Genomic DNA, 60,948 nt, shown 5'->3' on the forward strand with positions numbered 1-60,948 from the left:
ACAAGAACCGCACTTCTCGGGGTAACATGCACCGCAATCGGGGTACAAGGACCGCACTTCTCGGGGTAACATGCACCGCAATCGGGGTACAAGAACCGCACTTCTCGGGGTAACATGCACCGCCATCGGGGTACAAGAACCGCACTTCTCGGAGTAACATGCACCGCCATCGGGGTACAAGAACCGCACTTCTCGGGGTAACATGCACCGCAATCGGGGTACAAGAACCGCACTTCTCGGGGTAACATGCACCGCAATCGGGGTAAAAGAACCGCACTTCTCGGAGTAACATGCACCGCAATCGGGGTAAAAGAATCGCACTTCTCGGGGTAACATGCACCGCAATCGGGGTAAAAGAACCGCACTTCTCGGGGTGACATCGGGGGTGTCTAAGGTGCAGCAGCAGCATGTAGCAAAGATGTGCTGCCAGAATGACCTGAGACATCGTCATTTCACAGTAAATATATTGAAGGTGATCCCATTGTTGTTGACGTATTTAGTCATAAGTATTTGCGTTTATATTTTTGTTTTGCTTTAATGGAGAGAAAAAAGTAAACCGCCATTTGCACACTTTGCGGAAATCCGCTACTCTATCTTTACGTTTATACCTCCAAAACCTCAAACAATATTAAAGTCAGCTCGTTGGTAGAAACTCACGTTAAGCGAAGTACAACAGCAGGATGTATGTTCACATAGACAGTTTTATTTCTTACTCTCCAAAACTGAAGAATATATAGTATGTACAAACAAAAACAATCATAAATCTCTCTTCGATATTTACATAAAAACAACGTATTTTGACATAGTGAGTATAAGGGATGAGACAATCGTCGTCTTGAGTAAGTTCAGATGTGTGCGCAGGGTACCCGTGTCCACCTAATGCGCGTGAGTGTGACGCACTTCGTGCGTCTGTGACGGCGTTCGACGTCGTCATTACCGGTCACTGAGACGAGTCAATATCAATAATAACAGCACACATTGTCCAACCGTGTCTCCTCAGTCGTGGTTGAGCACCATCGCGACGCCACCTGGCGTTCAGCAGGTCGGCTACTGCGCAGGGAGACAACTCAACCTCAGCACAGTACTTGAGTCCTCCAAGTCTCAGTTCTCACATGTATTAAATGTCTTTGTAACATCACATGGGTGTCGTGACGACGCATGGCTACGTCCGCTCCACTTCAGACTGGAACGGTCGGAAGAGTCCGTTGGGTGCTGTAGAGCTATTGCTCTTCGTCGACACAGTGGAGGGTTTGTGTTGGGTGGGCGTGAAAGGGAAGGGGCTAGAGCACAAGGAGTCCGAAGGGGGTGTCGAGGGGGTGGAGGAAGTGCTGTGCCCCATAAGAGATGTTGGGTCTAACGGCGACCGAACTGGAGGAGGCGAATGAACAGTATGAGGCACCACCATCGTCGGGGGTCGGAGGAACGAGTTGGTCAGATTGTTGAAATACTCGGTTCCTGGTCGAAGTCCGGCCGCCATTGGGAGCTGTGCGAGTCCCGCCTGAGGGCGCTGCAAGCCCATTCCGGAGTAGCAGCCAAAGGGAGCTCCGGCCGCCGCGATGCCGTATGGGTAGGATGCGGCAGCCGCAGCGATGTAGGCGTAGATGTTAGGGTCAGCAATGCCGTAGGGCCAGGCCATAGCCATGCGTTGACGCTTGTCCTTCATGCGTCTGTTTTGGAACCACACCTGATCAAAGTACAGAAGAGGTATGAGTGGGAGACTAGACCAACAAATTATTTCAACAGCGGTAGAATACAAGCCTGCGTATTTATTACGAGCAATGCGGTATAAGACCAAACATGACGTGACTGTTGAATGAGCATAAGAATAGATAGGACATGTAAGGCAGTAATAGAGATATTGATGAAGATTAGACAGGACACGCGAGGCGGAGACTGTAGATATTGTTGACGAATAGATAGGAAATGGTAAGGCAGGAACTGAAGACATTGTAGAAGCATAGGTAAGACATGGAAATGCGGGTCTCACCTTGATGGTGCTCTCGGGCAGATTGAGGGACGCTGCCAGTTCACAACGCTTTGGACGTGACACGTAGTTCTCTTTGAGAAACTCTTTCTCCAGACGGCCGATTTGCTCCCTCGTGAACGCCGTGCGGTAACGGCGGACTCCGTTGTCGTCTAGGGGACTGTCTGAAAGCAAACTCACATAATAAGTAACCAAGAACAATTCTCAATCCTAACGGAAGAAACTGTACTGAAACTGTATAATAACTGTACCTCTCGTCATGATCTCCCAACTTCTACAGACAGGTGAAATGGCAACGTTGTTCACAGATCTGAGTACACTTAACATCTGCTGAGTTAGAAACAGTTCTGCAGTTATATGATATAAATATGTGATATCCGGTGATAGGCGTGAACAGAAGCAAAGTTAGCGACACCTCAACTGATGCTCTCACACCTGACCCAAACAGACATGTTTATGACAAGACAACGTTGTGACTGACATCAGTTCCACGCATCTGCTAATTACCTAATTGGACCATCGCAAGAACTCGTTTTGACAGGTGGCGTTGAAGTGACCTTTTCGGGGTGACTGGCTGGGGATATACAGCCCTTACAGTGCCTTGTCACTTCCTTTCTCGATAACCTGACCGCTACACTACGCCATCTGGTGGCAATTTCAGTTGTTAATAGTTAGGTGATCAATTAGCACGTTCGTCGTGTCGCCAATCGTATCACGTGACCCATTTTCTGACCACCCATTGGTTACCGTTCCCCAAAGATTATTAAATACGCATATTCGGGAATAAGGGATAGCCTCCTTCAAGCTCAAAGGGACGATAGTTGGTGTCTATTTACATCTAAGGGGAGTAGGGTCTTCGGCAATCAACAGGTCGTATTGCCGTCAGCTTGTTCTATTGTATATATCGCCATCTTGCTGACTATCGGTCACAATAATCGCCAGTTTTATTAAGGATGCGGTGGCTGTTTATGGGGTAAGGGGATACCCGGGGCGAGGGACAAATCGCCGGCTTACATCGTGGGACATACGAAACCACACAGGGAGAAATCAGTCCAACTACGTGAAATTCTTCCCGTGAATCTCTCCCAATCTCAGACCCATGTAGATCCTTCACGATCCCTCCCTTGCTGGAATGGGTGCCGCCCATTTTATATCGCTGTGTACCAATAACACAAATACTTCTATTTATATAAATCAATCAAATGCACTGAAACGTTGTTTTTGTGTTCTGTTTTGTTTTTAAACTAGTGCAGACCCCTCTGTGAACACCCTTTTACACTAATAACAATGATAATATATTCACTTGTATAGTGCATGTGCAGAGTCACAGTTGAGGGGGAAGAATTTCTTGAAAAGAAAGGTGTTTGTCCCTTCCAGAAAACGGTCAGGCTGATGATTTGATTTTTAGATGACGCATTGTGCCATGTAATGGCTGCTGAATATCGAAAGGATCTCTTTTCAGGTGTGGAGGGATATATGTGAGGAATATATAGAAGGTGTTATACATATTCCAATTTTCACAAAGGTGGCGTCGATATATATGAACACTTACTTAAATTCGACCCAAATAATCGTTGGAACATTGGAAACAATTCACAGTTCTCCCACTGAGATAACTATTTCTGTTGGAGGTGACATGATCTTTTATAGGTGCCAGACACACATACCTATATACCATTTTAACTCACGGATATTTGACATATAAATTATCTCTTAACTCAGAATAAAAGGATATTTTGATAACAAATGAAAGGAAAATGGAATGAGTGGTCTAGCTGGGAAGCTCGAGGAACGTGAAGTTCGGACAGATTGAATTCACCGGATTTTCACGCGCTTTTAAAAGTTTAATCCAATAATTATGTTTGTCTAGAGGGTGATCCCGGATTCTTTAGACGACACGGCACTAGACAGGATAATCCTAATTCGTGGATCTTTAATCTTTACCGCACATGTTAACTTTTGGCGACACGTTGTAAAGGTGATGAGGGATACCTAAAGATCACACTCATTGTTGCCTACGGGTGCGGCAGGCGACCACAGATTGTCCAATTAATCTCAGACACTGTGTAATTACAATTTAGACCGTGTTTGGCTTGTGATAGGTGTGTTAATTTGGGTTTAACTGATTAGTGTAATAGACACAGCTACTGACGCGCCTCTAAACAAACATACTCGTTTTAAAGACGGGATCAAATATTAATAAAGGTTAACAATATAATTTTGTTATTTCTCGAGGGAAAATATTTTTTCAGCACTCAGATAAGGAGCGGACAAAAGCCAAGTTTGATATCGGACCATTGGCTATCAATGAAATCGTAAAAGCATTTTTTAGGAAATATTTCATGAGGACTTTTCTCTATAATTTTGTATACAAAAATAATTTACTTTGTAAAGATTTAATAGAGTTTGGTCAACGTCAGTCTCGTATTGCATCAGCCTACTTTAACGATTACCTTTAAACTTAATATAAGATGAATTATATGTCAAATTATGTAAAACTTTTACATTACTAAGAACAGAAAGGTTACAACTAATAAACGAAAACTAAAGTATATAGTAAGACATTTACCAGATCTATGAAGTAATTTTGTTCTCTCAACTGCAGAAAACAAATTTCTGTTTTCTCAATTGCACATCGGACTTTGTACATAAAATGTTCGCTGGTGTAAAACTGTGAAGCCATTTATGTCCTACCATTTTTATCATTTTACGAATGTTATTTTCCATGGGAATAAATTATTTATTGTGGCTCGCGGCTGATATAAAATTGCTGAAATATTTTTAACTACGTGTCTGTTGATATACGTGGAGGTATTTCCTTTGTGTGATGCTGAAAATATACTTCTGCGTACCCGGTATGTCTACGAATATTCAAGATATTTGTTCTTTTGTTTAAATTTCTTGAAGTGGAAGACTTCGTGTTTTAATTTGTTCAATCTTTAATGAAGTATTTTTATCAAGTCTCATGTTATTAACAAATCTTGGGTTTTTTGCGTTTTCTTTACTTTTCCAAAGGCACCCCTCCCTAATCATCAGAGCTCATTAAACATATATTTAAACACTCTCCCACTCTTTTAAACAACGATTACAATCTTTAGGGAGAATAGAAATAAACAGTATGTGGATTTTAATTGTAAGGACATCATTGTGTATATTGTTAAATGCTATCGCCGAACAATTGTTTTCAGAACTCAAAAACGCTCCACTAAAGAAATGACACACTAAAATGAAGCAGTTGGGTGACCAGTACGGTATGTTGTGGTTCTAGCGGCGTAGGTATCGGCTTAGTTTGTATATAAAGTTGAATACGAGTCAGTGTATTAAAAAAACAGTATAGGTATGGTCAAAGTCCAGTTATTTGTATTATTATTTATATGTTTTGACATATGACACTGAATTAAATAGTCACATCTGATCTACACCAGTTCCCCATCAACACATCGGCTGCAGTGGATTATTAACGCCTTGTTATAAATTATAATATATGCTGTATTAGAAAAATGAGTCCAAAATATGTTACAATTCTATTTTGTCGGCAATGTTACTTCTCTTAAGAAGGAACATATACAGAATAAAAATCAATTGAAAAAATTATATTATAGTAATTTCACTCTGTTAAAATGTTTAGATTGGCGTTGTTTCCTGTGAATAATTATTTATTTTAAACTCGAAACAATAGCGAATCGTTTCACATAAGAGTGGTTTATGAGTGTGTATGACTGTCTAGAGGCAGGGCTGATGTCTTGCAGTTGTGTAAGCTGGACAAAGAACGAGTGTTGGGGGAACTTCACCTGGGGGTGGGATAAACACCACACAATGACCACTTCATGTTTCCCAAGATGACCAGTAGGCTAATCTGGTCAATAAATCACGTGATACCGGATACAGCACGTGCGCCCGGGATGTCTTACCTGTGTATGTGTATGATCTAAGGTAAGACAAAGTGCCCCGTATGTCGGGTGAGAGTCACCTCGGTGTATTGTCCACTAATTAGGATAGTTTTTGATAGGGACAATGCCTGATTGTCGAACAATGAATAAATACTAATGTTGACTCGAACAATGAACAATTACTAATGTTGATTGTCGAACAATGAACAAATACCAGTCATGAAAAGGATGAAACCAGCTTGCTCACTATAATATTGTAGCGTTTCTAACATATATTCTTTGTACGTTTTCGTTAATAATAATAATAATTAACTTTTAGTAATTTATAGAAACAAATTAATATTTAAAATTATTTAGCTTAATTGGTTTAAGATGGAAGAATATAGATAGAGATATTATTAAGGTCTCACATTCTATACTTTTGTGTCAAAGAAAGAATAAAACACAATTATATATACTTGTCACGAGACCGAAAATGCACGCCTAGATTCACTTGCAATATATACTATATCTCTTTCTGGGTCAGCTGTTCTATGACTCAGTGTGTATTATCTGAATCCATTTCTACTATACGTTTACTTAAGTATCGTAATTATTTCCTATCACCCATTTTACCTGTGCACTAAACTATCTCTATATTAACGTCAATTACCAGGTGATGAACGCGAAAGGTAAATAAGGCCACCATTTGATGCTCTGCTTGTATAATGTGCGATAATAATACCATCAGATGATTTTTACTATATGTTATTTCTTTGCGATGTGCATTATTTATTTCAATCGTTATCCAGCTGTGCCAACACGACACTAACATGTTAGCATGTTAGCATGACAGTTAAGAAAAGAAAAGTCGGGATGAAAATAACCAACAGAGCGTAAAAGAATTAAATAAGCACTAGGTTGCCTGTGATATCAGAAATCATTCGTCTATGAAAATATTTTCCTCCCTTTAGATAAAAACGTCACATATATAGGTTGCAGCTTGGAATACTGAACGTTAATTTATTGTTTACGATTTGATTCCATATGAACAAATATCAAAATATTTTATTGGCTTTTAGATAGATTTATTATTATTTAGTATATAAATGAAAATTAATTGAACAAAAAACAGGGAACCATACAAATAAGTATTTGCATGAAGAATGATGTTTAAAAAGACATGCCATAATTACATATTTTCACATTCTCAATTTATAAAATATTTACATTCATAAACATGATAAATACACTTAAAAATTGTTTTCTAGTGGATTATTACACGGACTCTTGTGATAATTACCTGGTCATGACAAAGAGAGATAACTTGAACACCAACACTTACAGTAAGCAGTCGAGTGCAGAGGATTAAGCTATAATACTAATAGGGTATATATTGATGATAACTGCCAAGTCAAACAGCAATTTTATTTAACTGCCTTTAAACCTAAAATTAAAATCCTGAACTTAGTGTTTTATTGTCGCCGTGGAAGCTACAGCGATGTCAACTCACGTGAATCATCTCTAAATACGTATGTCCGTACGTTCCTTGTCGCGTAGGCACAAACAAATAACTTGTGCTATAAGTTTAAATAAGTTTGTCACATAGGTTTAAATGATATTTTTTAGATATTTTTTATATGAATTCTAATATGTGTTTCGAAATACGTTTTGGTCAGTGATATGTATTGTCGTTAATTTACGAAATACACAAAACGCCCACAAAACATATATTTGTTTACCTTTACTGCTCGCTGGGCTTCTTACGATGTGCTCATCTTCGCTTGATGACGTCATCTTAATGTCGTCGTCGTTGTGGCGTCTTTCTTCATCTGATGTAACAGTAGAGGTTGTGTCGACGCTAGCACCGCTGTCATTGAGACTGCTGTCGGCGCTTTTGCAAGCCCCGCCATCCATTTCGGCCGAAAACTTGTCCGATTCACAAGGAGCGCGATACCTTTCGTCAGTACGCTCAACATCAACGTAGTTGGGGTCCGACATGGTGTGCATTGCCGTCGATGATGTTGTACAACGATCCCACAATATCGGAAAGTCGGTTACAAAGTCTTTCCAAGTTCCAGGAATATACGACAAACTGCGATAAATGTCCTCAACAACTGAAGATGGAAGTCACAAGAGTGGTCTGATTCGTATGAACTCAATGTGGGTCTAGCGTGCCATATATATCTATATACATATGTATTAATATAGTCCTGGGCAAGGTGTAAACTTCTCCTGACGAATTAGGCTTGTGTCCCCGCTATGTTTGTAGCACGTCACGCTAGCACAGGTACACTTTAAGTTAGTCCACAAAGCTGTCGAATTTTGCGCTCGAGTTGCATCAAATAGCTGCTTGTGTAGTGACGAGCTGAGAGGGTACAAATAGCTGCTTGCTCTCAATGGACAATGAATTCTTCCTCAAACTCTCGCCCTCTAAAAGGTCGCTGGGGACAGTGGATTTGATTGACAGGTAATAATTCAATATGGGCGGAGCTAAGATGATCAGCGAGTGGCGTCTGACGAGCGGGACACATTGATTGGGTGGGCGGGGGCAATTTCGACCAATTAGGTGGGAGACATGGACGATGCGGCAGACATCACCGTCCCTGTGTGAGTATGTTATGTAAGTAAACTACCCGTCTTCAAAATTGTTTGTCTCAAGATTTGTTTTCATTTTTGTGTGTTGTACAAACATTGCGAATATATGTTTGTTTGCGTTTTTCGAAAATTATGATTAATTCAATTTTTTATTAATGTGGTGGTAACATATCATGCATGCTTATTTTAGAATTCATAGAGAAATTTTATATACAATCGTTTTCGAACAGTATTCTGAAGTTACTCATTACAGAGAAGCGTTAGAAACTGATTATTATTCACAAACGGGGGAACACGATGTGACAAATATTTGTATGGCGTCTACTCTTGTAGCTGTATCTTGAGTATAGAGATGACGGGTTTGATTTGATATTCAACCCATCATATTTGTGCCATGCCAGATATTTGTCAGAATTGATTGAGTGGACACTCACTGGTATGTTTTAAAACGTTGTTACGAAGCCTATACGCTGGTACAATATAACTACGTGTTACTTACCACACAGCCATATGTATCCCCCCTTATTATTATGTATATCAGCCTCTTCCACCCTTATTATTACGTATATCAGCCTCTTCCACCCTTATTATTATGTATATATCAGCCTCTTCCACCCTTATTATTATGTATATAAGTCTTTTCCCCCCCTTATTAATATTATGTATATCCGCCTCTTCCACCCTTATTATAAAGTTTATAAGCCCATTCCCCCTTATTATTATTATTATTATCAGCCTCTTCCACCGTTATCATGTATATACGCCTTCTCCCCCCCCCCCCCCCCCCCCTTATTATTTTATTAATATTATGTATATCAGCCTCTTCCACACTTATTATCAAGTATCAGCCTCTTCCACACATTATTATGTATATCAGCCTCTTCATCGTTGTTATTAAGTACGAATTCAACGTCTTATGATTAAGTTCTTATATGTTTATGTGTGTACATGTGTGAGATAGTGTCTGAGTGTTGTTACAAACATGCTGTTTTCATGTCTTGTATGTCTGGACTATATGTCAATCGTGACTATATACACGACAAGCAGGACAAAATTTCAATAAAAATTTCTCTTATATTTGAAGGATATGTCCTTATAGCAAATGTACGTAGCAATATACCAATCAATCCCATTTAACGAAGAGAGGCAATTTTTATTTAAAAAAATATTATGAGATTAATTTGTAAACTAATAAAATTAATAGTAAATACAAATGTTAATACGTTAATTCTTATTCTTATTACGAGCTTTCAATTCAGAATTTGACTGGAAAACGAGTTTTCTTCTTATTTTGGTGAGTAATTTTGGTAGTGATGTGTAAGTGTATGTGTGAAGGTGTGTGTGTGTGTGTGGGGCGGGGGGGGGGGGGATATATTCGCGTGTAAATGTTATCCCTCCAGAGACAACTGTCTGGGCGGTGTTCTTGATACTAGGGTGTGCGTGAGGCAAACCCTGAAGAAATATTACCAGACGGACGATCAGACGGTCGTATAAAGTTGTTTTAAAGAACATAACTGTTTTGAGTCCCGAAGGAAGGGTGGTTGTTTTGAGGTAATGTTGTGAGAGAACGCCTTGATTTAACCGCATGAAATACCCCCAAGACAAATTCCCGAGCAGACGACGATCGTGTTTAAGAAGAAGCTCTATCGTCCCAGCAGCAATCAGAGATTGAGGGGGTTGTGATTGTTGTTGATTGGGGCCATCAATTGCCTAACAATGGAATTAGATGTACTACAATATGTCAGTGACGGGTTTGTGTGGCGATCAGCTGCGTCCCCCGTAATCCAATGAAATTAGGCCGGGTGACTTGACCACCGCCATTGTTTCCCAGCCCTGTCGACCGCCATTAAAATAACACACTACACGTCCGCAATGAAGCGAGAGAAAATCTGTTTAACTGGAACAACATCGTAAAACCTTGAATGCTTATCAAAGGGGAACATGTAGTTGTTAATTCGATAGATGTGGGCCGATTGTGTGTCCCCCTTGTTTATGATATACAGACAAACAGGCGGAGATAGTTGTGAGCGAATTAGGAGGAGGATGGTAATAGGTAGACAATGATACAACAGAGGAGAGACATGGACCCTGGGAATTAGGGGCATAATTACGCTAAAATTATTTTACCCCTTTGTTAATTTGTATAACATCCCTTGTAATTGAGAAAATGTACAAACGATTTTACAACTTTTCTAGTTATCGAAAGATCAAAGGCATTAGCAAATGTGTTTGGAACTGTGGTGCAGGTAATGTAATATAGACGCCGGGGGTGATGGTAAAAGTAGGATTTCGGTATCATTGAGACATTATGTATTATTAATCAATCAATTTGACTTGTGTTCATCCCTCCAATAAATGTTCCTTCGTTGTGATTTAGTACACGTAGTCTTTGTTTGGTGGGTAATAGAACGTTGCTATGATGTATTCTATCGTAAAGTTGTAAATTCAACTATACATGACGATAATGAATTATTAGTTGTATCACCGCAAATCACGTTTAGCTTCTGTGTCATGTCGGAATAGATCGACTGATAAATGAATAATATGTATTTTTTTTTATATCAACATCTGTTATAATAATCCCGTGTGTTTACGATCTGATTCACACCTGTCAATTAATGTAACAAAGCTGAAAGATAAGAAACATATTTTTTTACTGCGTGCCTTTTTTAATTCCTGAATGCATAAGACACTGAAAACGCTGAGTTCCTCTCATCGTTACCACTGTAATGGTAACAGTGATAAACATATGTTATTATAATAATCATAATTATGATTTGTATGTCCTTTTCCCATGCTGGTTATCAAAGCGCCCCGAAAAAATACAAGTTGGGTCAAAGGTTTGGTGGAAGATATGCGTCTTGAGGGAAGTTCCGATGGCGGAGTGTTCAAGGGGACGACTGTTCCACTGATATAAGAGAGACAAGTAAAACTGCATTTTCTCTTTCAAATTTAGATCTATGCATAAAGATTCAGAATGTCAACAAAACACATTACACAAGAATGTTTGACAAGGGGGATGACTTCATCTTTCAAGTTGTCAACTTTACTTTTATGTGGAGCAATATTCCAGCCTTTGGTGTCTATAGTTCACAACTTTTGAGGTAAAATCGAGCATGCTCTGTCGGCGAAGATTTCAAAAACTCTTGCTCAAAATTTGTTTGATCAGGGTTACAAATATTCACGGACTCAGCAAAGCTCTCAAAAAGATTTATGGTAGGCATGTATGGGGCATTTCCAGTTTTGACACATCAGTGACAAACATAGAGTGACAGACTGCAAGTATAAAAATAATATGTTGTACACTTCCTACAATGTGATATGTAATACTCTTACAGAGTGAAACGCACTGCAAGTATAAAAATAATATGTTGTACACTTCCTACAATGTGATATATAATACTCTTACAGAGTGAAACGCACTGCAAGTATAAAAATAATATGTTGTACACTTCCTACAATGTGATATATAATACTCTTACAGAGTGAAACGCACTGCAAGTATAAAAATAATATATTTTACACTTCTTACAATGTGATATATAATACTCTTACAGGGTGAAACGCACTGCAAGTATAAAAATAATATGTTGTACACTTCCTACAATGTGATATATAATACTCTTACAGAGTGAAACGCACTGCAAGTATAAAAATAATATATTTTACACTTCTTACAATGTGATATATAATACTCTTACAGGGAGAAACGCACTGCAAGTATAAAAATGATATGTTGTACACTTCCTACAATGTGATATATAATACTCCTATAGAGTGAAACGCACTGCAAGTATAAAAATAATATGTTTTACACTTCTTACAATGTGATATATAATACTCTTACAGGGTGAAACGCACTGCAAGTATAAAAAAACACCATATGTAATATGTCCTATACTCCTACAATGTGTTATATAATACTCATATAGAGTGAAACGCACTGTAAGTATAAAAATAATATGTTGTACACTTCCTACAATGTGATATATAATACTCTTACAGAGTGAAACGCACTGCAAGTATAAAAATAGTATGTTGTACACTTCCTACAATGTGATATATAATACTCTTACAGAGTGAAACGCACTGCAAGTATAAAAATAATATGTAGTACACTTCCTACAATGTGATATATAATACTCTTACAGAGTGAAACGCACTGCAAGTATAAAAATAATATGTTGTACACTTCCTACAATGTGATATATAATACTCCTATAGAGTGAAACGCACTGCAAGTATAAAAATAATATGTTTTACACTTCTTACAATGTGATATATAATACTCTTACATGGTAAAACGCACTGCAAGTATAAAAAAAACACTAATGTAATATGTCCTATACTCCTACAATGTGTTATATAATACTCATATAGAGTGAAACGCACTGCAAGTATAAATACACAGCTTTAGTTGTATTCAATATTCAGTCCTTATGTCGGCCCACAAGACAGCATATAGAGATTAAGAGCAGATAGTAGAATATTGTCGATAGAACTCCTTGTAACTGAAATACTTCATACCACAGGTAGCTAGATCGGTAGTTACTTGATATTTCAATAGCAACGGTCTGTGAAACATTTGATCTTGTTTAAACGGGCAAAAAACATTTTTCTAGCATTTCCGACAGTACTATTGAATCTTATGCTTGTTTTGAACACTGAAGTGTCTGTGTGGAATAACTGTTCATTCTTATGCTTGTCGTGAACACTGAAGTGTCTATGTGGAATAATTGTTGAATCTTATGCTTGTCGTGAACACTGAGGTGTCTGTTTGCAATAATTGTTGAATCTTATATGTGTTGTGAACATTGAAGTGTCTATATGGAAAAATTGTTGATTTTTATGCTTGTTGTGAACACTGAAGTGTCTGTTTGGAATATGTGTTGATTCTTATGCTTGTCGTGAACACTGAAGTGTCTATGTGGAATAATTGTTGATTCTTATGCATCTCGTGAACACTGAGGTGTCTGTATGGAATAACTGTGCTTGTCGTGAACACTGAAGTGTCTGTTTGGAATAATTGTTGAATCTTATGCGTGTTGTGTACATTGAAGTGTCTATGCGGAAAAAATGTTGAATCGTATGTGTGTTGTGAACACTGAAGTTTCAGTCTGTTTGGAATAATTGTTATCAACATTATGCTTAAGGCTTTTTTTAAGTGCTAAGATTGATAAATGAATAATGCAAGAGAGTTGGTCTTTTTGTTTCAATTTCGTGCATCCCTGTCCCTAAAATGGGTTGATTCACACGCCTTCTTCGTCTAACTAGCAAAGTCAATCATCCCTGACTATACCTGGCTTGTCTAATAGCTACTATTTACCTGTTTAAAATATCAGACGAAGCGGGCTCATGGCGGCCAAACGGCGATTCATTGCTTAATACACAAACATGGCTGTATTACAAATTAACAAGAAATGATATTCGTCATCCACATAGCCCCCGTTACATATCTTACAAAACCTCTCTGGGTGTATTATTGTGTCAACCGGTTTCCATATGTAACTACAGTAAAGTACGGTTATAACGAACTCAAAGGGACTACTAATTTTAGTTCGTTATAACCGTAGTTCGTTATAAGCATATATACAGCATAATACAGCTAATTATCGGGACCAAAAAAGTAGTTCGTTATATCCGTCAGTTCGTTATAAGCGTGTTCGTTATAACAGTAGTTTACTGTATAAAGTGTCAACGCCAGAAAATAATCCAGTCGACTATCTGCCGAAACAGATTCCACTGGGCATGAAAGGCCTAATAGTGGTAAACATTATATGAATGGATCACTGAAAATCAGAGATGACACCGGGTGTTCGTGAAAAGGTTAAGCATTCCCGTTCTACCGGTAGCGCCCACCACTCACATAAATTGCATAAAAAAGTAAGTGTTTTTGTGTTGCCTAACGCCGCACAGCAACTCTACTGCCATACGAGGGCGGCCAAGAAACAATCAAGTCTCAGCCAGGGCCCCCTTCCACACAGCGATCTCAGTGCTAAGGTGATCTCCCATATATTGACATAGGCTTACGGCAATCGTAGCGCTAAGGTCACTTTGTAGAAGGTGGCCCAGAATCAGTGGACCAGACAATCTAATGACAGTGGACCAGACAATCCAGTATGTGGACCAGACAATCCAGTGACAGTGGACCAGACAATCTAATGACAGTGGACCAGACAATCCAGTATGTGGACCAGACAATCCAGTGACAGTGGACCAGACAATCCAGTGACAGTGGACCAGACAGTCCAGTGACAGTGGACCAGACAATCCAGTGACAGTGGACCAGACAATCCAGTGACAGTGGACCAGACAGTCCAGTGACAGTGGACCAGACAATCCAGTATGTGGACCAGACAATCTAATGACAACGGACCAGACAATTCAGTGACAGTGGACCTGATAATCCAGTTACAGTGGACCATGCAATCCAGTGACACTGCAGCGCGTTTACTGATTTTGTTGAAACTAAAAATGATATATGAATGTTGAGTTACGTCTGCTGCCCGTAAGTGCAGATATTCTGCTGCTTACTAGTTTATATTGCTCCACATAAAGGGAAAGCTGACTATTTAAAAGTTGAAGTCATCACTCTTGTAATACAGTAATGTGGAAAGTGTTTTGTTGCCATTCTGAATCTTTATACATAGTTCTAAATTTTAAAGAGAAAATGCAGTTTTACTTGTCTCTCTTATATCAATGGAACAATCGTCCCCTTGAACGTCGTTATACAGTTTTTTGGAGAGTCTTTTGTTCCTATGAATCTATATGCATAGAAACAAATATGAAACAGATTAGGCGGTTTCACTTGTCTCTTATACTTCTAGTTGGGTAAATCACACTCACACACACGGACCAAAGCGCGCACGCAAATGCACACGCACGCAAGCACGCACGCAAGCACGCACGCACACACGTACGACAATGTAAAACCTGCTTCCATGTATCATAAACCGCAAAGGGAAAGTTGACTTTTCTTTTGAAAAGTTGAAGTTATCCCCCTTGTTATAACCGTCTTGTGGAGATTTTCGTTTGGTACTTGGGATCTTTATGTCTTATATGTCTGCTTCATGTGGGTACATCAGTGGAATTAATATGAGCTATCTGGCCATTATTGAACACTATCAGATATACCTATAACTTAAGTTAAACTTCTCAGCTGAATTCCCTTGTTTAGATTTTGCCAATCCGAGCCTAAATTCCGATTCATATGTATAAAGAAATAGTTAAGACAGAAGTAACGTACAAGTGGTGCCCATAGGATATATCTACATACTGCCAATTTTTTCTATCGCTAAATTTCACACGAAGAGGCCTATGATCACGATGTTATAATAATAAAAATGTTTGTTAACACCGCAGTCAGAAATAGTCCAGCTACTCCAGGGCGGCTAAACCAGTGATCGATAATCTGAGCATTGTCCCACTCCTCGATGCACATTGACTCGCGATCAACCCAAGTCACTGAGCCTCGCCACCCGATCAATTAAGCCCCGCACGACCAGCATATGTCTCTCGGGGTCGACGTCAAGCCAGTTTCCCGTGTACATAGCCTCGTGGTAGCCAATTCCTAGAATATACCTTTATACAGTATATTAGGAACTGAAACAAAAAAAAAAACAAACAAACAAACAAACACAAAATTGTCAACATGCATTTCCCAAGTACAAGCAATGTACTTTTGGTTCATGTAAATGGGAAAATAATCAATTTACAAATAAATTGAACTCGTTCTTCGGAGGTAGTTAGTGCACTTCATTAACATTACTAAACTAGAGGGGTACGTGCGGCCCAGTCGTCTAAGGCGCCACAATTCGCTGAGCAGAGTTGTGTCCCTTAGAAACCAATGCTTATCGGTTCGACGCCACGATTTTCCCTGATTATGTTTCTAGGTTTGTCAGCACCATACCCGTGCTTGTGGATTTCATCAACGTGGTAAACATTAAAAGCCTGCACCACTTCCGACTTTCAGACTACTCAAAGAGACTACCCAAAGCGGCGTTAATCCATATTCACTTACTCGACGTGACCCGTGGAGATCCGGGGTAGAATAGGTCTTCTTCAACCCATGTTCGCTGTAAAAGCCGACTCTGCTACTAACGGGATCGGGTGGTCAGGCTCGCTGACTTGGTTGATGCATGTCATCGTATACCAATTGCGTAGATCGATGATCATGATGTCAATCACTGGATTGTCTGGTCCAGACTCGATTATTTACAGACCGCCGTCATATAGCTGGAATATTGCTGAGTGTGACTCTAAACAATAAACCAACAAACAAACAAACTAAATTTGACGTTGAGTCAGCGCCCCAGTGTAAGCCCTATGAGATCCATTATGGCACATTCTGCATCGGGGTCATAGGAGACGCGCTACCACGGTACACACAACACTACTATATGAAGTATTTTCAAAATTGATTCGTGAATTGATGAATACATATTGTGTTTCGCGCAGATGATTTTTTTGCATATTTCCCAATTACTAATCCAACAAGATGTTATTTATTCCTCACTACCAGTCTGACTAGATCTTATATATTCCACTTCTACTAGTCTGAATAAATGTATATTTCCCAATTACTAATCCAAAAAGATGTTATTTATTCCTCACAACCAGTCTGACTAGATCTTATATATTCCACTTCTACTAGTCTGAATAAATGTATATTTCCCCATTACTTCTCTGACTAGAAGGTGAATCTTCTACTACTAGTCTGACAAAATGTTATATATTTCCCTACTGTTCTTATGGCTAGATTATATGTCCCAGTACCAGTCTGACCGCCTCCGTGGTCTAGTAGATAAATCTTCTTCCCGGAGAGCGGAACGTCGGTGGTTTGATTACCGATTCATAGAAAAAGACGTTAAAAGAGGGCATTGTTGTTACCCTGCCTGGCGCTCGGCATTCAGGGGATGAAACAAGAGCTGGTCGGCTCTGAGACAGTATACTGTGTCTGAGTGGGGAATCAATGTCAAACTGCAACATGGTATCTCTCTGTAGGCTTTCACACACATACACACACGCACGCACGCACGCACGCACGCATGCACTCACACACACACACACACACACATATATACACACACACATACACACAAACAAACAACACACACACATTTCCTGGTGTTGTTTCGCTATATAAGTGCAATAATCTCCATCGCGACGTAAAACCCCATTTCACTTCACCTTACCTACCTGACGCTGCATGGCGAGCAGGTGTTTGTTCTAATCCACAGTACCTAATACAGGAATGACTTCTGTGTCAGGTTCCCTTGACACTATTCTCTGAGTGTACAACAGCGACCTTAAATAATGCAAAACACACCCTTCTAAAAAGTAAAATACAATGAAAATTGTATATTTGTTGGTATATCCTACCAAACTTTTGCTAAGGACCATACCTTTGACAAACGATGAGTATTTTGGCCCTTAGCAAATGTTGAGTAGTATATGTATAATAATCGCCTTAAAGGGGGGTCATGCTATACGCGGTGTCACTGTCCAGTCTTCTAGGTTAAAGGGGGTCTGGAACACGCCCAACACCAGCATGTGGAATCTACAAGCTCTGCCCAGACACCAACAACGCTATATCCATAACCAGGTCCCATCAAGGGTGAATGTGCCCCGCGTGTGTCACCCCATTGATCTTATAATCCACCAATAACAAATAATAACATTTCCTTCTACGTCTAGACTGAGTACTCTAGCCAGGTATTTAGTGAGACGTTTGTATGTGAACACAGACATGGACGATCTTCCACACCTCGACACATTGTTGGTTGGTGACTGGCTCACACACAAATGACGTTAACGACATATTTAAGTCTGTGTTTCCTCATGAATATCAACACCCGCACGCCCGGACCGACATTGAATTTCACTGTCTTTGGAATCCATTACTTTAAAATACAAGTCATATGGCAAAGGCCGAAGCATATGTAAAGTTTGAAAACCTTTCACAAGAGTTTTCTTGCTGGAGTGAGTTGGTCATGCCATGGTGTTTGGGAAGAAACTAACCCTGCTTCATGTAAAGTAGTGTAAGAGTAATGGGGTTTTCTTGGAAATAACCAAATATAATGTAATTATTCGTTTGATCAATGTTTTATCATAACACATTCATTGACAAATTCAATACCTAGAAACAAGAGCCAGAGCGACAGGCCCTGAAAGAGGGGGTATAACAACTCAAGTAACAATGTCAATATCGGGTGTGACCACCATTTGCGTTGATGCAGGCGAGGCAACGGGACTCATTGAAGGCACCAGATGATTGAAAACAGCCTGGGGGATATTGTTCCAATTGACAACCAAAGATTGGCCCGACTTACCTAATGTCACAGGTTGGTTCTAGTCCTGTCGTAGGCTTCGTCCCATCTTATCCCAGACATGTTCTATGGGGCGAGGTCTGAAGAAACAGCCGGCCATGGCAATACAGCAATGTTACACAGCCTCAAAAAGTCTTTTACAACACATGCAAAATGTGGGTGAGCATGATCCTCAGTTGCAACGGGATGTTACGTCCCTGCATTTGCATTAAGGGAAGAACATCATCTCGAACGATGTCGTCCCGGTAGCGTACGCCATTCAAATTGCCTTTAACAATGATGATCTGTGTTCTCCCATGTGTTGTGATGCCACCCCATACCATTACACTTCCACCCCCAAAACTAACGACTTTTACTCATACAAGCTTTGCTAAAACGTTACCCCGAACGTTACCAGAGCCTGGACTTATCTGTGAGCAATATACTGTCACAATTTTGTCTTCTGAAACTCAAATTTGTCTACACCCAGCAAGGCGTGCGTAACGGTGACGTGGAAGCAAAACCGGGCGTATAGCTGGACGTCGGTCCCAGATGTTGTGCTACCTCAACCGTTGGCGTTCGGGTCTCCCACTAAATGGTCTCCATCCAGGAATTGTCCGAGCTATTAATGTGGCAGTTTGCTATCCCTAGATGCACCAACGGAATATGGTTGTCTTGTTGACGTGATGTCACACGTGGACGACCGGCCCATAAAATTCATGAGTGTTGCCCGTCTCCAAAGAGGTAATTTATCTGTTCATGAATATGGATTGAAAAATGCAATATTTTATTTAAGAATAATTTTATTTCTACTGAAGTTGGGATGACTGATTATATTTTCCATGCCTGAAAAAAATGCCGCCTCTTAACACACATACTCCCTCAGCATTCTACAACACACACTTGAGTAACGAGTGAGTACGGGACAGTTGTGTAACGCAACACTACGTCGAAGTAGGTCCCCCGAACCCCATGTTTGTCCCCCTGTGGGGATTTTGGGTTAGTATATGTTCCCAGTACGTCTGTCTTCCTGTGGGGATTCTCGGTCAGAATAGGTCCCCACTACAGCATGTCTGTCTCCCTGTGGCGATTTTCCGTGAGTATATGTTCCTAGTACCTCATGTCTGTCTCCCTGTGGGGATTCTCGGTCAGAATAGGTCCCCACTACCGCATGTCTCTCTCCCTGTGGCGATTTTCGGTGAGTATATGTTCCCAGTACCTCATGTCTGTCTCCCTGTGGGGATTCTGGGTGAGAATATGTCCACAGTACCTCATGTTTGCCTCCCTATGGAGATTTTGGGTGAGAATAGGTGCCAAGTACCTTATGTTTGTCTCCATTTAGGGCTTCCGGGTAAGCAAAGGTCCCCAGAACCGCATGTTTGTCGCCTAAGTATTGGGTTGTCATATTTCCGACACATTGGATTATGCTAACGCTGTCAATCTCTGAAGTTCCTGGCCCAAGCCTCCTCATTTCCAAGCCCTCGGGATGTAACTGCATATGATGCGACGTTAGATAAACCTCCCTTACTGATGTATTGGTTGTTGTAGTGCATGTATTGTGCAGTTGCAATGTGTGTATATGGTGGCAAGGGGTCTGGACTCACTGACTGAGGAGCCTTTCCAGTGCGCACGTACTAACGTAGGTTCGCGGGATGTAATAATCAGCTTTGCTGCAGAAAGTTGCAGTCGCCACAATGAGTCACAGGTCTTGCACCTGGATGCCAGATACATCAGAGAGTTTTGCAGTTAACCTACCATGGGACCCGTGAAAGTAATAATCCACAATGCGAGATACAAGTCTGACAAACTCTGTGTAGTGAAATGGCCCAGCCTTTATAGACCCGCTTGAGTTCTATGAAGCGAATAATACCGGTGAATGAGAATAAAATAGCTGTAATGATTACTGTAGGTCGAGGAATGTTTATGGCGCCCGACAAGGTGCACTGCTTTGTGCTGAGTTGTTCTGTTCATTTCATAATTTTTATCGATATATGATATATTCATCAGAGCTCAATGAGGCGTCCAAAGGTACAAAGGCCGTACATCCAGCTAGACTTGGGATATCATTATCATCTTGCTTGGCATATTGGAGCGAGGTAATCTGGTGTGGGGCAGCCATCTAACCATGACTGTCTCTCCTACCTAAGCCCGATGTGCGTAGTCACAGACGCCGCATGTAACTCACAATGCAGGCACACAAGGAGGCGTGTAAACTGCCTGATATGTCACAGAGATTCGCTGATATGTATTAATACTCCACATCTTCCACCAATGCGCAAGTCGCGGTCCACCTTTGCATGTCATTGGCAGGTAGACAACAACACATATTTAATATATCGCCTAGCCTGTAAGGACACTTCACAGCTCATTCGCTGTGTCAAAATCTGCAAAATCGAGGCAAGCTCTACTGCTCTTCTGCTATTCATGTTCCTGACAAGTGGCCCAGTTGTCCCAGGCGCCTTGTTTTGCTGTGTAGAGTTATCTCCCTTCGGCGTGTCAGAAGCCAATCCATTTGGATTCCAATCCCAGATTCGCCCTGCATGTTTCTTGCTTTCTTGGTCCTCCACCTTTAATGTTTCTTCTACTACTTCTGTTCATTCTACTACTCCTGTTTATTCTACTACTCCTGTTTCTTTAACTACTCCTGTTCATTCTACTACTCCGGTTCATTCTACTACTTCTGTTTCTTCTTCTACTCCTGTTCATTTTACTACTTCTGTTCATTCTACAACTCCTGTTGGTTCTACAACTCTTGCTCATTCTTCTTCTCCTGTTCATTTTACTGATCCTCTTCATTCTACTACTTCTGTTTCTTCTTCTACTCCTCTTTATTCTACTACTTCTATTTATTCGAATACTCCTGTTCATTCTACTACTCCTGTTCATTCTACTACTTCTGTTTCTTCTACTATTCATGTTACTTCCACTACTTTTATTTCTTCTACTATTCATGTTCCTTCCCCTCCCTTAATTTTTTTTACTATTCATGTTACTTCCACTAGTTCTATTTCTTCTACTATTCATGTTACTTCTACTACTTCTGTTTCTTCTACTATTCATGTTACTTCTACTACTTCTGTTTCTTCTACTATTCATGTTACTTCTACTACTTCTGTTTCTTCTACTATTCATGTTACTTCTACTACTTCTGTTTCTTCTACTATTCATGTTACTTCTACTACTTCTATTTCTTCTACTATTCATGTTACTTCTACTTCTTCTGTTTCTTCTACTATTCATGTTACTTCTACTACTTCTATTTCTTCTACTATTCATGTTACTTCCACTACTTCTATTTCTTCTACTATTCATGTTACTTCCACTACTTCTATTTCTTCTACTATTCATGGTACTTCCACTACTTCTATTTCTTCTACTATTCATGTTACTTCTACTACTTCTGTTTCTTCTACTATTCATGTTACTTCTACTACTTCTGTTTCTTCTACTATTTATGTTACTTCTACTACTTCTGTTTCTTCTTCTTTTCATGTTCCTTCTACTACTTCTGTTTCTTCTACTATTCATGTTACTTCCACTACTTCTATTTCTTCTACTATTCATGTTACTTCCACTACTTCTATTTCTTCTACTATTCATGTTACTTCCACTACTTCTATTTCTTCTACTATTCATGTTACTTCTACTACTTCTATTTCTTCTACTATTCATGTTACTTCTACTACTTCTGTTTCTTCTACTATTCAAGTTACTTCTAATACTTCTGTTTCTTCTACTTTTCATGTTACTTCTACTACTTCTGTTTCTTCTACTATTCATGTTACTTCTAATACTTCTGTTTCTTCTACTATTCATGTTACTTCTACTACTTCTGTTTCTTCTACTATTTATGTTACTTCCACTACTTCTGTTTCTTCTACTATTCATGTTACTTCCACTACTTCTATTTCTTCTACTATTCATGTTACTTCTACTATTCATGTTACTTCTACTATTTATGTTACTTCTACTACTTCTGTTTCTTCTACTATTTATGTTACTTCTACTTCTTCTGTTTCTTCTACTATTCATGTTACTTCTACTACTTCTATTTCTTCTACTATTCATGTTACTTCCACTACTTCTATTTCTTCTACTATTCATGTTACTTCCACTACTTCTATTTCTTCTACTATTCATGGTACTTCCACTACTTCTATTTCTTCTACTATTCATGTTACTTCTACTACTTATGTTTCTTCTACTATTCATGTTACTTCTACTACTTCTGTTTCTTCTACTATTCATGTTACTTCTACTACTTCTATTTCTTCTTCTATTCATGTTACTTCTACTACTTCTGTTTCTTCTACTATTCATGTTACTTCCACTACTTCTGTTTCTTCTACTATTCATGTTACTTCCACTACTTCTATTTCTTCTACTATTCATGTTACTTCCACTACTTCTATTTCTTCTACTATTCATGGTACTTCCACTACTTCTATTTCTTCTACTATTCATGTTACTTCTAATACTTCTGTTTCTTCTACTATTCATGTTACTTCTACTACTTCTGTTTCTTCTACTATTCATGTTACTTCTACTACTTCTATTTCTTCTTCTATTCATGTTACTTCTACTACTTCTGTTTCTTCTACTATTCATGTTACTTCTACTACTTCTGTTTCTTCTACTATTCATGTTACTTCTACTACTTCTGTTTCTTCTACTACTTCTGTTTCTTCTACTACTTCTGTTTCTTCTACTATTCGTGTTACTTCTACATCTTCTGTTTCTTCTGCTATTCATGTTACTTCTACTACTTCTGTTTCTTCTACTATTTATGTTACTTCTACTACTTCTGTTTCTTCTACTATTCATGTTGCTTCTACTACTTCTGTTTCTTCTGCTATTCATGTTACTTCTACTATTCATGTTACTTCTACTATTTATGTTACTTCTACTACTTCTGTTTCTTCTACTATTCATGTTGCTTCTACTACTTCTGTTTCTTCTTCTACTATTCATGTTACTTCTACTATTCATGTTACTTCTACTATTCATGTTACTTCTACTACTTCTGTTTCTTCTACTATATTGTAGGGGTGCATTGCAATAAACTGCACAATTGTATTCCACTGTAGAACACAGTTGTACTGTACCATTGTATGGATACATGGTTCTTCATATTCCCCAGCACCTCCATGGACGCCCAGGAAAATACTGTCCTTAATTGTAAAGACACAACTATAATACATTAGAAAATAATTGATAAATGAGATTTATCATTTGTTGACATCACGTCGTACATAAATCTGATTTCATTTAGCCGTGACAGTTTGCAGTAATCACCCGCTTAATCAATACAGCCAGTCCTCGGCCCAAGCCTCTGCAAGCTGTTCAGTACAATTATTTGAAACTATGTGTTTATCATGAGGCAAGCCTCGAGCAGGTTGGAGTTTATCCCATGTATCTTAAAGGCACCTTCTACCTACAGGGTTTATACATATCATTGTACATATAGGTAGATGTTTCTTAAGGCTTTCCTCAGACACATCCATTCTCTAAACCCAACACAGTATCTTAAGCGACATGATGGTGTAGCTCGATCATTTTATTACCGTCTTCGCCATGTTTGTGGTTTTGACACAGACGTCCATCCATGGTACGACCCTGAATATGTAGAGGGCGTCATGGAATATGATAAATACAAAATCCTTTGGAATAGGCCCGTTTACAGCATCAGACGTATCCAGGCCAACAAACCTATCTTGTACTTTTTTATAAATCCAATGAAATCATTTATATCATTGAATTTTCTGTCTCTTTTGACAGTAATGTTATTGACAAGATTGAGGAAAAACATGGCAAATATGCGGACCTCGCTTTCGAAATTTCACGCTTGCATCCCAAGTACCAACTTGTCCGACTCCCGATTGTTCTCGGTGCCTTAGGTTTGGTACCTCCCAATCTGTTGACTGACATTGGGAGAGTGCCCGGGTTTGCTACCAGGAATACAGCCCTTCTGACAATTCGGGTAATACAGAAGGCTGCAGTGTTGGGGAGTCTTCACATTCGCCGAAAAGTTCTGGATTGGTTTGACTAGGCAGCATTTCCTGGGAGAAGTCCCATTTGAGGAGTTGTTGAGCTGTTGGCAAGGGCACTTGTTGACGTGTTGAGCTGAAGACACCATTTTGGAGAAGTTGTTGAGCTGAAGACACCATTTTGGAGAAGTTGTTGAGCTGAAGACACCATTTTGGAGAAGTTGTTGAGTACGAGCACATGGTGCTGGCGACAAAGACTGCGGCGGTCTCGTATCTATGACGAGATCGGTTATCTTGCGACGTCGTGTGCTGTGTAGTAGTGTACGTCTTTGGAGACGTTGTTGAACTATTAGGAACATCACAGACGACGATTCTCGGCGTCCAGCGTGGCAGGATGACAACACCTCGTCACATATATTATAAGCTGGCATCTGGTTTGAGTATTCCGGGAGGCCTTGGGCTTGGGTGTGTTCCGCCATCATGAAACAAATAAAACTGAGCCAATCACAGTGTACCTAGCACGAGACATCCAAGCAGCCACGCACATAAATCAGCCATATTGTTTGAGTTATCGGCGAGTGATTGACACCTCTGCAAGTCCGCCGATCATAATGTCACTTATTCCTCTGTCATATCAAGAGGCAATTAATTGCCGTGTCTGTATGGGGATGATTGATCTCCGTGGGAACCTGTAGCAGACTTGTCATTTAACCACTTTAAGTTTTTAATTGTTTGGAAGGAAATGTGATTGATCACATAGATGTACATATCATAGTATGTCAGCCCTGCGCGACTCCTGCACTCATCATACCGAACAACACTCACAGTCACTTCAGTCAGACCAGGAGCTCAAACACCCACAGTCAGACCAGGAGCTCCCACACACACAGTCAGACCAGGAGCCCCCACACTCACAGTCAGATCAAGAGCTCCCACACTCACAGTCACGTCAGTCAGACAAGGAGCGCCCACACTCACAGTCAGACCAGGAGCTCCCACTATCACAGTCACATCAGTCAGACCAGGAGCTCCAACACTCACAGTCAGACCAGGAGCTCCCACACTCAGTCAGACCAGGAGCTCCCACACTCACAGTCACATCAGTCAGACCTGGAGCTCCCTCACTCACAGTCAGACCAGGAGCCCCCACTATCACAGTCACATCAGTCAGACCAGGAGCTCCCACACTCACAGTCAGACCAGGAGCTCCCACACTCACAGTCACATCAGTCAGACCAGGAGCTCCAACACTCACAGTCAGACCAGGAGCTCCCACTATCACAGTCACATCAGTCAGACCAGGAGCTCCCACACTCACAGTCATACCAGGAGCTCCCACACTCACAGTCAGACCAGGAGCTCCCACACTCACAGTCACATCAGTCAGATCAGGAGCTCCCACACTCACAGTCAGACCAGGAGCTCCCACACTCACAGTCAGATCAGGAGCTCCCACACTCACAGTCACATCAGTCAGACCAGGAGCTCCAACACTCACAGTCCCGTCACTCAGACCAGGAGCTCCCACACACACAGTCACATCAGTCAGACCAGGAGCTCCCACACTCACAGTCAGACCAAGACCTCCCACACTCACAGCCACGTCAGTCAGACCAGGAGCTCCCACACTCACAGTCAGACCAGGAGTTCCCACACTCACAGTCACATCAGTCAGACCAGGAGCTCCAACACTCACAGTCAGACCAGGAGCTCCCACACTCAGTCAGACCAGGAGCTCCCACACTCACAGTCACATCAGTCAGACAAGGAGCTCCCACACTCACAGTCAGACCAGCAGCTCCCACACTCACAGTCAGACCAAGAGCTACCACACTCACAGCCACGTCAGTCAGACCAAGAGTTCCCACACTCACAGTCACGTCAGTCAGACCAGGAGCTCCCACACTCACAGTCACATCAGTCAGATCAGGAGTTCCCACACTCACAGTCACACCAGTCAGACCAAGAGCTCCCACACTCACAGCCACGTCAGTCAGACCAGGAGTTCCCACACTCACAGTCACGTCAGTCAGACCAGGAGTTACCACACTCACAGTCACATCAGTCAGACCAGGAGCTCCCACACTCACAGTCAGACCAGGAGCTCCCACACACACAGTCACTTCAGTCAGACCAGGAGATCCCGTACTCACAGTCAGACAAGGAGCTCCCACACTCACAGTCACATCAGTCAGACCAGGAGCTCCAACACTCACAGTCCCGTCACTCAGACTAGGGCCCACTTGCACAAAGCGATGTTAGCACTAAGACTATCGTAAGCCTATGTTAAAGTATGGGAGTTACGATCATCTTAGCGCTAAGATCTCTTTGTGCAAGTGGGCCCAGGAGCTCCAACACTCACAGTCACGTCAGTCAGACCAGGAGCTCCCACACTCACAGCCACGTCAGTCAGACCAAGAGCTCCCACACTCACAGCCACGTCAGTCAGACCAAGAGCTCCCACACTCACAGCCACGTCAGTCAGACCAGGAGCTCCCACACTCACAGCCACGTCAGTCAGACCAACAGCTCCCACACTCACAGTCACGTCAGTAAGACCAAGAGCTCCCACACTCACAGCCACGTCAGTCAGACCAGGAGTTACCACACTCACAGTCACGTCAATCAGACCAGGAGTTACCACACTCACAGTCACATCAGTCAGACCAGGAGCTCCCACACTCACAGTCAGACCAGGAGCTCCCACACACACAGTCACTTCAGTCAGACCAGGAGATCCCACACTCACAGTCACGTCAGTCAGACCAAGAGTTCCCACACTCACAGTCACCTCAGTCAGACCAGGAGTTACCACACTCACAGTCACATCAGTCAGACCAGGAGCTCCCACACTCACAGTCAGACCAGGAGCTCCCACACACACAGTCACTTCAGTCAGACCAGGAGATCCCGTACCCACAGTCAGACAAGGAGCTCCCACACTCACAGTCACATCAGTCAGACCAGGAGCTCCAACACTCACAGTCCCGTCACTCAGACTAGGGCCCACTTGCACAAAGCGATCTTAGCGCTAAGACTATCGTAAGCCTATGTTAAAGTATGGGAGTTACGATCATCTTAGCGCTAAGATCTCTTTGTGCAAGTGGGCCCAGGAGCTCCAACACTCACAGTCACGTCAGTCAGACCAGGAGCTCCCACACTCACAGTCACGTCACTCAGACCAAGAGCTCCAACACTCACAGTCAGACCAGGAGCTCCCACACTCACAGTCAGACCAAGAGCTCAAACACTCACAGTCACGTCAGTCAGACCAGGAGCTCCCACATTCACAGTCAGACAAGGAGTTCCCACACTCACAGTCAGACCAGGAGTTCCCACACTCACAGTCAGACCAGGAGCTCCCACACTCACAGTCACATCAGTCAGACCAGGAGCTCCCACACTCACAGTCACATCAGTCAGACCAGGAGCTCCCACACTCACAGTCAGACCAGGAGTTCCCACACTCACAGTCACATCAGTCAGACCAGGAGCTCCCACACTCACAGTCACATCAGTCAGACCAGGAGCTCCCACACTCACAGTCAGACCAGGAGTTCCCACACTCACAGTCACATCAGTCAGACCAGGAGTTCCAACACTCACAGTCAGACAAGGAGTTCCCACACTCACAGTCAGACCAGGAGCTCCCACTATCACAGTCACATCAGTCAGACCAGGAGCTCCCACACTCACAGTCAGACCAGGAGCTCCCACACTCACAGTCAGACCAGGAGCTCCCACACTCACAGTCACATCAGTCAGACCAGGAGCTCCAACACTCACAGTCAGACCAGGAGCTCCCACTATCACAGTCACATCAGTCAGACCAGGAGCTCCCACACTTACAGTCAAATCTATGTCGATACACGGATGTTATCAAGCGAGTGTGTTTGGGGATTGTAAATATCCTGTATTAGCTAAATACTTAGTGTTTATTCCTAATACAGGCTATTTACCATCAACAAACACACAAGCGTGATAATCTCGTTATCATATGATGCCCTTCTTCAATTCTATGCTCAAAATCTCTTCGTTTAGTTTTCGTGTAGTGTGAGCATTAATCTATATTAAGTCAGAGGGTAAGTGACGTGTCAGTCGGACCGTGACAGTAGCCAATATAGTTCCACCTGAAACCTGTTTCTTATACAGTGGCGTAACTACACATGTGCAAAACAACAATTGCCTACACAAATTATTTTCACTTGCCTTTCGCGGCAATCCATCGGTCTGTCCGATAGAGTCACTGTCCTTTATCAAAGGGAAGCTACTCTTACCCTAGTCTATGAGACGTCATGGCCACAGTGAGACGTTGTTGACCTGACCTGTCATAACGTTACAAAATGCAGTCAGATGTTTACACTGCGATAAAACGAAACAAGGTAACAACATATTTCGGCCAAAAATACAACTGTTATAATTTGTGGAAAAGATTGCAAGCCGCAGAGGTCTACAAGCACAGATATGGAAACTGATCCCGCTTGGCTAGTGCCCTCGCAAAATACTTTAGCAATTTATATCTCCAAAGTTGCCAAAACTTGTAAAATGCCTTACCTCAAAGTTAGACACTGATTCTCAGTATATTAGACTATTCTTTGGATAATGATAGCAATTATCCGCTGTTCTAGTGTTTCTAGAAATTGTTGATGTTAGGCTTTTGATTGTTTAACGCATGCGCAGACATACTGTATTAAAACAGGAATGTGAAAACATTTGTTTATCTTATCTATTGGATTTGTTTGCTTCAGGGGGTTCCAGCGGTTGGAAAGGGGGGGTGGGGGTGGGGGGTGGGGGGGGGGGGGGGGGGGGTGGGGTGGGGTCTTGGGGGCAGCCCGAGCAGGGGCACCCGATGGCACCAAACCTGTTACAGTAGTAGTAGTAGTAGTAGTAGTAGTAGTAGTAGTAGTAGTAGTAGTAGTAGAAGAAGTAGCATTTCCTGGCAACAAACCAAAATTCGCCATGCCAAAATCAATCGCTGAAAAAAAAAGAAACTTCAAGAAACAAAAGGAAGAAACACAACCTTCCCAGCGTGTACTCCCTCTACTGTGCGACAGCCTAGCATTACCCTGATTGCCTTGTTGTTATGATGCCACCCTAGTCAGTTCTCTGTCCCCACACCCAGCCCCTAATATATTCACTCAATACGCTTGCTCAGTATACTCCTGGTGAAGGGACAAGGAGTAGCCATGAAATGTTGTTACGGACAACAACGACGTTGTTATCCATAAAGGTTTTATGTCTTCATGTTCTTCCAACTTGTAAATGCCTATCAAAAAGACTTTATCATTACGTGTTCACAAATACAGAGACTTATTTCGGGTGAAATATATACTACCGACAACAATACTGATGAAATGTTAGTGAGAGTGTAAGGACGTATAATGTCTGTTAATATTTTGTAAATCAATATCTGTCCACCATGTGTGGTTGCCCTTGGCATTGCCCGCCATTCCGCCTGAAGCGCTACCACAATCTGGGCCACGTTGGCGTTCTCGCGAATGGAACAACGTCATTACGCACAATTTCAACATATGGCTGGCCAGTCAAATGTCCATTCACAATTACCAAATCAGTTTGCCTGTCATGTGTGATAGCGCCCCACACCATGACACTACCGTCCCATACCGATAATGGTCAGGATTTGTTGCCCTGGCATACCGCTCGCCGCTACTTCGCTAACAACGTTTTCTGTCTTATTCGAATCGGCGTAAAACCTTGATTCGTCTGTAAATATGGTGTCACGCCACTGACACACAGCCTGTCCCTGGTGTTGCCTTGCCCACCCCAATCTTTGGTTAAGCTGTTAGGGTCACACCCATCTATTGCGGGGGCGGTCGGGAAGCCCAGTGATTAAAGCGTTCGTTCGTCACGCCGGAGACCCGGGTTCGATTCCCGACATGGGTACAATGTGTGAAGCCCATTTCTGGTGTCCCCCGCCGTGATATTGCTGGAATATTGCTAAAAGCGGCGTAAAACCATACTCACTCACCCATCTATTGCGTAGTGCAAATAATGTAATGAGACGACCTTGTCTAGGTGGCGTTTATTTGGGATTGATCTTCAGCCATCCCATGCTTGTCGTAAGAGGCGACTAACGGGATCGGGTGGTCAGGCTCGCTGACTCGCTTGATGCATGTCATCGCTTCCCAATTGCGTGTATGGATGCTAATGTCAATCACTGGAGTGTCTCGTCCAGACTCACAAACAACAAACAAAACACAAGGACGCGAATATCGGGGAACCTCTTACTGTGGAACACGATATTTGCATCAGGCTAATGGGTTACTTCACGACTTGTCTTTCAATGACGTGTCATCATGTCATTGTACAATCGCTAATACTAAGCCAGCGAGTATACTTCTACTCCGCTTTTTTTTGCAAAATTCCAGCAATTTCACGGCGGGGAAACACAAGCTTTGGGCTTCACAGATTGTACCTATGTGGGGAATCGAACCCGTGCTTTTGTCGTGACAAGCGAAGGATCTAACCACTTGGCTACCCCACTGCCTAAAATGGCTAATAATTGAAAATGACATTATCAATTATTGATAACGTCACAGATGATTGTATATAACGTTTGTCTAACAAGAGGCTGAACGAGAGTTCTGTCAACAACAAACCAATATCTATATAATACAAACATAAAACCTGAATATTCTCAATCAGGAACGTAGGCGAAGCTCCATCATATGCCAGGCACGTGTGCACATCTCTCGTTACGGCGTGTGTCTGGGGCACAGATTTAATTATGTCTCACTTCTGCCCAACATATACATTTCTTACATATGCACATGTATTAAAGTACATTATCAGGCCAAAAAGTAATTTCAAACAATCCAAAGAATTTTTTAAAACGCAGCATGCGTTATGTGTATAAAATACCTTTCTCCGGGTCAATATTATTTTCTCCAAATTGAAACAAAGATTTGATTTTTGAAGATGAGAATTTTTCATTTTCTGAAAGGTCGTACAAATCTCTAATGTCATCATATAGACGACAGCGAGTCAAACACACGTGCCTCGTCTTAGACATGAGATAAATAATAAAAACACTTCCTGTTAGTTCCGGTACATTTTCATAGCGCCTATCGCCAAGTTGGAAACTTATCGGGTCTCTTCTTGAAAAAGGGCGGTCGGGTAGCCTCGTGGTTAAAGCGTTCGCTCGTCACGCCGAACACCCGGGTTCGATTCCCGACATGGGTACAATGTGTGAAGCCCATTTCTAATGTCCCCAGTCGTGATATTGCTGGAATATTGCTAAAAGCGGCGAAAAACGTACTCACTCACTTACTGTTCGAAAAAGATATTTCTAATTCAGTACATACTCATTCATACATTTCTTTCCATTGTCATACACACAACCTTTCTTACGCCAAGTATTGGCGTGCATCAAATTCACACAACTTCTTTCTAATTCCAAAATTCCAGTTCTAAGTTTTAAGCATTCTTATCCGCCAATCTAAAAAGAAAGATATTTAATCTGTCAGACATATTTCGAAGAGACGCCAATGCCTGGGAAAACTTGCCCGCTGTATTACACAGGTGGTACCCAACCATATCTCAATTTGCAGCAACATAAGGGCACATTTTCCAAGGCAAAGAATAAATGTTCGCGTACATTTACGTGCATGGAGCGTCTAATCGCTGGCGCTGGGAGTCACTCGCGCGGGCTACTGTTCATGAGAATCCGACTCAACGCCACGTCTTAAGACTGAAAGAAACCGCACGGGTCCCGCAGGACGTTCTGTGTCCCTGGGGTGCCGTCACGAGCTGGCCTTTAACCCGGAGGTCGATATGACAGAAGAAGGGGGATCCCATTCCCGTCTCTATCTGTCGCACAGTAATAGAAGTCAAGGAGAATTATCGCGCAGTCAATTTGTAATAAGGCTATCAATTTATCAAGCCCCGGGGTTAATCCGAGGGAGATTGCTTTCCATACGACCAATATCGTTTAAACGAGAAGTGCTGTTTTCCTGATGGCTTCTTGTGCGAGTAGAATTTATTGCAAACATCGGAAGCCGTGATTTATGTTGGGAGTGTGAGATTCAGAAAGGCCCTTGTTCATTTGAAATCAAGATGGAATTATGGCCGTAAATGTAGAGTTTTAACAAGTAGCTGTTGGGAATGCCGCCACTAAGCACGTGGAGATGGGAGGGATTTCGCACTGGCGATGTTCTTTGTCAACACTTACAGAATCAGTTGGCCTTGGCTAGACATTAGAGAAGTTCACGAGTTTTTACTTGTCAGAATACCACCTCAATGACATGAACACACATGGTATATCTACTGGGAAGTAGTATATCCAGATCACGTGTTCAGTGGCCCTAGGGTAGATGGAAAATTCAATATTCTTTGTTGTAAATACGCGGGTTTAAGTAACACTGTAAAAAGCGGAATTATAAAACATATGCTGTACAGTGAGGAATCCTTCACATTGCTATCCTTGTATTTATAGAAACGTATTTGACATAAACTCGAGTACATCTAAACCTTCCAATCAAGCTTAAATAAACTTCAACGAGTAGTATTATATACCGATGTAAGCTCTAACAGCCAGTTTCACCCTTTAAGTTAACTTCACACCCTAAGTAAAATTAAAAAGATACCTACCAAAACCCAACTATTAAATTTATCCCCATACACAAACCTCCAGCATATACTTCATGCCCCATGTAAACCTATAATATTAGCTCCGTCGCCTTTATCAGTACGAGGCCCAGAGAGACACAGGATACATCTACCCCCCCCCCCCCCCCCCCCACCCCCCCACCCCCCCACCCCCACCTCACACACACACACACACACGCACACACCTTTTTAGCTCATATATTTTGACGATGCAATATAAACTGTCCAAATTTTTAACCAAGGTATAGAAGACCCTTTCAGCACCGTTACATCAACTCTACAGAACAAACTGTATGAAATCATCATCCCTCGCGAAAGTAGAGAAATCACAAACACATATGATTCAGCTGACGTCCCGAGGTGGCGGGAGGGGGCGCTTATCCTTGAGGGAGATCTGGGAGGGTGTCAGAAGGCAGCACAACAAATGACCCTCCTCCAGATTGACCATATTAGATTCCATATCAACGGGTCCCATCGGTCCCACTTGCAGTAGAACCGACAGGATTAAACCAGATCTCTGTTCAGCGACTCTCAGCTCCATGGGGAATAACACTTTATTAGCATTATTAACATTCATCTCTGCCGGAGCGGACGCGTTCAGACTTTCTCATTATAGTTTCCAACGTCCCTGAATTGATGGTATTTTGTCTTGAAAGGAAATACAAAAGATCGGTGTGTTCTTTTTTCAAAATTGTTATACATTCATAAAAAAAATAGTACAACAAAAAGGTAAAATAGTAGGGACAGACGGAGGTGGACAACAGTAGGGACAGACGGAGGTGTACACCAGTAGGGACAGACGGAGGTGTGCACCAGTAGGGACAGACGGAGGTGGATAACAGTAGGGACAGACGGAGGTGGATAACAGTAGGGACAGGCGGAGGTGTACACCAGTAGGGACAGACGGAGGTGTGCACCAGTAGGGACAGACGGAGGTGGATAACAGTAGGGACAGACGAAGGTGGACAACAGTAGGGACAGACGGACGGGGACAACAGTAGGGACAGACGGACGGGGACAACAGTAGGGACAGACGGAGGTGGATAACAGTAGCGACAGACGGAGGTGGACAACAGTAGGGACAGACGGACGGGGACAACAGTAGGGACAGACGGAGGTGGATAACAGTAGGGACAGACGGACGGGGACAACAGAAGGGACAGACGGAGGTGGATAACAGTAGGGACAGACGGACGGGGACAACAGTAGGGACAGACGGAGGTGGATAACAGTAGGGACAGACGGACGGGGACAACAGTAGGGACAGACGGAGGTGGATAACAGTAGGGACAGATGGACGGGGACAACAGAAGGGACAGACGGAGGTGGATAACAGTAGCGACAGACGAAGGTGGACAACAGTAGGGACAGACGGACGGGGACAACAGTAGGGACAGACGGAGGTGGATAACAGTAGGGACAGACGGACGGGGACAACAGTAGGGACAGACGGAGGTGGACAACAGTAGCGACAGACGGAGGTGGATAACAGTAGCGACAGACGGAGGTGGATAACAGTAGGGACAGACGGAGGTGGATAACAGTAGCGACAGACGGAGGTGGATAACAGTAGGGACAGACGGAGGTGGATAACAGTAGCGACAGACGGAGGTGGATAACAGTAGCGACAGACGGAGGTGGATAACAGTAGGGACAGACGGAGGTGGATAACAGTAGGGACAGACGGAGGTGGATAACAGTAGCGACAGACGGAGGTGGATAACAGTAGCGACAGACGGAGGTGGATAACAGTAGGGACAGACGGAGGTGGATAACAGTAGCGACAGACGGAGGTGGATAACAGTAGGGACAGACGGAGGTGGATAACAGTAGGGACAGACGGAGGTGGATAACAGTAGCGACAGACGGAGGTGGATAACAGTAGCGACAGACGGACGGGGACAACAATAGGGACAGACGGAGGTGGACAACAGTAGGGACAGACGGAGGTGGATAACAGAAGGGACAGACGGAGGTGGACCGCGGTAGGGACAGACGGAGGTGGACCACGGTAGGGACAGACGGAGGTGGATAACAGTAGGGACAGACGGAGGTGGACAACAGTAGGGACAGACGGACGGGGACAACAGTAGGGACAGACGGAGGTGGACAACAGTAGCGACAGACGGACGGGGACAACAGTAGGGACAGACGGAGGTGGACCACGGTAGCGACAGACGGAGGTGGACCACGGTAGGGACAGACGGAGGTGGATAACAGTAGGGACAGACGGAGGTGGACCACGGTAGCGACAGACGGAGGTGGACCACGGTAGGAACAGACGGACGGGGACAACCGTGAAACGGACGTGGACGGTAGTTAGGCAGACAAGAGTAGGCACAGTTGGAAGTGGGTGCTAGAAGACCAGAAGGACGAATAGAGCGAAGATGGTTGATTGACAATGAAAAGTCATTGCTATCATCTTCTGTTTGATATTATTCATGTTCATCGGGTATACGACGAGGACGTGTGTTGACTGACACAGCCATCATATTCACACGCTCATCTTTGTGTTGCCCTTTTGAGTTGGACAATGTCGCTCAACTGCCCATATTCCGCCTTCACCAAAACCAAATACTCATTACTGTTACACTAAATATTTTAGGACTCAGAATCCGATAAACGGAAAGGATTAAATTAATTTCTCAAGCTAATCTCAATGCCTTCATTTTATCGGGATTCCGATTTCAGCAGATTAAAGGATCAGATTCTTGAGATTAACAATATTTACTCAGTTTTATAAGTAAGGATTAGCTGGCTGTGTGACAGGGGGAGTTGTTGCGTCACCGCAGCAAGGAGGATGCAGCGTTCAGCTGTCACGCCGGGGCTGATTTGATCCATCTGTTCTGTCAGCTGATGCAGGCGATACGGGAGTCTTATCATCCCGGGTTTGTAAGAATCAATGACCTTAAAATATAATCATGGAGGACGTTTTCTCTACATCTATTATTTTCATCATCCATTGGAAATTCGAGCATCCAGATAACATGGCGGTGATGTGACAGACCACGTCGTTCATGCTGCCGTTGGAGTCGTCGGAGGCTGGATTGTTCATTATAAACATATTGACAGTTTAATAATGTGAAAAAGTAGAGAAAGACAACTGACAGGGCGAGTGGAAAGACATTCGCTTATTCACTATTGAACCCTTAAAAGAGCAAAGAAAGCTTTCTTAACATGGTCAATGTAAAGAGATTTAACAAATTATGACTAGAATTTGACAAGAAATAAAAAGCTAGAAAATTGTTATTAATTTATTGTATATTGTCTTGGAGGAAAATAGCGACCTATAAGGTCAATGTAAAGAGATTTAACAAATTGTGACTAGAATTTGACAAGAAATAAAAAGCTAGAAAATTGATATCAATTTATTGTATATTGTCTTGGAGGAAAATAGTGACCTGTAAGGTCAATGTAAAGAGATTTAACAAATTGTGACTAGAATTTGACAAGAAATAAAAAGCTAGAAAATTGTTATTAATTTATTGTATATTGTCTTGGAGGAAAATAGCGACCTATAAGGTCAATGTAAAGAGATTTAACAAATTGTGACTAGAATTTGACAAGAAATAAAAAGCTAGAAAATTGTTATCAATTTATAGTATATTGTCTTGGAGGAAAATAGTGACCTGTAAGGTCAATGTAAAGAGATTTAACAAATTGTGACTAGAATTTGACAAGAAATAAAAAGCTAGAAAATTGTTATTAATTTATTGTATATTGTCTTGGAGGAAAATAGTGACCTGTAAGGTCAATGTAAAGAGATTTAACAAATTGTGACTAGAATTTGACAAGAAATAAAAAGCTAGAAAATTGTTATTAATTTATTGTATATTGTCTTGGAGGAAATAGCGACCTGTAAGGTCAATGTAAAGAGATTTAACAAATTGTGACTAGAATTTGACAAGAAATAAAAGCTAGAAAACTGTTATTAATTTATTGTATATTGTCTTGGAGGAAAATAGCGACCTGTAAGGTCAATGTAAAGAGATTTAACAAATTGTGACTAGAATTTGACAAGAAATAAAAAGCTAGAAAATTGTTATTAATTTATTGTATATTGTCTTGGAGGAAATAGCGACCTGTAAGGTCAATGTAAAGAGATTTAACAAATTGTGACTAGAATTTGACAAGAAATAAAAAGCTAGAAAAATGTTATTAATTTATTGTATATTGTCTTGGAGGGGAATAGCGACCTGTAATGTCAATGTAAAGAGATTTAACAAATTGTGACTAGAATTTGACAAGAAATAAAAAGCTAGAAAATTGTTATTAATTTATTGTATATTGTCTTGGAGGAAATAGCGACCTGTAAGGTCAATGTAAAGAGATTTAACAAATTGTGACTAGAATTTGACAAGAAATAAAAAGCTAGAAAATTGTTATTAATTTATTGTATATTGTCTTGGAGGAAAATAGCGACCTGTAAGGCCACAGCCGGTCAAAGAAGTGTGGAGCCACGGGGTGTTTCTGTATGATGGACACACACTGGCCTGAGATATGCAGATGCACGAAACACAGAAAGCACTCTTTGTATCGGGAGAATCATGTACCGGAGATCAAATAAATTGTCATCCATCAATATTCACAATAATTTGTGATACATCTCATAAACTGTCATCAAACGACAAATTAAATAGAGTTTCTAAAGAAAAGGTTCTACGAATTGTACTTTGATAAAGCTGTTACGCTCCCGCCTGCAAAGCAATTGATGGAAGATAAAGGTAGAGTCATACAAGTACAGATGGAATTGGGGAAGGATTCATCACGGGTTTACAGCCGCGCTTCGCACTGACAACCGCAGAGCGCAAATTACATAGATGTGATTGACTATAATACATAAACATACATACGACCACGGGGCGGGGTTGGAGGGGGTCGCAATGTTTGACGATAGGAAGTCGCAGTTTCTAGGTGAATTCTGAGTGAAAGGCAAGGAATGCGTTATTCGAACGATAGTGAGAAGTATTAATGAAAAGGTACAAAAATAAACAGTTATCAAAAATAGTTTTACGATGCTTCTGCAATGTAGCAATAACATCACGGAGTCACCAGATATGGAATAAACACATCGTATCCAGCTGGGGAATTGAACCCGGACCTTCGGCATGACGAACAAGCGCAACGACCACCATGCTACCCAACATCCCCTCTTCAAATATATTTACATGTTTTTTTGTTGTTTTTTTTGACATTTTTTATTCCTTTCGAAGGGTTGTACATCAGGTTCAGAGGTAACACAGTAGGTTTAGTCAATTGTAGTGAAAATACATATATTTACATGTTGGAATATATAAACATGACAGATAAAGCTTTGTTCAATCACATAATTGAAATAACACAATTTGTTGCATCGGTTGATGTAACTGGGACTTGGACAACTTGGTGTATCTATCTACACGTGTATATACGATGTAAACTTACACTGAATCACGGATCTGTTTAAACGCTTCATAAAATCTCGATAAGATAAAGTATAAATTCGTGTATTACCCTGAAGTACATTCTCCTCATCGATCCTAGCTATTTGCACTGAGATTGAACAACGATACATGCCGTACCAAATGGTGACCCTACCGAGCTCAATACATTTCCGGGCCATCCACACCTTGAGACAGTTTCAGTGTTTTCACTCAACAGATGGTGAGGCGATATATTGTCTCTTATTATAGATAATGTTTCCATATTAAAGACCACATTACTGGTATTGCGGCAGTGTAACGAATACTTCACGTTGCCTGGTGACATGCCGTCACAGCTCTTACCGGCCATGAGTTGCTTATGTAATTGTGTTTTAAATGATTCAGTTCTGACTATTGTTTGCTGTAAAGTTAGGTACCTGTTCGGAACGAACACGGACGTAGCTTTTGAAACAAATGTATTTTAGACACACACGAATAGCGAGGTATTGTCGGTATGTAATAATATGCCTACGTATATCAAAATGGTCAAACTTGAAGTTGACATAATACTTATACTTATATATACTGAACCAAATTAAAAACTTCACAATCCTAAAATTTTAACATTTTGACCAGTTATCATTGTGGGCCCTTATTGTGTATTTAAACAGTAATGGCCACGTATTGTCTTCAGATAACACCCGTTTTTGTGCAGGAGAATCGATCAAAATCATGTGCACAGCACTATAGTAGCAAAAGTGTTTTTTCACGTGTAACTGGTCACGTGGCCATAATACCGCACGTGTTTGCAGCCATACTTGTAAGCAGTCATTAAGAAAAAAAGAAAAACACAAGAAAACAAAAGTCTTTACGGCCATTTGTCATGCCACGCCTTTCAAATGTGCAACGTGAACGTGTCATCGGCATGTTGCAGACGGGAACGTCCGTAGCTGAAGTCGCAAGGACGATGGGTTGTAGTCGACGGACTGTTTATGATTTACAGACGCGTCTACAGCAAACGGGTACCACCGCTGATCGCCCTCGGCCAGGTCGACCACGTGTGACGTCACATGCAGAGGATCGTCAGATTGTCTTACGTCACCTCCGTAACCGATTTTTGACGGCTACATCAACCAGAAATGAACTGTTTAAGGGTAGACTGAGTGCGCAAACTGTTCGAAACCGTTTGAGAACTGCTCACCTTCAAGCACGACGGCCATACTGCGGGCCGATTCTGACTCAATTACACAGACGTCAACGTCAATTGTGGGCACAGCGACACTTACGATGGACTCAGAGGAATTGGAATCAAGTCGTCTTCAGTGATGAATCCCGATTTAATCTTCGATTTGCTGATGGCAGGGCGAGGGTGTGGAGGCGCCGTCATGAACGTTACGCCCAGTGTTGTGTACAGGAAGTTGACAGATTTCGAGGCGGAAGTGTCATGGTGTGGGGTGCTTTCTGTGGCAATGCAGGCTTCTTGTCATTCGTGGCAACCTCAACGCTGCTGCTTACCGCGACCAGGTACTAGCACCAGAACTTCTGCCTTTTATGGCAGCACATGAACCCGGTTTGATCTTCCAACACGACAAAGCCAGACCCCACACAGCAATTTTGACAAGGAATTTCCTTCAGAATGCGGGAGTCAACGTCATGGACTGGCCGTCAAGGTCTCCCGACCTCAATCCCATCGAACACGTCTGGGATGCTCTTGGCAGAAGTCAGCGCACTCTCAAGAACCAACGACAGAATTTGCAAGATCTTGGCACCATTTTGCAGCAACAATGGCGTCGTCTTCCCAATCATGTGTTCACAAGCATCACAAGGTCCATGCGGAGGCGTTGTGTGGCAGTTGTCAACGCACACGGTGGCCATACACGCTACTGAACTTGTGTGCCATCAGATTCTCGTGCTTGGGACTTAAGATTTAAACTGTTGATGTTATTACCGAATACCGTAGGTGCTTGGAACAAATTATGGTTACCACCGTTAATTAAAATCTTTCTTTGGACATTAATGATTAAAAATTACCTTCTCTGATACATTTGTCCGTTGTATGACATATATGGGATTACTTTTAAAAATGTGAAGTGTCTAATTTGACTCAGTATATATATATATATATATATATAGAGAGAGAGAGAGAGATACAGAGAGAGAGAGAGACAGAGAGAGACAGAGAGAAAGAGAGAGAGACTAATATAACTAATATATATGTTAATGTCTGTCTCTCTCTGTCCGACTTCCTTCACCTCTCTGTTCACACCCATTTCGCTCTGGAGGGAGGTAGTGATGAAGAGGAAGACGGGAGGAGGCCTTCGCGTATAAGGATGAAGAGATGTGCCGAATGGAAAAGGGGGAAATGAGGAAGTGTTGATGGATAAGGAAAGGGCGAGGCTTGATGTGGATAGAAAAGGAGGTAGGGCTTCATGGATGGAGAAAGGAAGGAGGGCTTCATGGATAGAGAAAGGAAAAAGGGCTTCATGGATGAAGAAAGAAGGAAGAGCTTCATGGATGGAGAAAGGAAGAAAGAGCCTCATGGATGGAGAAAGGAGTAAGGGCGTCATTGATGGAGAAAGGAGAAAGAGGTTCATTGAGGGAGAAAGGAAGAAGGGCTTCATCGAAGTAGAAAGGAGGAAGGGCTTCATGGATGGAAACAGGAGGAAGGGATTCATTGGTGGAGAAAGGAGGAAGGGCTTCATTGGTGGAGAAAGGAAGAAAAGCTTCATGGATGGAGAAAGGAGGAAGGGATTCATTGGTGGAGAAAGGAAGAAAAGCTTCATGGATGGAGAAAGGAGGAAGGGATTCATTGGTGGAGAAAGAAGGAAGGGCTTCATGGATAGAGTAAGGAGGAAGGGCTTCATTTGTGGAGAAAGGAGGAAAAGCTTCATGGATGGGGAAAGAAGGAAGGGCTTCATGGATAGAGAAAGGAGAAAGGGATTCATTGATGGAGAAAGGAGGAAAAGCTTCATGGATGGAGAAAGAAGGAAGGGTGTCATTGATGGAGAAAGAAGGAAGGGCTTCATGGATAGAGAAAGGAGGAAGGGATTCATTGGTGGAGAAAGGAAGAAAAGCTTCATGGATGGAGAAAGGAGGAAGGGATTCATTGGTGGAGAAAGAAGGAAGGGCTTCATGGATAGAGAAAGGAGGAAGGGCTTCATTTGTGGAGAAAGGAGGAAAAGTTTCATGGATGGAGAAAGAAGGAAGGGCGTCATTGATGGAGAAAGGAAGAAAAGCTTCATGGATGGAGAAAGAAGGAAGTGCTTCATGGATAGAGAAAGGAGGAAGGGCTTCATGGATAGAGAAAGGAGGAAGGGATTCATTGATGGAGAAAGGAAGAAAAGCTTCATGGATGGAGAAAGAAGGAAGGGCTTCATGGATAGAGAAAGGAGAAAGGGATTCATTGATGGAGAAAGGAAGAAGAGCTTCATAGATTGAGAAAAGGGAAAGGGCTTCATGGATGCAGAAAGAAGGAAGGGCTTCATGGATGGAGAAAGAAGGAAGGGATTCATTGATGGAGAAAGGAAGAAAAGCTTCATGGATGGAGAAAGGAGGTAGAGCATCATGGGTGGAGAAAAGGGGAAGGGCTTCATGGATAGAGAAAGGAGCAAGGGCGTCATTGATGGAGAAAGGAGAAAGAGGTTCATGAAGGGAGAAAGGAAGAAGGGCTTCATCGATGGAGAAAGGAGGAGGGCTTCGTGGATGGAGAAAGAACGAAGTGCTTCATGGATAGAGAAAGGAGCAAGGGCGTCATTGATGGAGAAAGGAGAAGGGCTTCATGGATGGAGAAGAAGGAAGAGCTTCATGGATGGAGAAAGGAGGAAGGGAAAAGAGAGTAAGTGTCGCATTGAAGAGAACGATTTATGAAATTATCCATATGTACAAAATACCAGATGTTTATTTGGTTTCTTTCTTAAATCGGTTGGTGATCATTTATGAGCATACTGTGAATAAATAGTCAAAAGAGAAAGTTTCCCACATTACAAAGGTTTCAGTTAAACTCCTACCAGATCGCCCCGACATGATGAAATGTTTATGAGCTTGTGAGCAGGTACAATCAGGACGGTTTATAACAGATGTGATTGGCTACTCAGCGGGAGGGTTCGAGTATTAAACTCCAATTAGAAATACCTGAAGATTAATCAATGGTGACACAGGTGAGTGAGTTCAGACGCTGCCCCGCGATCACACCCCCCTCGGAGTCGTGAGGGAAGGGGACGCCATCTTGACAAACTACAATAAAAGATGAAGTCGTAAAGTGTATGTTTTGCTGTGAAGAAGAAAGTCTATACATGACAATGGTAATAAAACGCTCTTCAAACTGTTCAGTGCAATGGTGTGTTGTCCCTGATGAGTGTGGTGTTCATAGTCGCCCTGTGCAGCCCCGCCCCAATCCCAATATCGCCACGTGGACCCCGGGCTGCTGGTCGTGGACAGTATCTTACGTCACCACCACGATATTAACGAATAGTTTATTTCACTTCTAATTTTTAATTTAAATTGCCTAGTGCCAGCCCCACGCGTGTTGAGACAGCAGGCTGAAAGGATTACCTGCGTGCTGACAGATTAATACTTAACATTATGCAGAAAGAATAATAATGAATAAACATCAAACGCTATTGATCATCCCCATGTTACCTTCATTTCAGGCTTATTAACTTCATCGAACCTTCTTATAATTGAACAGTGGTCGAATTGTTTTGTTTATAATTGTAGTAGGTGATATATAAGATCAGAGTCTTGAAACGAGAATCTCACAAGTTGTATGTTTATAAAGTATAGTGCAATACATTACTCTATCTATCTTAGTTAAACGAGGATAGTGCAATAGCTGACTCTAACTTTGTCTTTATTAAGGGTACAGGGTGCAACCATTTCTTAAGAGTGGCTAGTTCACAAATTATTTTACCCCTTACATTATTTCTCGACAGTGAGCGCCTTGCCCAAGTCGCCAAAAACGTTGATATGTCACTGTCCCCATTTCTCAGTCAGGGTGGATAGATACCCAGTCCAATACACCTACAATCCTATTCTCACGAGCACTTCCACCAAGCACCTGCTATTTACCTTGTATTTCGCCCACACCGGTCAGTATGCCTAACATCTCGCCCACACTGGCTAAATATACCCCCGTCACAGGCAACATGATCATTAGTGACACATACAAGCAGGTCAACCTGCTAAGCTCAGTATTAAGTTTGACAAAACTTCCAACTTGTCTCGAGTATGACGCTCTTTGAAGTTGTCAACAGAGGTTGTGGAGTCCTCTAGCTAGGTTGCTTGAGCCAAGCATCGTTGTCTTCCGAACGTTATCTCAAGATGTGAAGGCATTTTGAGGGATCTTTTGTGTAGGTATTTCACATTCTGACACTCGCCTCCTATGAGGTTAAATATGGGCTATAGATAGAAAAGTCCCAATCACCATTTGAATCTGAGTAAAGGTGGAAGAATCCGTTTTCATGTTTTCATACATTTGAAATATGTTATAATTTATATTGATCACAAATTCCAAAAGGTGGCATCTGATAAGCTATCTGCAGAAATATGGGGAATATAATAAACGTGAAATCCCAATATGGTTATCGACTAAAAGTAAAGTCATCGAGAAGAAATCATTCTCTACAGATGATATGGCAAATGGAAGAGGAACTATGACAGAGGAACTATACAACATTGTCAAGACGAAGTGTTTAACTTACATTCAAGGAACATATAGGCCATATACTCTTTTACATAGTATGTATATGTACTACGCAGCTACAAGAAAAGTAGTAATGGGGTATAATGTTCAGCTCCATCGCATGTACGACCCGCAACTTGGTACATCTTGTATGATCTGCAAAATCTCAGTGTAGACATGCTAGGGTCGATAACAACACTGTACCGAAAGACACAGAACTTCTATATAGGAATTCACACAAAATAATTGTATTTTATTGCATCTAGATTGATCAGAGATACTGATTAAAGTTAAATGTGTGTAAATGTGTATGTATTAACACACATCCATTTGAGAAATTTCACGTGCACAAGTGATGTGAGCTGACGAGTTAAATCTGGTTTAGCTATTAGTCCGAAAAACCAAGAGGCACTTCACTGGTTTAAATGGTTTCAACGGACTAAGAACTATAAATGATAATTTCATGTAAAACATCAAAGCCAGATGATAACTGCGGTAACAAATCTAATGGTCGTAAAATACTGATGAACATTATACGAATGGAACAATTGAAATAAGTGATGACACCAGGTGTTCGCCAGGGTGAGCATGTCCTGCCCCACCGGTATCGCCCGGCACTTACAAAATTTGCACAAAGTAAGTGTTTGAAATTATGAAAACATAACATGAAAGAAAATATTATTTGTAATGCCATGTCCCAACGCAATAATTTAAAGTATTTTCATAACTAAAATTAATTAACACACATTAGTTATATAAAATAAATCATGTATATTTAATTCCACACACTTTAAAATGTGTCTTGGCGGCCCAGCAAACCAAATAATAGAACTAGCTCCATGGCCAAGTCGCTCACCAGCTACATCCCAAGTGAGCTAAATGTTTATCCATTAAGAAAGGGAAGTGCTTAGTTTGCTATCTATTGTAGTGACAGTGAGATTTCAAACCTTAAAGAACATCGCTATGGTTACAAATATTAATGTGTCACCGCATTTAGTAAAGCAGTATGTGAGATCTAAGTAGACACTTTCGCAACATCGTCAGCAGTGTTCCAAAGTTATAAATCATATATCATCTTCCCAAAGTTTCAGCTCGATCACGTTTAATTTTAAGAGAAACAAATCCTTATTCTGAATGTCTTGAATACATTTATCCATCGCTGAAGTGCTGCTTGTCCTACCAAAATGTAATTTCTCTCAGCCGTGTGGTTCCTGCAAGATGATAATAAAACAGTTTCCATAATTGATAATTATGTCTTTTTCAGTTTGAGAAGAACAACCTTTTTTAAATAAAATCCCTTTCCAGACCACTATGAAAGTCCTACGATGGCCCTTCACAGATTTTGTCTGGAGCTTGTGGCTTCTGAAAAAAGGGTCGTCAAGACTTACAAAGGTTTTCTTGACATAAACTGATCCTAACATACTTCTGAAGTTTCTTGCTCATCTGTTTAGTTAACAGACGGACAATACGCTCTGACACTTGGACGTTATGTACTTACAAGCCACATTGGAATTTATATTCATGTTTCAGAGAGAAAAAGCTTCATTCTTCATCTACGTGACAGGAAAAAAGCTGAAACTCAATATGGTGCTTCAAAACCTCACCACTTTGTTTTGTTTCTTTAAAGATAATATATCTTTTTCAGTGTTATAAAATAACTGAATAATTTTCCAAGAAAGTTTTTTTATAATTTACTCTATTGAATAAATCGGAATCCTTTCGTGTCGCTCCTTTTTTGTCAATGTTCCACATTCCGATACTCTGTAGTTTATTACAGCATGTTTGCCTACTATGAATCTCTACATCCTCCTGCAGTCTCAGCCTCATCCGTTCGGAGAAGCAGTCAAACTTCACGGACGGATGAACAGACGCCAGACGCTAGACCATAGACATCACTTGTAACATATTAAACAGTATACTAAGATATCTTGTGTTAAAGCGTATTTACTGTATTGTGTCAATTGTTTTGGGCAGAAAGAGCTGCCTGGTCATGTTCTCTGTATTGATTAGTGAACCTGGTGAAGAGATGTATCAGCGAGGTGACATGCACTCTTCGTGTTGAAGTTCCCTGATGATATTCCCTATGTTTCTGATGATGGTAGATTACAAGAACAATTTGAGATACAAAACGTTTATTATTCAATTTAGAAGTTTAACCGTTTTTAAGTAGTCTTATGTTACTTTCTTTACCATCTATTTCCGCGTGTTATTTTATACACCGTGTATTTTAATTGTGTAACTTTATTTACAGTGTATTTTAATTGTGTCACTTATTTACCATTTATTTTAATTGTGTTACTTACTTAACATGTATTTTAATTGTGTTTCTTTATTTACTATGTATTCTTATTTGTGTTACTTTATTTACCATGTATTTTAATTGTGTTACTTATTTACCATGTATTTTTATTGTGTTACTTTATTTACCATGTATTTTAAATGTGTTACTTTATTTACCATGCATTATTATTATTTGTGTTACTTTATTTACCATGTTTTTATGTGTGTTACTTTATTTACCATGTATTTTAATTGTGTTACTTTTTACCATCTATTTTAATTGTGTGACTTTATTTACCATGTATTTTAAATGTGTTACTTTATTTACCATGGATTTTAATTGTGTTACTTTGTACCGTCTGTTTTAATGGTGTTACAGTATTTACCATGTATTTTAATTCTGTTACTTTATTAAATATATTTTAATTGTGCCACTTTATTTACCATGTATTTTAATTGTGTCTCTTTATTACATCTATTTTAAATGTGTTACTTTATTTACCATCTATTTCAATTTTGTTACTTTATATACTATGTATTTTAAATATTTTACTATATTTACGATCTATTTTAATTGGGTTACTTTATTTACATTGTATTTTAGTTGTGTTACTTTATTTACCATCTACTTTAACGGTGTTACTTTATTTACCATCTATTTCAATTTTGTTACTTTATTTACTATGTATTTTAAATATTTTACCATATTTACCATCTTTTTTAATTGTATTACCTTATTTATATTATATTTTAATGGTGTTACTTTACTTACCATGTATTTTAATTCTGTTACTTTATTTAATATATTTTAATTGTGCTACTTTATTTACAATGTATTTTAATTGTGTTACTTTATTTACATTGTATTTTACTTTTGTTACTTTATTTACCAGCTTTTTTTATCGGTGTGACTTTATTTACCATGTATTTTAAGTGTGTTTCTTTATTCACCATGTATTTTTATGGTGTTACTTTATTCACCATGTATTTTAATTGTGTTACTTATTTACCATGTATTTTAATTATGTTACTTTATTTACCATCTATTTTAATTGTGTTACTTTTTTGCAATGTATTTTAATTGTGTAACTTTATTACATCTATTTTAATAAATTTACTTTATTTCCAATCTATTTTAATTCTGTTACTTTATTTCCAATCTATTTTAATTCGGTTACTTTATATACCATCTATTTTAATTCTGTTGCTATATTTACCATCTATTTTGATTGTGTTGCTTTAATTAGCATCTATACTGAACAACAAAAGTTCCTGTGACATTGAATAAGATTTAATGCAAGGTTATGTTTTTTACCAAATTTGAAACACTTTCGGTTTGCAACAGATAAAAGACTCCTGTAAGTGTTCAAATGGTTTAATTTGCCATACTGACTTCAGAAAATGCATGATTTCATAAAAAATATGAACATGCCAAAATGTCAATTTACAAGTCAATAGCGTGTGTGTCCATCTCTGGTTGCGATGCAGGCAACACATCTTCGTCTCATGGAAAGTACCAGGCGTCGCACAAAGTCCTGTGTGATATCTGTACATATCTGCTGGAGCATCTTTCGAAGTTCCTGGAGTGTCTCTGGAACACGTGGTTGACGTCGAAGGCGCCGATCCATCTCATCCCACATGTGTTCGATTGGTGAGAGATCAGGGGAGCGAGCCGGCCAGGGGATGACATTCACGTTGTTTTGTTGAAGAGAATCCTGAACAAGTCAAGTGATATGAGGCCAGGCGTTGTCATGTTGAAAGGTAATACCTGGGCCATGACGACGCTAAAACGGTAGAACAACAGGGCCGATGAATTCGTCGCGGTAGCGCTGTCCATTGAGTATTCCCTCTACCACCATCAAACGGGTTCTCTGTCTTGCTGTAATCCCACCCAATACCATAACGCTGCCGCCCCCGAACCGATTTTCTTCCATGACACAATGATTGACGTAACGTTCACCTCGACGTCGGTACACTCGAATCCGTCCATCGCTGTGGCTGAGGTGAAAACGACACTCGACAGTGAATAGAACTTGGGACGCCTGGCGGGTCTTCTAGTGACAATCCCTGCACATCTGAAGCGACGACGTACGGTTTGTGAAGATATTCGTCGAAGGCCAGGAATGCTTCTTGCAGTCACTGTTGCTAGCTGGAATCGATTTCGTTGGTGTGTTGTTCGAATCCAGTTGTCTTGTCGATTATTGGTTACGCGTGGCCTGCCATTTCGTAATGTTGAATAATTGCGTAATTTTGTTGTTTTTCTGAGTGGTTGTTGTCAGCACGATACTAAACAATGCATATGGAATCCCGTTAACGCACATGTTTTTATACCCATTCTCGGGTAGTGAAATGCATGGGGCTTGCATAAAAGTCAACTTTTGCATGAAATGCATGCTTTTCTGTAGCAGTTGCATTTTTGTGACTTGATTCCATACAGTTACTATAAGATTGAAAACCAAACTTTTCTTGTTTGAAAAATACGCTAAAATAATGGTGTCACAGGAACTTTTGTTGTTAAGTATATTTTAATTGTGTTACTTTATTTACCATGTATTTTAAATGTGTTACTTTACTTCCAATCTATTTTAGTTGTGTTTCTTTTTATTCAAAATCTATTTTAATTGTGTTACTTTATTTACCATCTTTTTTTAATTGTGTTACTTTATTTACAATCTATTTTAATTGTGTTACTTTATTTACCATCTATTTTTTAATTGTGTTACTTTATTTACAATCTATATTAATTGGGTTACTATAATTACCATCTATTTTAATTATGTTACTTTATTTACCATGTATTTTAATTGTGTTACTTCATTTACCATCTATTTTAAATATGTTGCTTTACTTACAATGTATTTATATCAGGTAAAGCAGTACATTCGCGATCTAATTTTCCTCAAACTACATTAGGATTTGTAAAGTGTAAAGTGACTGAAATTGTCAAAAAGAAGTTATGTTTATGTACACCTTTATGTAGCAGCATTGTTTCCTCTGCAGTGATCATCATCGATAGCAACCTTCACCTTTCTGTTCTGATGTGTTTTAAATATTATAAAACATGATATATAATGTGAGCGTAACCATAGGTCCGAATTATTTTCCATAAATACGCAATTGGGAATTTATTTAGAGACTACTAAATAATTTGCATGTAGTTAGAACATAGCACAGCGTTTTCATTTTCTGACAACGATCACATGTCCCTGAACACCGCTGTTGCAGTAAGCGACGCCTGGTGGCATGTCATACAAATGCAGGCTATTACAAAAGCTGTTTCTCTATGATTATGTCGGTCAATCATGCAAGCTGTAAAGGTGAATATGCGATGTCAAGATTGCACAATAATAAGAAGAAACACACAAAAGATTAATTTCAGGTAGACATACTGGTGATTTCTATCAAACAATAACTTTGGTATGTCTTTATCAATAAAACAATTACAGCGATACAGCAGTACAGCGATACGGGACGCCTGTTAACATTTTCATTAGCCTTCAATAAGCCCCCTGTTTGTGGATAATGAGATAAGAATATGCTTTTTAGAGATTATAATAGAGACAGAAATTCTATTAATTAATTACGAGTGTAGGTGAGCAGTGTGACGGTGCCATTTAATATCCATATTATTATTATTATTAACTTGGTATTTATATAGCGCTAGTTTCCAGACTGACTGCTCAAAAGCGCTTCTGAAGCTCGCACAGTTGGTATGGCCGTATATATTTTGCTGAACAAGTGTGTCTTCAGATGTTTTTTGAAACTGTTAAGTTCACTGAGCATTCTGAGTTCTTTGGGCAGGGCGTTCCAAAGAAGAGGACCAGCCCTTGCAAAGCAGCGATCCCCGTAGGAGATTGTTCTTGATGGTGGCACTTCAAGCAACGATTGATCACAAGATCGTAGGGTTCTTGTTAGCTAGTATTGTATGATGAGATCCTCCAGGTAGCTTGTAGCAAGACCATGCTGTGCCTTGAACACAAGAACGAGAACCTTGAACCGTATTCTCTGTTCTACTTTAAGCCAGTGTAGACCTTTGAGAATCGGTGTGATGTGCTCACAGCGTTTGGCTCATGTGATCAGTCTGGCAGCAGAGTTTTGTACCCGCTGAAGCTTTTGGATCAGGCGTTTTGGTAATCCTACCAGGAGGGCAGTAGTCAAGGTGTGATAGCACGCACGCTTGTACAATAGTAGTGGCTGTCTTGGTGTTAAGAAGGCGTCGAACTTGACTGATGTGCCTGATGTTAAGAAATACTCTTTTGCAGATATATACTCAGAGGCAAAAGTTATTGTGACATTGAATTTTTTCATTGGAAATCTTGTGAAGGAATTTTTGAATTAGAACCAGATAAAGAGTGTGTTAAAATGATCCAAGAAACGCAACCAAGCTGTTGATCGAATTGCACGAAATTTGCAAGAGGCATAACATATTCGCTGCTGTAAAAGTTTAACACTGAGTCTGTTTTTTGTTTGTGTGTCACTGATTCTGTTTCTGTTTGAGTATATGTGTCGCCTGTGTTAGTTTATATATATATATATATATATATATATATATATATATATATATATATATATATATACATACATATATATATATATATATATATATATATATATATATATATATATATATATATATGTATAATATACATGTGGTTAAAAGTGCATCAGTGAAAAATATATAATAATAATAATGATAAAATACTTTTGCTTGTCTACTGTATTATAGCAACGTTAGTGTACGTAAAACTGTTACAGTGATATCAAATACATATAACTATGCTCGCCGCCTGTATCAGTGACTTTCGACAAACCTTTTCTGTTCAGTATTCACCTGTATCAGTGACTTTCCATATACCATTTCTGTTCAGTGCTACCTGTATCAGTGACTTTCCATATACCTCGTCGGTATAGTATTCACCTGTACAGTGACTTTTGATATACCTAAACTGTTCCATATACCTTTTCCGTTTAGTGTTCATCTGTATCAGTGACTTTCCATATACCTTTTCTGTTCGGTGTTCACCTGTACAGTGACTTTTAATATACCTAAACTGTTCCATATACCTTTCCGTTTAGTGTTCACCTGTATCAGTGACTTTCAATATGCCTTTTCTGTTCAGTGTTCACCTGTATCAGTGACTTTCAATATGCCTTTTCTGTTCAGTGTTCACCTGTATCAGTGACTTTCAATATGCCTTTTCTGTTCAGTGTTCACCTGTATCAGTGACTTTCGATATACCTAAACTGTTCACCTGTATCAGTGACTTTCGATATACCTACACTGTTCACCTGTATCAGTGACTTTCGATATATCTAAACTGTTCACCTGTATCAGTGCCTTTCCATATACCTAAACTGTTCACCTGTATCAGTGACTTTCGATATACCTAATATGTAAGTCATCATGTAGCTTCATCAACTGGCTCGTCTATGATGGCAGATGATGCACATCAGTCGATATAGCTAAAACACATGTGGGACGGATCAAAGCGGCCTAGCAAGAAATGATGTCAACACAAGGTGCTGGAATGAGTGACAGTTGCAGATTTGCACGTTGTCTCCGCGTTCGCTTAATTGAATTATTCCCTATTATCGGCGATATCTGAGTCGGGAGGTGAGATGATGGTTGCGGTGATTGTATAGCACAGCATGTGCCTCACACACACGCAGAGTGACACCTGATTCATTACAATCGGTCGATGCTTACCGACACGATTAAACGCTGGTAGCAATTAATCGCGTGAACAACATTCAGGGTTGAAATTAAGCAATCTTGCTTTAAAAGTGCACACCATACTAGTATTGTAGATGAAAGTAATAGACTAAGTAAATTATGTGAAAACGTGATTGACGATAACTTTCGTTAAATTGTAGTTTGACAAATATTAATTGAACTACCATCTACCTAGCAAGTTACACGTATTACCTACACTGGTCATCACGTGCCGTAGTTGATTCTCTCATGACGAATATTTAATGACTCATATTTATCCTGTATTCTGTATTCATTTTATGTGAAGTTAAAACATGTGCGACGTGAGGCTTTTGTGAAACGTTCAATTATCATCATGTATGAATACCTATATTATCATGAACCAATATTTTAGTGCAGCTACACTCATGCATTAGGTATCAATTTGTCCAGCGGGTAATAAGTGGCGCAGTTGGTATGCCGTATGTATCCAGTCACGTGGTAGGTACCCAGTCGGTATCCCATCATACAGCAGGTATCCAGTAGTGCAGCTGGTATTCAGTTGGTATCCAGTCGTCCAGTAGGTATCCAGTGGTCCAGTAAGTATCCAGTAGGTATCCAGTAGTCCCGTAGGTATCCAGTGGTCCAGTAGGTATCCAGTAGGTATCCAGTGGTCCAGTAGGTATCAAGTGGTCCAGTAGGTATCCAGTGGTCCAGGAGGTATCCAGTCGTCCAGTAGGTATCCAGTGGTCCAGGAGGTATCCAGTCGTCCAGTAGGTATCCAGTAGGTATCCACTGGTCCAGTAGGTATCCAGTGGTCCAGTAGGTATCCAGTGGTCTAGGAGGTATCCAGTGGTCCAGTAGGTATCCAGTGATCCAGGATGTATCCAGTAGGTATCCAGTCGTTCAGTAGGTATCCAGTAGGTATCCAGTCGTCCAGTAGTTATCCAGTGGTCCAGGAGGTATCCAGTAGGTATCCAGTGGTCCAGTAGGGATCCAGTGGTCCAGGAGGTATCCAGTAGTTATCCTGTCGTGGAGTAGGTATCCACTGGTCCAGTAGGTGTGTCCAATGTAATCTCCTCTGTCTCATGACTTCAATCACTGGATTGTCTGGTGTAGACTTGGTAACCTCCATGGCGACCTCCATGTATCTCTGTCTCAATATGGCCTCTATTTGGACCTACATGTATGTGTGTCTCAATATAACCTCCAATTCGACCAACATGTATCTCCGTTTCAATATCACCTCCATTTCGATCTACAAAAGGAAATTATTTTTTAAGCATTCCTAACTGTAAATTATTACACTAAACATGTTTTTATTATTTGGGAACAATCATAACAGGTATACACGCTCTGTAATTGACTGGTTTACCTGCCATAGACCGCTTGCGCTCCTCGCCTGAAGCCGCTAGGAGGCGAAGGGCAGGGTACCAGTCCAGCTCTATCCGAGCTATTTCCCCATACAGCATTTCGCTGCGGTGACACGTTGGCCCATTTCCGTGAAGCGGGTCTTTCTGTCAAGAGGGACGGGGACAGGCCTGCAGCATATTGCTGTGCGGGAAACGTTGACCTATTTCCGAGGAGAGAGTTCTGCCTGTTGAGAGGGTCAGGTACAGGCCAACAGCCTATCTCTGTGCGGGAAAAGTTGAACTAGTTTCCGTGTATTGAGATATTAGCACTTTCGGACAGCGTGAATAATTGACGTGTTTGGCTACAGGAGTAAACATATTACCATTAGGGAGGTAACTCTTATAGAGAAGTATAGACAATTCAACATATGTAGCTAACATACAATGTGCCCACAAAAGAGTTTTTTGCCATTCCATTCAGTTAATCTTTCATGCATTTATTATGTATACCACTATGATTGTGTCAACTTAATGCCTCTTGTTCCTTGAAATCAATAAAAAAATGTTTCAGAAGTCATTGTTATGAAAACATATTACTAGTTATGTTTTCGTGATATGTATGTTTTCTATTTTTTATATATGTATTTAAACTCAGATTTGTCATGTTGTTATTCCTGATTCTGAAAGTACCACATGCAAATTAGAATTTGTTTCACCTTCTGGGTTACATGTGTGTACTATATGGCAGTATAAGTACTTGCATCAATAGGAAGGTATTCTACAAAGTTCCTTCCGCCGTGTTGATCCTCTGGATCAAAGTTATCTTGTAAACAAGTAATATCGATATTAGATATGTTTGCAGTACATGCAGTGTTATGGGGTGCAGACGCTATAGCCTTGGTCTCTGTTGCTGGTGGGACGGCTGTCTGTCTCGATGAACCTCATACATAGTCACCACATGAGATCAAAGACCCCACCACCCAACCCCAACAATACATTATCTGATTTTGAGTGATCCTCCACCCTAAACAGTACATTATCTTCCATAACGTGCTGACACACACTGAACATGCATAATCTTGTTTTCAAGCATCAGACAATGAGTGTTTTTATGCTCAAATTCATCACGAAACACGTCGAATGAGATTCGAACCCGAACGATAACATTTTTGTGTTATCTCATGTCTAAATACACAGTACAACTTGTTTTGATTTTTGTGGCCATTTTGCCCAAAAATTTAAAAATGCGTGTTCGAAACGTGTCAGTATAGTATTGGAATGAAGGTTTTTAATGTAGGGTTTCGATTATCTTGTGCCTGACAAAATATTTACACTTTACAAGCATTGCTTGGAAAACTGCAACCGGTTTAAAAAAGAAATATTCCAAAAGACATCGCCTCTCTACCGACCCTAGTGTCCTCCAGAATCGTGAAATCGGGGTGAAATAGGGTAAAGCCGTGTAGATAGGCATTTTCTTAAAATTATGGTGAATAAATTGCTCAAATCTTACTACGCACCAGCTGACCTCGCCTGATTACTTCTGTCTTATCATTTATTAAATCGTATAACACAGTGCTTCACAAGCTAATATCAAATTGTCGGTCACTGATTGGTCGGTGAATGGTCAACGGGGGAATAGCGTGGGGCGCTACAGACGTTATCGTCTTGATGATGGTCAGAGCGCGGCCATCACGTGACCATTGCAACCAGTCATCATGTAAAGGAAGACAATCATCTCGGGTTACCGAGGTCTGTAAGACATGACTGATTATTAAGTGGTTAAACGGCTGACGTCTTGCATGGCAGTATCAGATCACTTTGGGTGATAACCCCCACTACAGTGACAGTTCTCCAGTAACGACCATCGCGAGGTCATCGCGAACATTGTTCATTTGTGATGTATATAGAGAATCACACCCGAGAATCTTTTGATATCAAATATATCACATGAGTCGATACAATTCTGAAAATCCGAAGCTTACCGAAGAGTAAAAGAAATGTATCGACCACATTAAAATGAATTTGCGAATTTTGAAAACAGTCTCAAAATATATCAATCGTCCAAACATCGTCCAAACAACAACATTCTTTGCAGGTAGTGATACACGTCCTCGGCCCGTTTTTAGGCAGAAATTGGGGGAAAGTTAAAAACACGTGCCGCTTGGGCAGCTCAAACAACGCGTGCAATAAGGGTATATAAATGATACGGACGGCATGTCAGACCACCACAGAAATACCATGACTGACACCCAAACAACGTAAGCGGGCCCTGGGTATGATGGAAGACAGCGTCTTTACCGCCGAAGGAGAGAGCGAACGGCGGCATGTTGCGTTCAGAAGCCCTTGCCGTATAAAGGGGTCTAATGCTGCGGGGAGGAATTTGTGGGCAGGAGAGAACACCACTCGTTTGCTAACGGAAATTTGAAAGTTACGCGTTACATGGAGGACATTGTTTGTCCGATTGTCTACCATTTCTACAACAGCTGCCACGTCGTGTCCTTTCACAGCATGATTAGGCCAGACCCCACACAAGCCGAATCGTACAGAACTTCCTTGCAGCTAACAACGTCAACGTGTTGCCGTGGCCCGCACGCTCCCCAGACATGTCCCCCATAGAACACCTCTGTGATGTCATGTTGCAGTGACGACCATGGAACATATGTCATTATTTATGTGTAGACGTGTCTCGAAATACTTTCTAATGGCTTCATAAGAGCGGAGGAAATTATTGTTCACTGTAGAAATGAGGAAGTAACATCAATGAATGCTATGGTTGCTGAAGATCAACTCTTCACCGGTGAATTGTTTTTCTATCTCTACTGTATGCAAATATGGTTTGGCCAGTAATTTTGTTTGTTTGCCCTGTCATGTTATCAAGATGAACTGCAATTACTGTGATATGATATATTAAGCTTTCTTGGTTTTTAATCCTATGACAAAGAGCTGAGATAATTCTTTTAACATAAATTTTAGAAATTAGCGCCTGTTAATCCATTAACAATCAATTTGTAACTTGTCAGTTCCTAGTTTCCTTCAGACTTTCCTTCATCTTTATATACTAGTACTTACAGTATGTTACATTGGAGTTAAGAAACAACACAGGTGTACTCTTTGGAAGTAATGCATCTCCTGATATTCATGACACACTTTCCATCTGCAGTAACACTCCGGGTCTGCGCCAACCCTGTCTTTTAACTGACTATATTTGTATTTTGCCGTTTCTTTTCGTCACACACCCTTACTGCCTTACTGTTAAAACGCATATGACGCATGTTTGTGTGATAATTGTCCTGTCTGGTTTAATATCTTTGTCGAAAATATCAGTTTTCACCATAACTTTCCATTTTCAAAGGTTGGCCTCTTTGCCATGGATGTTGTTCTGTATCATCTGGGTTTAAGATGCTACAGTTGTTATGACCGAAGCAGTCTACAGAATAATTATGTCAAACGTGTTTTCTTTTCTTTTTTCTTTTGTGTATTTCAAATATTAATATTTCAATAATAATAGCTGCAGAATGTGTTATAATCACTGAGAGTCCTTATCTTATTTTTTAAGTATCCATGGTAAATCGTGACTGGTTTAAAACGAATTTTATCATCAGATCTAGAGATGATAATGCTTTATTTTCGGGTACTGCATTTTCCTGCATATACCGATAGCTCTAGATAACACTGAATCGTCTCCCATTGGTCCCCCGGGTTCCAGTTTTCTGTTGATCTTCTCTCCGCACGACTTCGAAAGAGGTCCAAGTATGAACGAACAATAGATATAAACGTCCCCATTGTCTCTACTCCTAAAATTGATACGTTGAGGTGACAATGCCCTTTGGTAAAGTGCTTATTGAATTAACGAGGACACCAGACCTGCGAGTTACCTCCCCTCGGGGTATCCAGCAGCACAGGCGTGGACGGCTACTGTCAATCACGCCCTCCATACATCGACAGGAAGAAGGAGCACGCAATGTGTGAAGCTGTAACTTATTGCGACTGTCTCTATCAGTGACTGAAGAAGATTTAAAGAAGAACTTACGAACTACGTAGAATTATCGTAATTTCGCGCATTTCAGTTGTGTACGTTCCGATTTAAATCAAAAGACTTCAATTCAGCATTACGTCACGAGTGACAATAAAAAGGAATTCGGTGTTGCGAATAGGTTATTCAAGACGGTACCCATATTATGTTGTAGAATGTTTGTCATAGCATGCATGGACTATGTAAAACTATTGTTCTAACGACGTCATATAAATATTGTTTTTGACGTCATGACCATCGTCATCTTCTTGGCAACAATGTACCGATTGACTTGATGTAATATGAGGTGGTGCTGAAGACCTGATCCAAAACCTGAAAAAGTAGTAGAGTAGCAGCAGAAGTAGTAGAATCAGCAGCAGCAACAGTAGTAGTAGTAGTAGTAGTAGTAATAGTAGTAGTAGTAACAGCAGCAGTAGTAGTAGTAGTGGTAGTGGTAGTAGTAGTAACAGTAGTGGTAGTAGTAGTAGTAGTAGTAGTAGCAGCAGCATCAGCACCAGCACTAGCAGTATGAGGCACCAGCAGTAGCAGCAGTAGTACTTCATATAACTGTTTGATGACTTAGATGTTTGTTTGTTGTTTAACGCCACACTCAACAATATTCCAGCGACATGACGGCGGTGTGTAAATAATCGAGTCTTGACCAGGTGAGGTGAAGTGAAATTAGGTTTAACGTCGCGTCCAAGATTATTGCGGTTATATCGCGACGTGCATGCACGTGTGTGTGTGTGTGTGTGTGTGTGTGTGTGTGTGTGTGTGTGTGGCTGCTTGTACTACTCCGGACTGATGCCGATTTATAGTGCTAGCACACTGAAACCACACCGCAGTTAAACATGAATACCCCACTCAGACACAGTATACTGACTCCGAGCCGACCAGTCCTTGTTTTAGCCCCTTAATGCCGAGCGCCAGACAGGGTAACAACAAGTACCATCTTTTGGTATGGCGCGGCCGGGGATCGAACCCCGTACCTACCGCTCTCCGGCCGGACGCTCTACCTCTAGACCACGGAGGCGGTCTCTTGACCAGACAATCCTGAACACGTGACATTTCTTGACAAGTTATGGCGAGGCAGTATGTGATATGGTATAGCTGGGGGTGTGCATGACGTCGTATATCAGCGTAACTATGTGGGGCACTACGTGACGTCGTATATCAGAGTAACTATGTGGAGCACTATGTGGAGCACTACGTGACGTCGTATATCAGCGTAACTATGTGGGGCACTACGTGACGTCGTATATCAGCGTTACTATGTGGAGCACTACGTGACGTCGAATATCAGCGTAACTATGTGGAGCACTACGTGACGTCGTATATCAGCGTACCTATGTGGGGCACTACGTGACGTGGTATATCGACGTGACTGTACGTGAGGCAGTGCGTGACGTGGTATATCGACGTGACTGTACGTGAGGCAGTGCGTGACGTAGTATTGTGGCGGGCCTGTATGGGCACACCAGTCCTGTCAGGCAGGTAATCAATCAATGGGTAAGTCCCGTGTATCTCTGTGATGTTGCAAGAACAAAAGACCCCTTGATTGCTCAGCTGACGGAAATTAATTTACCAAGTCAGAATATGATGGCTGTATAACCACGGCCGCCTCGTTACATAATTCATTTAAAGCTCAGCCCCCTTGGCGTCCCGCAACACCTACGGTCTTTGTCGTCTAATAGTCGTCATCATTCTTGTTACGGCTCTAGTAGTACAGAGGCCGGACTTCAGGCCCGTCACTCATCGTATGTAAAGCTAATATTTATGACAGTTGTGATAGATGTTGGGGAAGGGGGCACGGTGTTGTACTTAAAGCTATCACGGGTTTTTAAATGGCAGTATTTGAATAATAAGCATATTATTTCCATAACTCAGTTGTCTTGAATAACATACATATACTGTTGTGTTGCATCTGCACTGAGAAATACGTGTTATTGGAGTCGGTATGTTTTCCTATACTTTAATTACTATTTGTTCACATTTAATTGTAAACTGAGTTCATGACGAAGGGGACAATGCGTCTTTCTTGCATCCTGAATATGTCACCAGAGACAGGACTTATCAATCGATAAGAATACGGGTGTGTCACCATGATATTCATAGTTTTTAAAGCATGTTTCCCCCTTGTTGAGATGTCCTCAGCAACCAATGCTGGTCACATTAGGCAATTTAGTGGATGGTGGGGGCCAGGCTTTGTTGACCGCAGGACGTTGCTCATAATATCAATCACTGGTTAGACAGGTCCAGATTGGGTTATAGACAAGGTCGCCGTCATGTAGCTGAAGTATCACCTGTCATGTGGGGAATATTAGTGCATTAAGTGCTGGTCAAGTGGGGAATATTAGAGTATTAAGTGCTGGTCAATTGGGGAATATTAGTGCATAAAGTGCTCGTCAAGTGGGGAATATTAGTGCATTAAGAGCTGATCAAGTGGGGAATATTAGTGCAATAAGTGCTGGTCAAGTGCAAATTAGTACTGCCTTTAGTGCTGGTCAAATGAGGTCTATTACTGGGTTAAGTGAGATGTTCCCTTTTATTTTAATAACCAACATGTAAAACATATTTAGTGCATTCTTAAAATGTGCAAATCACGCTATGTATTTATCATAGAAAGGATCAATCCTGGGTCTGCAGAAAGTGAGAACCACTGAAGATTCGATGTACGGTAACCTTGGTGATCTGTAACTATCAATCACTGGTTTTTCTGGTCCAGGCTCGATGACTTACATGCCACAGTAATATTGCTGGAATAGTTCTGACTGCGGCTTCAACAACAAACATTTCCCGACACGCGCTCAAGCACTGGATAGTGGTACAAGGGAGCTAACTCTTCAATATCCGGTATAAAAAAATATCGGCTTTTTGAAATTATTAGCAATGCGATCAAAAATATTGAATGATCTAATGTTTAAACACTTCACGCGACACAAAAAATATTTCATCTCATTGGTTACGATAACCCCCGGACCCCGGACAACTTCCACGGTCATTCACAGCTACCAGAGTAAATATAGTGATTCACACCAAGTGAGCCTGCAGTAAAATCCTATCGAAGCATCAGTTCCTTCCTCAGTATACTAACCAACTCATCTCTCATTCTGTATTGTTTTATACCTGTTATTTTGGTATTATATTTTTAAGCAGG

At 40.9% G+C, this 60,948-nt stretch overlaps 4 protein-coding genes across 5 annotated transcripts; 1 reads left to right on the top strand and 3 right to left on the bottom strand.

Annotated features, from left to right (window-relative positions):
• Positions 1-687: 687 nt before the first annotated feature.
• On the bottom strand, positions 688-8,269 carry LOC124114736 (homeobox even-skipped homolog protein 2-like). 2 transcript variants are annotated; one of them, XM_046475446.2, is made up of 3 exons: positions 7,596-8,269; positions 1,988-2,148; positions 688-1,684 (listed from the first exon to the last, which is right to left on the bottom strand). In XM_046475446.2, exons 1-3 carry the CDS (start codon positions 7,861-7,863, stop codon positions 1,163-1,165), a joined length of 951 nt encoding a protein of 316 aa, XP_046331402.2. In that variant the 5' UTR covers positions 7,864-8,269; the 3' UTR covers positions 688-1,162. The 2 variants fall into 2 exon arrangements, with proteins under 2 accessions (XP_046331402.2, XP_046331403.2); XM_046475447.2 differs by lacking the exon at positions 7,596-8,269 and adding an exon at positions 2,492-3,161.
• A 7,633-nt stretch (positions 8,270-15,902) lies between these two features.
• Positions 15,903-23,747, bottom strand: LOC125372297 (sperm protamine P1-like). Its single transcript, XM_048381622.1, has 4 exons — positions 23,669-23,747; positions 22,760-22,819; positions 21,905-21,988; positions 15,903-16,021 (listed from the first exon to the last, which is right to left on the bottom strand). The coding sequence occupies exons 1-4, from the start codon at positions 23,745-23,747 to the stop codon at positions 15,903-15,905; spliced, it is 342 nt and encodes a 113-aa protein (XP_048237579.1).
• Positions 23,748-24,803: 1,056 nt separating this feature from the next.
• LOC125372298 (collagen alpha-1(IV) chain-like) lies at positions 24,804-33,914 on the bottom strand. Its single transcript, XM_048381623.1, has 7 exons — positions 33,726-33,914; positions 32,473-32,575; positions 28,001-28,602; positions 27,125-27,536; positions 26,442-26,987; positions 25,787-26,266; positions 24,804-24,943 (listed from the first exon to the last, which is right to left on the bottom strand). Exons 1-7 carry the CDS (start codon positions 33,912-33,914, stop codon positions 24,804-24,806), a joined length of 2,472 nt encoding a protein of 823 aa, XP_048237580.1.
• Positions 33,915-41,151: 7,237 nt separating this feature from the next.
• On the top strand, positions 41,152-42,213 carry LOC124114725. Its single transcript, XM_046475434.2, has one exon. The coding sequence runs from the start codon at positions 41,152-41,154 to the stop codon at positions 42,211-42,213; it is 1,062 nt and encodes a 353-aa protein (XP_046331390.2).
• Positions 42,214-60,948: the final 18,735 nt, after the last annotated feature.

Source organism: Haliotis rufescens, unplaced genomic scaffold (assembly GCF_023055435.1).
Source record: "Haliotis rufescens isolate VD_foot unplaced genomic scaffold, xgHalRufe1.0.p SCAF_4, whole genome shotgun sequence".
Classification (NCBI taxonomy): Eukaryota; Metazoa; Mollusca; class Gastropoda; order Lepetellida; family Haliotidae; genus Haliotis; species Haliotis rufescens.

Coding starts and splice junctions, on each gene's coding strand:
- LOC125372298 (XM_048381623.1), bottom strand. CDS start 33,914: ATGGAGCTGAGAGTCGCTGAACAGAGATCTGGTTTAATCCTGTCGGTT. Junction 26,988..27,124: donor TGTGAGTGTGGGAGCTCCTG/GTCTGACTGACG, acceptor GCTTTGTGCAAG/TGGGCCCTAGTCTGAGTGAC. Junction 26,267..26,441: donor TGGGAGCTCCTGGTCTGACT/GTGAGTGTTGGA, acceptor TGTGTGTGGGAG/CTCCTGGTCTGAGTGACGGG.
- LOC124114725 (XM_046475434.2), top strand. CDS start 41,152: ATGGATAAGGAAAGGGCGAGGCTTGATGTGGATAGAAAAGGAGGTAGG.
- LOC124114736 (XM_046475446.2), bottom strand. CDS start 7,863: ATGCACACCATGTCGGACCCCAACTACGTTGATGTTGAGCGTACTGAC. Junction 2,149..7,595: donor AAGCCCAGCGAGCAGTAAAG/GTAAACAAATAT, acceptor GTTTGCTTTCAG/ACAGTCCCCTAGACGACAAC. Junction 1,685..1,987: donor TGCCCGAGAGCACCATCAAG/GTGAGACCCGCA, acceptor TACTTTGATCAG/GTGTGGTTCCAAAACAGACG.
- LOC125372297 (XM_048381622.1), bottom strand. CDS start 23,747: ATGAATAGTAGAAGTAACATGAATAGTAGAAGAAGAAACAGAAGTAGT. Junction 22,820..23,668: donor GAATAGTAGAAGAAACAGAA/GTAGTAGAAGTA, acceptor GTAACATGAATA/GTAGAAGAAATAGAAGTAGT. Junction 21,989..22,759: donor AAGAAACAGAAGAAGTAGAA/GTAACATAAATA, acceptor ACATGAATAGTA/GAAGAAACAGAAGAAGTAGA.